The sequence below is a fragment of the Xiphophorus hellerii genome, chromosome 23, assembly GCF_003331165.1.
Source record: "Xiphophorus hellerii strain 12219 chromosome 23, Xiphophorus_hellerii-4.1, whole genome shotgun sequence".
NCBI classification, from domain to species: domain Eukaryota; kingdom Metazoa; phylum Chordata; class Actinopteri; order Cyprinodontiformes; family Poeciliidae; genus Xiphophorus; species Xiphophorus hellerii.
The window spans coordinates 22476780-22548006 of record NC_045694.1 but is presented as its reverse complement, the minus strand read 5'-3'; the positions used below and the strand labels follow the sequence as shown (position 1 = coordinate 22548006).

At 38.9% G+C, this 71227-nt stretch overlaps 5 protein-coding genes across 8 annotated transcripts in view; 2 read left to right on the top strand and 3 right to left on the bottom strand.

The window, feature by feature from the left end:
• faf2 (Fas associated factor family member 2) overlaps nt 1-1555 on the top strand; it is a 6770-nt gene extending 5215 nt beyond the window's left edge. The window contains exons 10-11 of the mRNA XM_032554581.1: nt 40-183; nt 329-1555. Coding sequence (XP_032410472.1) covers nt 40-183; nt 329-511 — 327 coding nt within the window. The 3' untranslated portion in view covers nt 512-1555. The remainder of the gene's footprint in view (nt 1-39; nt 184-328) is intronic.
• Nucleotides 1556-2987: 1432 nt separating this feature from the next.
• rnf44 (ring finger protein 44) lies at nt 2988-16195 on the bottom strand. 3 transcript variants are annotated; one of them, XM_032554583.1, is made up of 11 exons: nt 15877-16195; nt 12987-13179; nt 12226-12448; nt 11971-12138; nt 10799-10972; nt 10527-10688; nt 9331-9446; nt 8975-9062; nt 7451-7572; nt 7266-7365; nt 2988-7180 (listed from the first exon to the last, which is right to left on the bottom strand). In XM_032554583.1, exons 2-11 carry the CDS (start codon nt 13091-13093, stop codon nt 7118-7120), a joined length of 1323 nt encoding a protein of 440 aa, XP_032410474.1. In that variant the 5' UTR covers nt 13094-13179; nt 15877-16195; the 3' UTR covers nt 2988-7117. The 3 variants fall into 3 exon arrangements, with proteins under 3 accessions (XP_032410474.1, XP_032410473.1, XP_032410475.1); XM_032554582.1 differs by lacking the exon at nt 15877-16195 and adding an exon at nt 14125-15865; XM_032554584.1 differs by lacking the exon at nt 15877-16195 and adding an exon at nt 14125-15864 and having other exon boundaries at nt 12019-12138.
• Nucleotides 16196-22101: 5906 nt separating this feature from the next.
• Nucleotides 22102-35611, top strand: cdhr2 (cadherin related family member 2). Its single transcript, XM_032555088.1, has 31 exons — nt 22102-22188; nt 23970-24026; nt 24221-24280; nt 24371-24510; nt 24596-24646; nt 24726-24815; nt 24975-25064; nt 25152-25274; nt 26165-26308; nt 26477-26552; nt 26636-26745; nt 27120-27326; nt 27401-27550; nt 27626-27787; nt 27874-27935; nt 28057-28300; nt 28715-28954; nt 29629-29698; nt 29782-30366; nt 30484-30555; nt 31060-31109; nt 31208-31362; nt 31501-31597; nt 31711-31799; nt 31916-31984; nt 32222-32357; nt 32491-32612; nt 32690-32803; nt 34125-34214; nt 34472-34529; nt 34614-35611. Exons 2-31 carry the CDS (start codon nt 23972-23974, stop codon nt 34767-34769), a joined length of 3867 nt encoding a protein of 1288 aa, XP_032410979.1. The 5' UTR covers nt 22102-22188; nt 23970-23971; the 3' UTR covers nt 34770-35611.
• On the bottom strand, nt 35083-39204 carry gprin1 (G protein regulated inducer of neurite outgrowth 1). Its single transcript, XM_032555089.1, has 2 exons — nt 38979-39204; nt 35083-38558 (listed from the first exon to the last, which is right to left on the bottom strand). The coding sequence occupies exon 2, from the start codon at nt 38526-38528 to the stop codon at nt 36387-36389; it is 2142 nt and encodes a 713-aa protein (XP_032410980.1). The 5' UTR covers nt 38529-38558; nt 38979-39204; the 3' UTR covers nt 35083-36386.
• A 2594-nt stretch (nt 39205-41798) lies between these two features.
• Nucleotides 41799-58016, bottom strand: sncb (synuclein, beta). Of its 2 annotated transcripts, none has more exons than XM_032555142.1 (6): nt 57802-58016; nt 56657-56790; nt 51472-51501; nt 50381-50466; nt 45159-45245; nt 41799-42649 (listed from the first exon to the last, which is right to left on the bottom strand). In XM_032555142.1, the coding sequence occupies exons 2-6, from the start codon at nt 56775-56777 to the stop codon at nt 42620-42622; spliced, it is 354 nt and encodes a 117-aa protein (XP_032411033.1). In that variant the 5' UTR covers nt 56778-56790; nt 57802-58016; the 3' UTR covers nt 41799-42619. The 2 variants fall into 2 exon arrangements, with proteins under 2 accessions (XP_032411033.1, XP_032411034.1); XM_032555143.1 differs by having other exon boundaries at nt 57698-57981.
• Between the last annotated feature and the right edge of the window lie 13211 nt (nt 58017-71227).

Genomic DNA, 71227 nt, shown 5'->3' with positions numbered 1-71227 from the left:
CGTGCAGTCCCTCCGATTTCTAATCCACATTGTCTCCAGACACTCGAAGAGGAGAAGGAGAGGAAGTCGGAGTGTCTTCCTCCAGAGCCTCCGGCTGACGACCCAGAAAGTGTCAAAATAGTGTTTAAGCTGCCGAATGACACAAGAGTAGAGAGACGATTCCTGTTCGGTCAGTCTCTGACGGTGAGTAACTCCGTTTCCATACCCAGCAAAACCTTTCACTTGCAGATGTCAACTCGAAATGCTCAAAACTTTAGCAAATAAACTGGACGGCACACGCTGCATTCAGCTGCTCCGAGTTACCCACTCAGCTGTTGTCTTTTTACAGGTAATACACGACTTCCTTTTCTCTTTGAAAGAAACTCCGGAGAAGTTCCAGATAGTTACAAACTTCCCTCGCCGAGTCTTGCCCTGCCTTCCGACCGAGGAGCAGTCCAACCCACCGACCCTGAAAGAGGCGGGACTCAGCCGCTCCGAGGTCCTTTTTGTTCAGGACCTGACGGACGATTAATAAATGACATACCTCTTCCACGTGGAAACGCATTTCCTCACACCCACCCACATTTTTTTTTTTTTTGTTTGTTTGTTTTTTCATATTCTGTTGAACGGCCATTATGTGTAAGGGATCATTGAGATAAAATTTTCTCCTGGAAGATTAAACCATCCTGCATCCAGTCCACATTTAGTTGTTTACAGGGTTCCCGATAGCCTGGAAAGTCTTGAATTTTATCAAATAAATATTTCTTGAAGTTGTTCCTTGAACTCATCTTATGTTGAAAATACTTCCTTTTTTTTTCTCCTTCTGTTCTTTCAGTAGCTGTCAGCAATTCTCCCTCTTCAACAATAATTTGTCTGAGTAGCTCATCAATACCTGCTGACACAAAAGCAGTATAACTCTTCACATTCATATCTTCAAATGATCTGTTTGGGCAACAAAGAGGTTCTTTGTTTTTTGTTAAATATATACAGCAGATACAGCATGGAGAAGAATGGATTGTGCGAATGCCTTGGCTTTATCTGCTGCTAATATTCTTGTTTGATCCATTCGTCTGAATTCAACACCCATTTTGCCAAACGTTTGTACAGTTTCTCCACATTCGTTGACAAGCACAACTAATTTTGTTCAAGATGAGTTCGCCGTGGAGGGGCGGACGCATAACTAGCGTAGGAAGACCGTGGGAACCCTGGTTTGAACGAGCCATTACCTGTACATAAGTTCAATATTTAAGACCCCCAAACTGACCTTATTGTTTTTTTTTCTTTTGTTTTTTGACTTCAGTCTGTCATTAAACGACCAAATGCAGGTTTGTTACTATGTAAAGCAGACTGCCTCAATCGTATGAAGTTTAAACACAATATTTAACACGCCACAGCTTTTACATGTGGCTGTAACTAGTGTAGTAAAAGTCTGCCCATAGTGTGCCTGTGGTAACTCATAGATGCCTGTTTTTTTTTTTGCCTGTAACACCACAATGGGCTCATGTAAAAGATGTAATTTTCCAGCTATAAATTAAAAACCTTTTGAAAATGTGGGTTTATTGAGATTGTACAGCAACGTTGTGTGGCGCAAGTGTCTTATTTCACTGATTCTGGAGGGTTGAGAGAATTTTTCAAAAATGCGAGGGTTTTCAGCAATGATTCGCGTCTTGTTGAACTTTTCACTGTCATAATTTCATATTTTTTCAGACTCAGATTTCTAGTATTCAGACAGTATTAGAAATATTTTCAAGTAGAAATGCAAAACTGCTGGGACAAAAGAGCTAGGATGTTCTACTGGGATCAGGTTTAAAAACACAACAACAGATGAGTGATTAAGTTATTGCGTGTAGACGGTGTGACTGGGATTTTCCATACTCTTCTTCTCTGCTTCAGTTTCCAGACATTCCAGTCAGAATGTCATATTTATTTCAGCAGTTCTCCTTCCATGGTGAAAGATTTTTAACTTCCTTTTTCTTTAACAGGAACTTGATTCACAATTTTGTAATTGTTCTCAATCTTTTCTTATCCACAGTCATAATTATACATGCAGTTTTAAATGCTTTCATACAGCCTTACCTTATATTCACTTGAACACCCCTTGGAAAGTTGCACCTTTACATCAACATTCAAGATTAAAAAAAATTGGGATTTTTCTATGATAAATGAACTGAACTGACTGATTAACAAGTTTTTAACTGGAATGGTGTCATTGATGTGATTTTGTTTCCTTCCTGGCAGCTTTTAGACATAATCCATCCATTTGTAATGGGATTGGGACCATTTTAAAAGCTTAATGTATCCCCAACTGCTCTATCCATTTTAAAAGCTTACTAAAACTGCTTGGGATAGCTGTCCCCAGGTTTCAACAATGTAACTGTTGTGGAAAAATAATAATTTCAGAGCACTCCACCTCCTTTATTTGTTACTGTGTTGCAACCTGCAGCTAAACAGCCCCACAGGTCGATGCCGCCACAACCACGTCAGGCGGTTGGAATTTTTAGCTTCGACTTCCCAAAACGTACTTTTTCATTTGTTACATGTTTTATGCAACTAATGAAAGGTGTCGCTGTGTACTGTTTAGGTCAGATTGGACAATTGGATGTTTTAACATGACAATAGTCACAAAGTCAGGTGAAAACCGGTTTTGAAATGAAAGAAGTCTAATGTTAAGCCTTTTGAAATACTTGCCAGAACTCAAGACTAACATTTTGTAACATTTTTCGAGGGCTTTTTCCTCAGCGTCAACCAGTTTATAAACTTGATGAACAAACGTAATCATAGATCCAACTGAGGTGCAAGCTGCTAAGTAACAATTAATCAAATAGAAGTGGGCGTCCATCTATGGACTTGTGCCTATCTGTATAATTATAATCATGGATTTACAAAATATATATATTCTTTCAAGTTGTCTGGAAATCAAAATTCCATCTTTTTCCAGACTTCTTCTGCACTTAGTCGCTGTGGGTAACTTCAGACTGTTTCGAAGTCAGGTGAGACGAATGCCACGCTGGTATACATCATACATTTATTAGTGAACAACCCTCTCAAATCAGCCACAACAATTAAAAAAAATGATTGCACTACTTGGTAAAGCATAACTAGCAACTTTCATTTAAAAAAAGTACAAATCTTAAAAATTTCAAACAGTATACAGATGTATATATAATACACTAACTAGTTATGTTAAATGCTACAAACAATATGATTCCAATGGAATGAAAAAAAAAAATTATAACATTAATAAGAACCATTTCCTATATATAATATATATTAGTCGTTTTCTCCCGCCCACCCTCGCAAATACAAACATGGAAAACAAATGAGGTAACTGTAAATGTGCAAGTACCAAAGCAAAAAAATATCTGCCTAAACACAGAACACATGCCCCCTGGCTCTGTGGGTGGGTGGGTTAAATCTGATGTTCAGGCAAGGACCCCTGGAGGCCGAGGAGAGTAATAACAGTAAACCACTATCCCACCACAGCAAAAATATCATTGGTAAACAATAAATGGCATCTACGGAGCAATCAATCACAATTCCTAAATAAACTTTAGCTGCTTATTGGAAAATCTTTTTTATTCCTTAAATTTTTTATTATTTGTTTTTTTTTGCACCACACAAGCTGTGAGATTATTCATTATTCACTCTTAACAGAAAGACTACAAGACTCTATTTTGAGTTATCATTAAAATTAGCTCATTAACTAGGCCTTAAATGGAAGGTTCTTTTTTTTTATTTAACAAGGTTGCTGGATATTGTCAATTAAATATACTTTTCCCCCATAAAGGAATAGTGCTAACATTACCATGAATTAAGGTATCTTCTATAAGTGAACAATACATTTTTAAAGATATCCATACACTGAGAGCAAGAGCCTGATAGGCAGATACAGTACTACACTGAAATAAGTATGACAACACTTTTATTCTTTTTTTGTTTCTTTTTTTTTTTTTTTTTTTTGCATTTTACTTAAATCCCTTAAAACTATATTGATTTTCACTGACATTGTTTCGGGGTATTGGTATAACATGCTTTAAGAATACATGAGATCCATGACAAACTATTGCATTCACGCGTGTGAGTTTTCATACCTAAAAGCAGAACATCTAGCACCTTTTCACTATGGCTTTTTGATAAGACTACAGTAGTATCAGAGCATGTATTTCTCAGTCGTTAGGGCAATAACAGTAACACAATGTATGTAAGAATTAACCTTTTTTTTTTGGTCTCCTTTTTCCTTTTTTTTATTTTTAAATATGTCCCCCTATATAAAATGAAGTTAGCGCAATAAAATCTTGTAGTCATTCAGTTCTATTACAAATGTGTGCAGTACAATGCATGGCAGTTATCAGCTGAGCGTTGAGATCCAAACTTCCAGAACCCCGAGCCAACTAGAGCTAAAAATCAGTTGGGATCTGGTTGACGAGCATGCATATTGTGCACCATTAAATAGGTCCCCCACCAGATTTTTTTCTTTTTTAAGATATCCTCCACTGTAACATTTGTTTTACCCCTTTTTTTCTCTTTTTAAAGTCATGCAAAAACACATCTGAAGTCGATTTAGGAGTGACTTAGGTAGGATAGAGTGCGCTGTGGCATATTTAAATATGGGATCACAATTGCTATGTGTGAAAATATGGTCGGAGTACAAGAACGGAAGTCTAACAGGTTTGAATAATACACTTGTAACGAGTTATCGTCTTTTCAGTGAGTATTGTTAACATACGTATTGATTTTTTCTTGCATGCCTGTCTTTAAATGGTGTAATATTTACTATTTCAGACAAAACAATAGTACAATAAATCCTTTATGGTCTAAGAAAACCAACCAAACTGAATTCAGATATACCCTTTTCATGGCATCCGTTCCATCTGGAGAAAAAAAAAAAAAAAAATGGACTGTTCATCTTTATTTTTATATATATACCGAGAGGCCCTGAGAGATTTTTTTTTTTTTTTAAACTTACAATATATGCCAGCAAATAGATATGTACACATAGGTTAATTCTCAAAGCTGTGGGTTTTAACTCATTTAAATGGCTTTTTTTTCTCTTGAAGGTGGCACACGTCAAAGACTCACATTCACTTAAACAAAAGTAAAGAAAAGGCAAGAATCCTTTACACGTCAAAGCAAAGGTTACGACTGCCTGTTAGTGCTCACTGGGGCAGTTAAAGAGACAAGAGTGAATTCCAAGCAAAAGTTCATTCGTCGCTCTTTCCCTTCCTAACCCCAATTATATGTCCTGTTTTTCACGCGTTAACACGAGCGGCGGAGGGAGGAGGGACCAGAAGTCTTACAGTGTTTCTACACAACTGAACACTCCAGCTGAATCTTCTGACTGTGGAAAAGAAGACAGCTGGTGTTAACACACGGAGCGTCACCAGAGACTTCTAACATTCGTCTGTCTTCAAACATTTATCTAAAAGCATCCACACTGAAGCTATACATACAGTTGCTCTTTTACAACACCGTTTACCATAGCCTAAGACAATGACCTGACCAAGTTACCAGATTAGAACAGACACCTAATGCAAACATCATTAGTGCTTCAACGGTCTCCTTCAATGGATTTTTCTCTTGAGGATAATAAAACCAATAAATAAAACACCTTTTTTTTTTTCTTCTTCTTTTAAAAACTATTCAAAGAAGTGGAAACGACAAAGTACTTTTTAGGATTAGTAACAGGTTTGTGCTTGTCAACGTCATAAAAAGGCAGATCTGAAATATTTAACAGTAGGCTAAATACGTATATTGGATTTGGCTCACAAAGAAAGAAATAAAAAGCCAAAGTCTTCCTAAAAGGGGAAGAAAATGTCCGCTCACAGCACGTATTGCTTCCTGCACAGGCTTCCAGAACTCGTCGGTATCTGCGGCGCCTTTAGACGAGCTCTTCCTTTCTTTTAAAACAACCAGAGTGTAACCACATGCTATTTTCCCCCCACTAGTGGTGCTTTTCTTTTCTTCTTTTTTTTTCTTCTTTTTTTTTTGGGGTGAGCAAGCAGTTCTTTTTAGTATGCTTCTATATCTCATCTTTTCTTAAAAGTGAATCATTTTGGTGGCAATACTTGATAATATTGCTAGTCTGAATCAACAGTTCATGCAAATCCTAGCATGCTGCCCTGTATCCAGTGGTTACACAAAATGCATTGGCTCTGTGAACAGGACAAACATCCACACACACACACACACACACACACACACCCCTACGCAAACGCGCGCACACACACATACGCACGCACTTGCTAGAGAAACAATGCCGACGTGGAGAGAGGATTGTAGCACTTGTGCAGTTAACGGCAGACGACCCCACAACCCTCCCGCCCCCCCAAAAATAAAAAATAAAAAAATCCATCAATCCATCACTGCTTTTGTACAGATCTGTGTTCCAGAGAAGATTATGAGGGCTCGGAGACGCCCCTACAAGCCGCACGTCCCGTCCGCTTGCAGTCCACGACCTCGGGCTTAGCAGAATCTGTATGCCACCTCAGCAAAAAACACTTTCACAACAGCATTGGCAAAGTTTAAAACAATTAAGGAGGAAATCTATTAAAAACAATCGATACGTTATTGCAGAACATACATTATTAACAAGTCACTTTGCCATACACCAACACAAACATGCATCTCCGATGGTTAAGCGTCGCCTCTGAACACAGAAACCCACGTTGACGTACTCCTAATATTTTTTTTCTGCTAATTGCACAAGGCGTCCAAGCCTGCCATCCTCCAGGCTTCCCGACTCATCTCCTCCAATGCAGGACTCCTACTTCTTTTGTGAACACTACCAAAAATCCACAAATGAAAAAGAGGAAACCCTGTAAACAAAAGCAGCAAATAATGCATTGTAGGGGAAAATCTTTGGAATCTGCATCGTGGGGGGCAGAGACAGAAGTGGCTGGCAATCCCAGAACTCTGGCTGTAGGCAGTGGGTTTCGTGACACTCGCACAACGAAGCACAGCGGAGGAACAACGCGCTCCAGAGACAATCCTGGGTTTCTTTATCGTCAACTGAGGGGCAGGAGTAGAGGGTTTGTTAAGCTATATTTACTGGAGGACGCAGGTTTTGTGGCAGGTGTCCCCAGCTTTGAGACAGACTCTGGTGGGTGCAGCATTCCAGTTCAACACTCAGAGACCTGTCTCACTCCGCCTCCCGGTGGACGTCCGAGGCATCCGCTCGACAGATTGGGCAAGTGCGATTGGTCTGGGGGAGAAAAAGTAGAAACGCTTTAGCATCCAGAAAAAAATGTGTGCTAAAAACTAAGCTTTACTGAAAAATCCCAACTTACCTTTAACCATTTATCCACACATTTAGCATGGAACTCGTGGTTACAAGGTAACACTCGAAGTAGCTGCCTACACTCAAAGTCACTAAAGCACACAACACACCTGTGGGGAGAAAATCATACAGGTGAGGGATTGCTAAAGGACAAATCTGCTTGAAGTGCTGCAAACAGCTTGAGGAGAGGCTTACAGCGTTTGTTCAGATAGATGATTCTCTGAGTTGAATCTGTAGGACGGAAGTTGCTCTATATCTGCTTTTGTGAGTCCACGTGGTTTTGCTTCACCCAACCTCTCTGCCAAATTCAGTAGTGCCTTAAAAGACAAAAGGGAAAAAGGTGCCATTATGCCTGCTGCCATGTTTGGTCAAAGAGCGAACAATTCCACACTCAAAATTTCAAGATTTACGTGGATGATTTTTCTGGCCAGTTTAACAAAGAAATGTAAAACCTGAAATTAAATTTTTAACATGCTTTACAGTGATGAGGCTTTAAACATGCGATACATGTAAATATACATAAAAGACATGAATCACAACCTCTCTGCTGTTTATAACTTACAAAACAACAAAAACCTAACCTCATCTTTAGATGTTCCGTCACCTGAATAACATTTATTAATGACACATCACAGGTTTCCAAGACAGTTGATCCACAAGTTTTAACTTAACATTTTTTTAAAATCTGGGGGTAGGCCACAAGATGGCGCTTATGCAAAAACCAGGCAATATTGATTTAGGGTGATTAATATCTGTAAGTATATTTATTTGAAATAATGACAGCTTGCAAAGCTCCAGAATATTTGATAAAACATCTTTCCTTAGTTTCATCATTCGCCAATCACTGCTCCTGCTTAAACTCACAATTTTGTTAACAGATCATTAAAAACAAGAGGGTAAGTTCTCAAGCTAATATCCACTCTCGCAGTTCTACTTTTGACTGGTTACTAATGTACTTGTTTGACTGTATGTACCTGTGATGTCCTTTGGCCTTTTGGTAGCAATCAATGTGCCATTACACCCAACTAAATGAGTTTCTTCATAAGTTTGCCATGCTTATATTCTGGAAATGTAGAAATGACTCAAGCAGAAACTTCTCTTTTAAAAAAAAGGTTTGTTTACAGATGACATTAAGACACGCTTAAAGACAAAGCAGGCAGTTTTAACTACACAGAGGTCTAAAAATTATACAAGGGTGAAAGCAAACGGGTGCTAGCTAAGTGTGGTCATTTTGAAGAGTTACATGTTTAATTTGTGTTTAAAAATGCAGTAAGGTGCTGCTGTATCATTTAGAGAAAACTTCATGCACCTTATTACTACATTTCTGACAACAAAGTAAACAACACAGCAGTGAGAAGTTATTGATTTACTGCCTTAGCAGACATAATTAGCCAGGCCCAGAGTGTTGCTGGTCCTCCTAATAAACAGGTGACTATATCCAAATGCTTTAACATCTTATAGATAAAAAAAAATCTCTCAAAATGTAACTTGTGGTGTAAAGCCAATTGATTTATATAGAAAATGCAGTCGACATGAAAAAGAACTTAACATGGAAGATTAGAGAAGAGGCGCTGCATTGCCTCTGAAGGGTAATCTGATTTTTCTTTTTATGTTATTTTACTTGAACTACCCAAAATACACACGAATCAAAGATTTATATCAGGCAAAAATTTCCTTCATCAAATGTTGAATGAGAAACCTTAAACAAAAAACACTAACTTCATAGTTCTCCATTTCCACATCATCCACATCCAGGTCTAAGCTGATGGCTGGGCCCACTGCTGTTGGAGGCACAGGAAGCATTGACCTGAACAGAGAGAGAGGTATTAACCAATGTGCACACACTGAACCAGTCAATGTACCACTACGCGCTCTGCAAATTTAAGCCAGGTGAAGAACATCTACCCATGTGATAAATATAAGCAAAACTATCAGCCTCACACTTCTCTTGTTCTAGAAGAAAAGCTTATTTGCGATCTTGCGCATGTGAGATATGCGAGAACTGATTGGGTCCTAAATGTAAACAGCATTTCTCTAAATTTCATTAACAGAGTGCTTTTACTGCAGGTACTTACAGGAAGTAAGGGAGGAAGCCGGGGTAGTAAGACGGAGGTGGAGGAGGGGGAGGGAGAGGCTGCTGCAACCGAAATCTTTGTCCATTCACTCGCCGTGGCAGCATGTGGGGATATGGCTGCAAAATGGATGAAAAAAACCCCAGAACATTTAGATCATTAAGCTCAGGTAAACCCTGCCACTCCCATTTCTTGTGTTTTTTCGATCGAACTAAAACAAGATAACATAAGAAACTAACAAAATATCTTGGCGTACAAAAATAATTTTACAGTAATGTGAAAAAACTAATGCAAAAACAGTAGCCTAGTGTAACTCAGGTTTATGCTTTAAATAAGAATAATTTGCAGTTCTGCAAAAATACCTTCCAATCTGTTACAAGATTATTATAAGAAAACGCAAAAAATGCAAAAAGTAAGAAATAAAATAAAAGAAGACTATAAAAGCAAAGAAACAAGAATCTTAAACATCATCCAGATGGTGTATTTGAAGCTAAAAGAAGAGAGCTATTAGATCTGAGAAACCGGCTGATGCCCAGAACTGGCTAATTTACAACTCCATCAGCCCTGACCGATGACCAACCCGTCAGAATCTCAGAAATACAATCTGTCCCCCCAGGAGCAAATGGAAATACCATACATAAGCACAACTAGGCCAGGCTAATACATCCACTGCTGCTCACTCTTCTTATATCATAGGCTTTAGGATGTGTTAAGCTTGAGAGCATCAACAAGCTCTGACTTTTTCGTCTCAACATCAAACTTAAAATCATCAGATGCCATGAATAAGTTACAAGTCTTTTTTGATTTCCTTCAATAATTACTATAAATAAAAGCAGTAAGACAGAAGGCTCTTGTTACTGAACCATTTAAGCAAACTACTTCATAAAGCAGAGCACTATAATTAGTTAGAGCCATGATTACCTGTTAACCATACTAAACACATCACCTGCTTATTGCAAGCTGCATTATGGGTAAGAAGAACTACCAAGGTGCATTTAAGTAACTTGCTTCTGCCAACACTGCACCAGTTCAGCTGCCCAGAGGACCCCTTTATGAGACCGTGGATGTAATGAACATTTTCCAGCTGTGAATGTGGGTTTCTGAGCAAGTGTTAAATAGGTCAGGCTAAAAAAAAGCGATGAGGGCACCGTCAATTCCTCTTCAGAAAAAAAAAAAAAAAGACTGGCAAGCCATCTTACCACTCCGAAGGGAAGCTCCTGATGCAGAGGCTCTTGAGGAAGATACTGTAGGGGCAGTGAAGGAGGCAGCGCTGGTGGATGATGAGAGGGAGGGTAAGAGAAGGTGCCTAAAGGGTGCTGGTCCCCTCTTAGGTCAACTTCATTGTCTACCCTCTGTAGAGGCTAGAAGGACAGAAAGTCTTATTGTCAGACTCACAGGCTCAGAAGATGTTCACACACGCCAAGGCTTGTTGTTTGTTGTGTTAATATTAATAAGTGTTTATAAGACTTACCATGCGTGGGTGCTGAGGCTGTAAAGGGACAAACTGGCTCAAAGGAGTAAGGTGCGGCGGCTGGTGGGGGGGTACAGATGGGGTCGGGTGCAATACAAAATGTTCGCTGGACATCAGCGGTGGAAAAGCTTGATAAGACACAGGTATATGCTGCATGGTACATGCCTGTATGAGCTGGAGAGAAAAGACAGCAGAGGAAAAGAACCAAACATGACTTTCAGGGAATCAAACCCATAGCTAAAGAATCCTCCATAAAAACAAAGCTAGTTTTTTCCTGATATTAACAACAAGCCAGCTTGAATGACAGCATGTTGTAAGCATGTAGTGAACAGAGGCAAAACAGTGCATAGAAACCACACCACTGACAGTACGGTCACAACAACAAGCTAACAAAATGACTACTTCTACAGCAGCACATACAGTGTCTGGCAAAAGGACTCAGAGCTTTTAACATTTTGTCACACTACAACCAAAACCCTCCAATTAGGTTAATACAAATGAATTAATTGAAGTTTTCTCTCCAGGTAATACAAAGTAGCGCATGAATGTGAAGTGGAAGAAAACCACACACCGTTTTTAAATTCTATTACAACTCGAAATCTAAACAATGCGATGTGATTGGTATTTAGCTGAGCTAAATCAATATTTTGTAGAAACATCTTTCTCAAATTAAATTCCAGCTTGTCAGTTTAGGTGGATGGCAAAGTCTTGCAATGTTTACAGCTATCCTGTGCTCTATAATTACACAGAAGTGGACGTTATTTAGCAGACTTCTAAAAGGAATTTTGCTTATAAAAGTCAGAGTAAATAAAAATTGACATAATTTTGCTTACACATCACTACTGTAGGACATTTCTGATTAAACCATAATATAAAATCTCAATAAAGCAGACTCAAATTTCTGAATGTAATATGACAAAGTGCAAAAAAGTTCAAGGGTTATTGATTCTTTTGCAAGGCAATGTATTAAACTTCTCCACAGAAAAAAATACCCTGTATTTTACTGAGCTGCTGCCAATTACTGTCCAAATGTGGAGACAGAAATTTTTAAACCAAGCAACTTGCTTTTTTTTTCTTTTTCTTTTTTGCTGCGAACAGTGACAGATTGCATGGCTGGTATGGTGTGCTACATGGATGCCACTGACATTTAAGCTCTTCCTTTTCAAACTCACAGGAGGAGGAAGGCAGCAGAGCAGAGAGAGCTGTCCGCTGAACATTACCGAGCATGCTGGGAGCTGCTGAGTGTTGCACCCTGGAAGGGGCTGCCCGGTGTGAATGGGAAATCCATGGGTCGTCACCGTCGTAACAGTGTAAGATATTGGAACGGATCCCTGGTGCATCTTTTAAAATGAGAGACAACGAAGGGGGTCGGCGAGAGGGTTTCACAAAGCAAATAAAAATTCTGTCTTGTCCTGGCGTTGCATTACCTGGTCATGTAGATCCACCATGATGGGGCTCTGCTGGGGCAGGTGGGTCGCAGGGTGAAGCATGCGTGGTGCTGTGCTGGTGTGGCTGTACTGTCTGGACTCATCTAAAGGAACCTGCTGGGGGTGTTGGGAGAAAAACAGGTGGTGGAAGTTCTCATCCTGGACCTGGGAAGTGTGCAGTACAGGTCTGTCTTGTCTCCCCCACTGCCGTCTCACTGGTGGGCTTTAAAGAAAAAGAAGAGAAACTTATTTATTCCCTGCTGCTGCTGCTGGCTGCAAAAAAAAAAAAAAACATGCTCCGACACAAATAATGCTATACAAATTTGTTTGCAACATGCAAACATTTTGCCCTGTTCACACACTGGTTCAGTCACAAATACTTCAACATGGACAAAAAAAGAAGTGTCATGTACCTGGAGCACCTTTTCAACTTTTCTCTCTCATTTTCTCATAAATTCATTGACTACTATGTTTTGCGTGTATACTGGCAACCATATTTACAGATCATCATGTGGCCACACCAACTCAACCAAGTTCAACAGGAGGAAATGTGATTATACACCAAAAATCATCATGTTCTGACCAGACCACACACATTTTCCACTCGTTATAAACAAACCACGACTGCACACATAAAATCCATGTGTGAATGAACAGCACATATATTTTCAGGTTTTGATATATTTTCACTGTAAAACATTCTCAAAGATCATTTGGAGGAAAATAAATAAATAAAATAGAAAGACGAGAAGAAACGTCACCTTCTCCTGAGATGCACTGGGGCGTTGCAGGGCTCTCCGAGGAACCTCCTAGGGTTTAAGGGGGCTGTTGGTGGCAGCCTATTTACTGCTAATTCCCATGGTCGCATTGGTGACGTCGTGCAGACGAGTCACACTCTGGGGAAAGAAAGTGTACAGTGGAGGCACTTGTATGTGGCCTCTGATTGTCTTAACCCTGTGGGAGAGAAAAAATAAACATCAAATCAACAACAATGCTTTGTGCATATGATCTTTAAGCATCCATAGAAAATTACGAGCTGAAAGGATTTTTTTTCTCTCATTTAAAAAAGTGCACCAAAAGTTAGGGATGAAATTGCATTTAGTCACAATTTATAGTAAAATAGGCCCTTTTTGAACATAGCAGGGGGTCAAATCATTTGAACAACTAAATATAACATATGTATGACTTCAGCTGTTTAGAAGAAATCTGTTCAACTAAAGCAAACATACATTTCATAGACACATTTCAATGATTTTATTAAATGTTTTTGGCACATGCAGGCACCATGGTGTTACTTCCAGTAATGCGTGAAGCCCAAATAGTTTGCATATACAGAAGTGCAAAAAAAAAAGGAAGCCAAACATATCTCCACTTCATGTTGAACTAATTTGTATATTTTATGATAAACTGGCTAACACCTGGGCTGACTTTATTTCTGTTTATAAGTGAATGCCATGGAATAAATAGGGGTCGCTGTGGCATGCTTTAAAAAAACATGGGATGCCATGTGCTCACAGGACAAAGCAACAACAAAAGATGCGATAGGCATGAAGCACCGCTCGCTAGTGCACACTTTCTGAGACCACTGCTACGTTGCAAGAGTTTTCTTTCAAGACTAAGGCAAAGCATCGTGGAGTCTGTCGAAGTAGATAGTGGTACTACGCTTTAACCGGCTCTAACTCTTATATTTTGTGAAAACCCAATGTGTCCTTTCAGCGAAGCTATGCTAATGCTTTGTCCAACACTCCCCAGCTTCAGGTGACCAGCAAGCTAGTCATAGCTAAGTCTTACGCGCATTTTTAGTGTGTTTACAGCACAGTTACATGTCACACCAAGGAAAGAGCACGTCCACATCATCATGTTACTATAAGCTTAAGCAAAACACAGACAACAGCTTACTTTCTTAGCTAGTTTGCTTCCTTGGTGATTGGAGAGGGCTGCAGGTGTTTCTGCTTCCGAAATCTCGCATCCCATTCGCGTTGTTTATTTTCAAAGGATTTCGCCTAAGCGAATTTCATTGTCCAACACAGAATGCAGTGGTAACAGGCCACCAACAGACCGCCGTTCCTTCCGTCAGATATCCGACAATAAACGTCCCCCCCGCTCCCCGACTGAGCGGGCACTAGCTTGCTAACGTTAGCCACCTTACACACGCGCTCTCGGGTCGCAGCACAGGAGAGCCGTGCTCCCCGGAAACCATGGAAACGCCAACCGACACCGACACCGAGAGGGGAGACGCCGTTAACGGTCGTTCTGAGCGAAGGTTATTTCCCCGACGACAGAAAACATCCCGTTGGCGCGTGTGTGATTCTTGAAGTGCATTGTTGTGATGAAGCCCCGCCCCCCTCACGTCGGCGACCAATGAGGGCACGGGAATCGCAGACAGCAGACATCCCAGACAGAGTCTTGGCTACAATGTATCAAAACAAGCGGCGCCTGTTGTTTGTTACTGGCTTCTAAATAAAATGCTCCCTCATGCGTGGCAAGGGAAAATAAAAGCAAATAAATAGAATTACACTATACAACTTTAGGGTATATTTGTTTGCTGTTTACTTTCTTTTAGAATAGAACGAAATGGAAAAACAATTATTTGTTTATTCCTCACAGGAAAAAGATTCCAGAGAATCAGCAGCAAATAAAGTGATGGTGACATAGTAGCTCACAATGAAGACAATGCTATTACTAATAGGTGTAAAAATCCAGGTTTAGAACTAATTGTGGATTAAAAGTAAATGTGATCTTAAATAAAGAACATGCACTAGAACATCAGTTCAATTTGTGCTTTGTATATTTCTGCAAAACTACTCGTAGAAGAAAAAGAATCCGTGCAAGGAACTACAAAAGTGTACATAGCTATTTTTGCTTGTCCGGAGCAGAGTTGTACAGCTTAACAGCGACTATGGGACAGATTTACGATGACGGTGTTATAATTTAGCGAACATAACAGTCATAACACAAACAGATCTAGTGAACCTTCAAAGACTTTGGGCTCCTTTCCCTTTAGGAGAAGTTACTTCCCTAATAAAATCGCAGTAACTGCTAACTTCACATTTCAAAACTTATTTATGCAAGTTACAGCAAGCTTTCAGACAACGTAATGCTTTTTTTTTTTTTTTTTTTATTCTGGCCAAACTTTCACTGAGCTCTGTGCTGACTCTCACTGGAGGCCAGAGCGTCTCGGTTATGTAATATTGCACTTTCCTGATCCAGTCAGCTCTCTGCATGTCAGGAGAAAACTTGCCTCTGTGCCTTTTGCAGGCCGACGTCGGCTGCAGCTGCAAAATCTGATGTTGCACTTGATGATCATCGAAGTAAATTCGGTGTCATGTGGGAGGCCCGTTTCGTCTACAGAGAGACTTATGATATTATGTGGTGTAATTTAACCTAAACTCCGATGCGCTGGAGCGACGATGTCACTGTTCTGAACGCGTCCAACTTTCTGCACCTATTTGAAAAAGAGAGGAGCCGCCGTGCAATGCACTAAATGTAAACATTACAACATCGCTCTCGGTAGCAGCAAAACAAGGAGGGGCTGGAGGGGCTGAGCAGGATGACAGCTAACAGTCAAGCCGCCTTCCGCGACAAAATGTCGCGCAACTTTGCGAAATTTCGCCGAGCCAAAGCAGCAGCAAGAGGGAAGAGTGCATTTACCTGATTGTTAATATGAGACCATCTGATCTGTGATATTTCCCTTATAACGCTCTCATCTCGTTAGGCTAAGTGCGGCATTCTCTGGTCGAGCTGTTACCGTGTGGAACATTCCGTGGATTTCACCACTGCTGGGGAAAAAGGTCCTAATAACAAGCGTCCCACGTTACCAGCGCATGCCGAGAATGGATTGTGCCGTCTTATGGCTTCCCAACTTCCAAGGTTATACCCGTAAAAGCCACATTTTTGGTTAGGCAGCGCTAAACCAGCCCTGCGGATGTTTTGGGTTTCTGCAGTTGTCAGTTACACCCCCATTTCGGCGTATTGCAAGGGCAGGGAGCGCACGGCGAGCGGCCATTTTTACCGTAACGGACAGAAAAGCGTCTCGGTCTGATTTGAAAGTTCAAGGCTCGTTTCACGGATGAACCTTGAGGAAAAAACATTCGCTTTCTGTCGAGGGTCGCAAGATATCTGCCTTGCAATTAAAAATAAACAGGTTTACGCCAGTAAATCAGGCCACCGACGAAAAAACGCAGTTCAGTAAGCCACGCTGTTCACTTATTTCGAGCGTTTATTTTGAGCTTTATGTTTCAGAGGTCTGACAAATTATTTGGTTTATCATATTCATAAAGTTGGACAGAAGGGTTAAAAAAAAACCTTTGAAAAAGTACAATATTTGAGTTTGTTCAAAATTATATCAAGAAAACGGCTAATTCGGTTATTAAAATGGAACAGCAATTCGCGTCACTAATATTATTGCATTTTAGAATAAAGAAAAAGAAGCATTTGGAAGCACAGTTTCCAAATGCTAATAAAAATGAGGGGATTTGATTCAAAGATGACAAAACAGACCATGCATATGTTAAGAAATATTGGTTAGCTCGATACTAAATATATGTTGCTCTGCTCAATTTAATACAGTCCAGCCAATGCAGATAAAGCTTTGGAGATGCTGATTTAATATCCAGCAGAGCGCAGTCCACACAGTCAAAATTGTATGGCAGGATATGACTTGTATTGTAAGAAACATTTTTTGCGATATTCTAATTTACTATAGACGTATTTTTTTTGTCTTTAATAAAGGCGATGATGGTAATAAGTGAAAGATGAAAAAAAAAAATCATAGTTTTCAATAATATAATTTTCCAAAAATTACATTTTCACTTGAAAACTTTATAGTTTAGCAGAAATTGAAGCAACACTTCACCGCCCTTCAGTGATGTCAATGGAAAAATGGGTTAAGCTGCATGAATTAAATAAATAAATAAATAAATAAATGGCAACATGTATTTTTATTGTGTGCATTATGTAAGCAATAAATACTCTCTAAATTAAAATATTTGCAGAACTGCCAGATTATTTTTATGTATGCTCTACAGGAGTAGGACCGTGACATGCTTTGGTTAGCTTAATGATACTCAAATGTCAAACACCATTCAATTCATTGATTGGAAATTTGTAAAGAATAAAACAGTCTAAAATGCTATAAACTCTGCCATGCTTGATCAAAATTGACTAAGAGCTTTAACAGCCCTGGGAACAAAATATTTGTTCAACTGCACCTCAGATAGCAACCACTACCCTCATCTAAGGGAAGGATAACCACTTCCTCTTAAAGGGACGGTTTGGGCCTTTTTCACTCCATTCAAGAAGTCAGAGAGGGGGCACTGTTGAATGCCAATTATTCTCTGAATATACATATTGTTCTTATTTTTCAAGGACAATTTGCCATGTCTCAAATAAAACCAAATGTCAAAACAGACTCAATAAAAGATCCATAAAATAAAACAAGAATTATTGTTTTTTTAAAATCCAGGTTAAAAAGATTCAACCTATAGAAAACGTCTTTGCATGTGTGTTGGTCGAAATTAAGAAAATTGCAACTGCCCGTAGTATTCCTGATGTATATAATAATTTGTTTTACTGATATTCACCTTCAGGTAATGTTCATAACAACACTTCACAAAACAACAGGTCCATGTTGAATCTCCCCATCCTGCACAGACTGACTACAACATTGTCTTCTGCAAACTTGGGGTGACGTCTGTTTTTAAAGACACCATAATTATTTGCTGAATCATATTAAAAGCTGAAGTAAAACACACAAATAAACTGAATACAGGTCAAAACCACAAGCTCAAACTCACTAAGTTCTCTTGGGTATTTCTGTTTTTTGGCACTAGTACAAGCTAGATCCCTTCCAGAGCTTGAAAACATTTTGCTTAATGGGAGACAGGTGAAACGGTTTATAGAAAATATCACAATTGGTCTGCACCAACTTTGAGGAGTCTGACTGTTATCCTGTCAGCTCCAGAGTTTTCCTTGATTTTGCAGCTGTGGAAAATAGATCTAACTGAACATTGATTGTAGACTCGCAGAAGACGAGACAACATAAAAAGTTTCCTTTGTACTTTTGTAAACGTCTGTTCGTCATTATAATCTTTTTAAAAATCATTCATAGTGTTTGCAAGCCCCAATTGATCCTTAAAATCCCCGCTAGTCATCGACTCCTTTCATTGCTCTGTTCAGTCACAGCTTTCATGCTATTCCATAGATCTTTAATTTCATTAAAAATGTTTCAAGGTTTGCCCTTCTAATCCCATACCTGGCTGCTTTATTGGCCTCCACCTTCTCCTTATCTTTATTGTATAAAAAGGGATCATAGTATTTATGTAACACATCCCTTACTGATGGGTTTGCCGCAGTAAGGGATGACCTGCCTTGTCTGTTTGTCTTTTTAAGTAGATAATGTTCACGTCAACTTCAGAATCAATAAAAACATTGACATTTGTGCTCTCTAGGGCTCCTTTCAGCTCCTGCACAGAGCTACAGTCTTATAATGTGGCATTGCAATTGAACCACAGCAGATTCAAGGTTTTGAATCTTAAGATTCTGATATATGCTTAGAGTTCATATTTTTTACAGGTGGAAACAATAACCTACTTTTTAACTTACCTTTTTTTTTTTTTTTTTTACAAAAGCAGCACAAATATTACCTACAATAAGGACAATAAGGATATTCTCTCATCATATTTTCATCATCTTTACTTACAACTTGTAAGTTATGAGTCGCCATCATATATAAACTTCCATCACTTTAAAAAAAAAAGTAGCTCTAAATCCTTTTCCGGCTTAATAAGGTAAAGCCTCTGATAACACTAAAATAACTAAAAGCAACTACTTGCCAGTGTATATTATATGCTGTTACAGTTCCTCACTGGATTTTGCTATAGTAGACTGAAAAAATTATAAAAAAATTAATTGGTTGCCTTTGGTTGTTTGTTAACTGACTGTTTTAGGTACAAAATTAACAAATCGACAGCGATACAAAATGATAAGGCTGCAAAATGACAACATCCTATAAATATTAAAGCACCATAATCAGCAACAACAGTTTGTAAAATAAAGAAGCAAAAAAAAACAACAATAGCCTATTTATAATTATTTGTTTAAAATCTTGCCACATGGCAAATATTATAACAATTTCATGACTTTTCCTTATCTTCTGAAATAAAAAATACATTTTTGATGATGAAAAGCAAAGCTTTCTTTGCTGCTAAATGTATAGCACTTTTTTTTCGGACAAGTTGTTGTGTCGTGTAGCCGCCACAAGAGGGGGCAAAAAATAATATTAAAAGTCCTCTAATCCAACATTTTCTTTTGTCATCATCCTCAGTTGACAGAGAACGTGGCCAATGAATTACTTTATGGTGTGAAGTAAAATAACAGGAAAATCACCCACATGAATATGATTTCTCTGTAAGGAATGTAAGTTGTTCATAAGCATGTCTAAATATGACTTCTTTATCCTGTTTCATTTGACTTGACAAAGAGACAATCACCATGAACTTTTATTGAAGGAGGAGAGCAAAACACAGGCCAGGATTCTTTTCTTCTTTTCTTGTCTTTTATCTTCTTAGGGGAAGATATCAAGCAAAACAACCGCAATATATCAGAGTGCTAGTTAAAGAACAGAAGTCAGACAAGAAAAGAAACATGGCAAAATTAGATTAAAAGAAGAATATTACAGGGATGTGCTTTTAAAAAGCATATCTTTTCATAAAAAAACATGAACAGAGCAACTTCTTAGTAAAAGTGTGTTTAACTTGAGGCCTTTTATTCTTTAGGCATCTCGATGGACTCCTCAGCACAGCACACATCTCAAACTAGTGCCACTGTTTAATTATGGTGACGTAAAATATTTTCCATTTGGAACGTCATTATCAAGGCCTAACTGTAAAGTTACAAACGTTTTTTGTACGTTCCTGTTTACTGGTATGTCTTAGCAAAGGATTTATCAGGTTCCTGCCCACTTATATCAGTGTTGTGTTCAGAGCTGTAAGTCATAAACCAAAGTCTATTCGGATAAGGCAGAAATAAACATTTTTCCCGGCCTCTGTCATTGACATGTACTTTGAGCTCTTTTACGTGTCTTGAATCAGTTACTGTATTTTATATCCACCAACATATTACCTTGTGACGGCACATTGTGCTTACCAACCAGAATCATTTCTCTATCAAGTGTTGAGTATCTTCATCATGCAAGTCGCCATGTTACTCACTGGTTAAATGTGCCTCCAGGTTTATTGATAAATTGAGAGAAATGTCTTGTACAATCACCTCCTTGTTTGAAAACTTATTCCTTGACTTTTTTCTTGTCACAATAAGTAACCTTGATCGATTTGGTTACCACACTGGATAATAATGAGATGAGTTTGCTTAATTTGATGACGTTAGATGGTCCTACATTGAATTCATATTTTTTTTCTATTATAAGGTCGGACCTGAACAGCAGATTGGTGTAGGAGTCACACAGATGCAAAGTTACCAGCCCTGTATGCAGTACTGTAATTGTCTGAGGATTTTGTGTCCACATTGTACGACACGAAGACCCGCAGAGTTGCTAAGTGACACAGCATAATTTTAAACTCAGTATTGATGTCCTGTGTGAAGGGAATGTCATCTCTTAGTACCTATTTGTTTTACGCAACAAATGTCTATCACTGTCCTCTCAAAATAAGGGGAATTTAATGGAAAAACAAATATTTACTGGGAAAATTTTTAAAAAAATTCATATTAAGACTCTTATCAAATCTAAATTTCCTTGAAAAGTAGGAAAGCAGATGATTGAATGGACATTGTCTGTTGATATCAAATTCCCAGTGTTGTCACAGATTTGCAATTGGATTTGTGTCCAGACTTTGACTAGGCCATTCTAAAGCGGGCGTATGTTTTGTACTAAACCCTTCCATTGTAACTTTGATTGTGTGTTAGGAGTTCTTCACCTGCTTGGATGGTGAGCCTCCATCCTGCTTTGAAGTCTCCTGCATGGCAGGTTATTTTCCAGGATTGCTCTGTGTTTAACTTCACCTAATTTGTTCTCTGTAAGACTTGTAAAGCTGGGATACTGCTGCCTTAAATTTCCCAACAACTTTATCTTTGACTTGTCCTCTGCGTTCCTTGGTCTTCATGAAATTGTTTGTTCACTGATGTTTTCTAACACACCTCTCATCTGCTTTCACAGAACAGCTGGATAGAAGAACAGCTGAAAACCAAAATAAAATACTTTGAACTGTGTCATTTTAAAGTGGCAAAATGTGGAAGTGCAGGACTGTATGATCATGTGAACCACATTTCTACTGCTGAGTGTTTTCTGTTTCATTAAAAGCTGAGATCCTCTGCCATTGTGTATGGACAAATATTTGATTGTGAATGAAGTTGGTGAGTACAGTAGACCAGAATCCTTTGTGTGCTGTCCCTTAATTAGAGCAGGAGGGCCGAAAGGAGTCCTCATTATGACACGGATCCACAGTTTCTGAACAAACCAGAGACCCACTGATTGGTTCAGAAGAGACACATTTTAGAAAACCCTCTGGTCTCATTGGGTCTACTCAGCTGTCATTGCCATGACAACTGAGGGACCCGTTCAGAGCCTCATGTGGTTCTGGCGACCAACAAGAACACAGAGCTAGGAATGTTCTAGTGACGAGGTTAGCCAGATGGAGCTGCAACTTTGCTGTATGGACAATGAATATTTCAGGATATACAGCTAACATCAAACCATAAGTACTGTAGGTTTAATATGATAGTTATTTTAAACTTTTCTTATCAATTCATTGACTATACTTTTTGATACGCTTAACCTGACATCGCTAAAAAAAGGAAGTGCACCAGAAGCAGTGATGTTGGTTGTGTGGCTCTATGCGTGTTAATCATTTATGTTTACAGCTCTGACAGGATCATAACTGGGAGAAACAAGAACCAAAGGTCTTATCGACACATCATTGCAAGCAAGCCCTCTGCCAATCTCACCAGGTAAGTTTGGAGCTCTACAAATTAAACCTGTTTAAATTTTGTTAAAATACGAGCTTAATGATCTTATTGTCACCATAAAGAATTTTGTTTTCACTTGTCCCTATGCGGTTCCGGAGATATCGAGATAAAATCGGCTTATTTTTATAAGCAATTTTTGAACAATATTATTTTCAGCACCTCAGTGCTGACACATTAGACTCTTAATTCTGATCTTAGTGGACAGGAGGAAAGCTTAACCGTGGTTGGAGGTGTTAAAAGCTCAGAATTCAATTATTCACATCAAGTTTTGTAATTATCAAAATTCTTACATTGAGCGGTTCATACACAGTAGAATATCTTCTCTCTGTTTTCCACATAAAGTCAGAAACTGTTTCTTTATTGGTGAAGCTACCAATAATTCAGCTTCACTGCAATAAATCCCTTTTAGGCGTTTTAACCATTTTCTTGCTGCCATTTGTTTGGGTGTGGCCCGACAAACATTTTGCTGTTAATTTTCAAGCTATATTAATCAAGGTAAAATGACAGTTGAGTCCTTCACTGTAGAAATTGCGGTGACAGCGTACAGTCACTGACATCACTTATAAGATTTAAGGCCTGATGTTCTATGGCCCAATGGTTAGTTTTTTTTTTGCCTCCATCTTGGTTTTACCTTTCTTTAGTCTGAAGAAAGAACCGGTGAATCTGTTCGTTCAACTCAGAAATAAAATGTGACAAAAAGATATAGAAAAATATATAGAAATACCTATCTACCATTACCTCAGAAAACTACAATGATAAGAGTTTTTAAAAAACTTGTCAAAATAATAGCCATGTTTTTCAGCGCAAACAAAGTCAAGACATTTTAGTCCAGACTATAAGTCATTTTAGTGCCTTAGAAACACACCAAAAGAAAAATAAATTGCTTAGACATAATTTTATTGATGTCATAAATCAAGTGAAAGGTCATTTTCTTATCATGCAATAAGATTTCTTGTTGCAAGTAGATGGAACTGCCTCCAGTACGTCAAGTAAGATGCTTCCTCATTGCCTTTCGGAACTATAAGCAACTTATTTTACGGTCTTCTTTATGGCTCACATCAATTTAGTAAGATTTTCCATTTTTTAAATTCCATTATGACACATTAACATCATTTTTGTGCCCACCCTGACCGGTCATCTCTTTATTTAACTTAGACAAGTATGAAACTGGGGGTTTTCCCCTGGAAATTTAACCCAAACTGAGGCTCCTAACCTCAGTTACCTTCAACCACTTTCAGACATTAGTATATGTACAGTAGATATGTGGCATGTAGATGTGTTTTCATCTTTCAACCTCAGATTTGCATTCTTGAGACAGAAGAAAGCAGTCTTTTTTATGTCTATGAAGCAATTGGATTACATGTCATTGTTCTGTATAAATATGAACTTATGGAGTGCATTTAAATACAGCTATAACTTTACTTGTCTCTTACTTCTAATTATCATACAAAATGAACTGGTTGACAATGAACTCTATTTTTGCTAACAGCCAGAAAAGATAACTGCAGAATGTTAGAATGCATAACATGCTAAGCTTATTTCTGAAATGCTATACATTTTATAGTATACGATTAGCTCATTTGCATTCAACTAATGATATATGTGAACGTCAGATGTCGCTGTTGAATGTCGATGTAACATTTAGCTTGAATACAGTACCGGCTTTAATTAATCTGTCCTGCTTTTTAGATTGTCTTGAATGTTGACGAGCAATAAAGCAAAACATGTTTTCCTCTTTATTTAATGATTCATGTCATTTACAGTCATGGGTGGGCTAACAGGGTGGCTCCTATTACTGTGCCTTGTCTGCTCATGCAAAGGTAGGCTTTCGGTTTATTACTGAATGATTATTTTTCTGTTTTATCTTGACCTTTAACATTTGATTAATATTTTTACTTAGTGAATTATTTCATAACTACCATCGAATGTTGTGCCATATAAATACAGTTATTCTTAAAATTGGTTATTAGTAGATTTTACATTAACATTCCCACTTGATATTCTCTCTTTGCAGCCAATTTCAGTCCTTCAATTAACCAAATGGTTTTTGAAATCTGTGAGGACATTCCTGTCGGTATGTACTGTGTTTGTACTGTGAAACATTCCTTTTTTACATGTGAAAGTAATTATGTGTTCACGCATCCACTTTTTATTTCTTACGCAGGTTCCGTTGCTTTTACTATATTAGCATCCGATCCAGAAGGAGATACCCTGACTTACACACTGACTGGGCCCAATGCTGGACTCTTCCGAGTTAATTCAGCAAATGGGGAGGTGACTGTGAATTCTGCCCTTGATAGAGAGGTGAGATATGAGAAAAGAAGAGAGACTTTACTTCATTAAAAATGCTCCATTAGACTGAACATGTATGTTTATTCATCCTCTATAGACCAGCGTCACAATGGCACTCGGTGTTTATGTTTCAGATGGTTCCAATACTGTAAGTTAAACTTAAGCAACTACTTATTTTCCTAAACATCAGTTTTATTTTTGTACTAAGTGTGCATCCTCTCTTTCAGACACCAGGAACATTAACTTTAATATTACTGGATGCCAATGACAACAGTCCTGTATTTGAAAATCTTTCTTTTGACATGACAGTGCAAGAAGTAAGTAAATAACATTAAAATGTTATATTTGATTTAAGTTGCAGTTTTCAATCAAAGAATATAATAGATTTTAAGTCTAGTTTAGGTTTTTGGAGTTACTTCTAAAGAAAAGTGTGACACTTTCTTTTTTTGAATTTGGTGTTTTCCTTCTGCTTTTAGAATACGGCTGTAGGAGCATCATTGTTTAAATTCACAGCAAGTGATCGTGATGAAGCCGATGCCGGTGTGGTTAGATACTCAATCACTGAGGTATGGCTCTGCTGTAAAGCACCTGACTTCATCTTTAATTTTCGTCTTTAATATGCTTCAAAATAAAATTTTTTGCATTCTTTCCAGATAATACCGGCGCAAGGATTTGATGTGTTTGAGATCAATGATGTTTCTGGTGAACTGAAGTTAAAGGGTCAGCTTAATTACAACACACTGAGCACTTTTTATCGGCTCAGGGTTCAAGCAAGTGTGAGTATGATGCTTGAAGATATAAAATGTCATATTTCCAACAATTAAAATGAAACATACCACTTATCCAAACACAATGACTCAAATGCTGCAATCATCTGTCTGTATCTCCAAAAGATTTTCCTTCTAAAATGACAATAACATATTTTCGTAAGTATAACATGATTACAGGCTTCTGGGATCTGGGAACTTTAACTAAAAGAACTAATAATAATACACTACAATGACAAATAGAATTAGAAAGCATTGTCCTATTTGTGCATTTATGGTTGTATTTAAAGCTTAAAACATCCAGAATTGTAATGCAGTGTTCCACCATAAATAAAAATGCTTTTTCCTTTTTACATTTTCATTAAGTATCTTTAGAGAGGATTCGCTTGAGAGCTTTTAAATCATCATTTGTATCGTTATTGACAACATGGTTATTCTCATTTTATTTAATTTTCTGTAAACATTTCATCCACATGAAAGAAAAAAAATCACAAACAGTGCAAAAGTTTCTGTGTCTTTTAGATATATTTATAAATATAAATTTGAAATAATAATAAATCTGAAGCTGTGGAGTACATTAGTGTCTAAATGTAAGTTTAAGTACCTTGGCCTGCTTAAAATGTGAACCTCGACCCCAGTTTGAAGTGTTTTCCAGTTTAAAAAACACTTGAAAATCATCCCCATATGATGATGCTGCCACCACTATGCGTTATCATGACAGTTGTGTTTCCAAAGTGACCGAATGTGAAAATGTCCAAAGGGTGTGAATACTTATGAAATGAGCATGACGACTCATTATGCTTTAATTTATTTTGTTTTAATTTAAAAATAAATTGGTGGTTATTAATTCAACTGTTATATTTATTAATAGTCACTTTGGTGTTTTATGTCTCCTTCAGGATCTTGGAGGCTCTTGTACTGGGGATAAGGTTTTCCAGTCAACCAGTATTTTCTCCTTCGTGACGGTTGAGGACGTCCCAGACCTCGACCCCGTTTTCATCGGTGGTCCATATGTAGGAAGCGTTGAAGAGAATTCTCCTGCAGTGAGTGTTTATTATTCACTAATAAATGTATATCCATTACAGCAACAAATAGCAAACTCTTTTTTTTTTTTTTTACAGTGAATTTGATTTAAATAGCCATAAAACGAAGTTTGTCTGAAAGTCAGAAATGCTTTGACACTATAAATCCTATTTCCTCCCCTTCATCAGGACACGTCTGTGTTACGAGTGACCGCCCTTGATGGGGACAAGGGAATCAATGACAATATCATCTACACCATTGAAGGTAGCTGCAAAGAATGTCACATCTTGTTATTGATGGGAATAAATAAAGTAATGTGTTTTGTGTGTTTTGTTCCTGTTTCAAAGCTTCCTCGGCTGATGGCTTGTTCAAAATCTCAGAGAATGACGGCATCATATCTGTGTCATCGGGAATTGACAGAGAAGTTACTGGTGACAAAGTAACTCTGACCGTGAAGGTAACAAACCAATAAGAACCACTTGTTAGCCTCTTTCTAAGATACTGTATGTAAAGTTAACATCAGCAGGCAAATAGGGTAATGTAGGAATTCAAGTGACAGGCACGATGATTAATGAGAATAATTTAAGACACAATTTGGGACCAAACATGAAGGTATTTTGTATTTGAATTAACAGGGATACCATGACAGGATTTTGATTTCACAATAATAAACGTAATATCTTTAAATTGTTGTTGGAGAGCATTCAGTTTGAACAAAGTTATACTAATAAATCGGGCCCTAGTTTTTTGTGTTTATTTTCCCAACAGACGACAAGAAATATGATTAAAAAAAAATAAAAAAACCAACTAATGTCAGCTGCTTGATTTTAGGGCACCGAGTCTAAACCGAACGTCAACGGACAACCTGCCACTGCGACAGCAACCGTCGAGATCAACATCGGCGACGTCAATGACAACCCGCCTCAATTTTACAAATGCGAAGGCTCCTGTGTGCTAGAAACTCAATTCACAGGCGACGTCTTTGAACACTCATTGGGGGCAATTTCCATTGGCATGACAGTCAAAGATCTAGACAAGGTGAGAAACAAAACCAATGCCTTTTTAATAAATGGTAAGCTCAGAGCGACAACGACTGCTCTTATGTTTTACAGTTTGTGCAAACTGAGCTAACGTTGGAGGGAGAGGATAAAGACGTGTTTTCTGTGGAGCCCTCCATTGCTGGACCAGAGAGCGTCGTTCAGCTTCTTGTCAGGCAGCCTGGGAATCTGGATTTTGAAGAAAAGCAGCAAATGGTTCTTCAGGTAACAGAGAACAAATAAAAACAGAGTACAGTAGTCAACCTGAGTTTTGTTTGATATGCATGTGCCACATTGCAGGTGATTGCTGTAGATAAGGACGTACCCACTTTCCAGTCCACTGCCACGGTTACAATAATCATAAAGGACACCAACGACAACAGCCCCACGTTCCCGCAGGACACGTACAAGATAAATGTGGCTGAACACTCTCCTGTTGGGACAGAGGTGGCAACAGTCACGGTAAGACCATGACCATCTGGATATTTTAATCAATCAAATTTAAAAAAAAAAAATTTACTTTGGGAGCATTTCCTTTGTTTTCCCAGGCAGATGATCCTGACACAATGGATGCAGGCAAAATCACCTACAGTCTTCTTCCAGAGAGCATGTATGTTTACCCTAATCACATTTATTCTGTTTAGTTTAATCTATATGACAACTTTTTATTTTGTAATCTAACGTTGGCTATGCCAAACAGCCCCACTGAGCAGTTTGAACCTGTCTTTCAGACTGCAGTACTTTGACGTTGAGAGTGACACGGGAAAAGTCTACGTGAAAAATCAGACTATCCTGGATCGCGAGCTCAGAGCTCTGTATTCAGCCACCTTGCAGGCCAGAGACACGGATGGCAAGCCCGGCACCGCGGTGCTGGAGATTACTTTGACGGACATTAATGACCAGCCACCAATCATCAACAGAGACGTGTACCGAGAGTTTGTCGTTGAGGGTGAGAAGCTTCAATTCCCGATTGAGGTAAATAGAAAGCCGACAGTAATCTTATTGTGACACTTGGCATAAAGGTCGCAACATCACAAACCTCTTTCCTGATTTAAGCTATTTTATTTGGGATTTACCTATCATTTTTATCCTAAGATTAATAATATTTTATTGCATGTTTGAACATGACTTTCAGTATAAAATGTTACTACTATACAGTTATTTTATTTTGTTACCAATACCAGCTTCATCTCCATCTTTTCAGTGTGACTTAAGATTTAAAGAATGAATAAATAATTCAATTTTTCAAGTATCATTTAAACTACATTGTGAATGTAGTAGTGATTTTTTTTTTAAAATATGTCTATATCTGGTGCATTTGATGCTTGTCCACAGATTATTAAAAAAATGCAACTCCTTAACAGTTACTTTTGTTTTTTTCTTTTCCAGGCTACGGACAGAGACGAAGCTGGTACAGTAAACAGCCAGATTGAATTCAGCATTAAACCGAGCGCACACAGCAGCAGCTTCAGCATCGACCCAAACACCGGTGTGTTTACAAATAACGGTGAACTGGATCGGGAGGCACTGGAACCAGAATTGAATGGCAGGATTAACCTCACCGTAATAGCCACTGATAAGGGAACACCCGCGCTGTCAAGCTCCGTCTCGGTTATTATCAACGTGCAGGTAGGTGCTACAACCGTTTATGTTCACCCCGCTGCAAGTGGATAGTCGCACAAAAGCATTCATCCCCCGTAAATCACCACATTTTATCAAGATACACAAACTTAAATGTATATTACTGGGATTTAATTTGATTGAACTACCTAAAGTCGCACAGAAATGTAAAGCAAAATAAAAAGATACACTGTTTTCATCTTTTTATAAAGAAAAATTGTGAAAAGCGTGGTCTGCGTTTGTATTTACCTTGCTTTACTAAAACACCTCTAAATAATATCCAGGAAAACCAATCGCTTTACGAGGTCACCTAACTAGTAAACAGTAATAGTCTACGCTGCAATTAATTTATTATACATATATCTGTCGTCGTAAGGCCTCTGATTTTTTTCCCACCACTAAAGTAGATTCATTTTACATCCAGCTTTAACATAGAAATAGAGTCAATTTAAATCAATCGTACAAACACAAACATATGGAAACAGTGGACAAATGCATGCCACACATTTCATAAATGCTTCACATTTATGCACTGGTTTGTGTTGATCTATCCTAAAATTTCCATAAAATACAGCAAAGTTTGTGTATTTTAAATGATAAAAGAGGAATAAATTCAGTGGGTATGAATAATTATGCAAGACACAGAACTTGAAGGCTCACGTTTCCTTTCTGATGGACCTTAGGACATCAATGACAACGCCCCAACTTTCAAAGCATCAACCTACAGTTTTTCTGTTAAAGAAGGAGAAAAGGGCAAGTATTACAGCTTAAAACCATTTGCTTCATCCCTAACTACGTTGCAGGATTATAACATTTGTACTCATTCATTCAATCAGGCGCATCTGCGGGTTTCATTTACGCCGAGGATCTGGACCAAAGCGCCGAATTCAACCGCATTTCTTTCAGCATCATCGATGGGAGCTTTGGCAGCTTCATTGTTCGAACCTCGGCAGAGGAGAAGGGTTACAGCGGCAACATCATGGTAGACCCGGACATCGAGCTCGACTATGAGACGGCACTCAAGACGTTCACGTTGCGGGTGGAAGCTGCAGATCTGGAGCTGGAGAAAGCTTCGGCGGTGGTGGAGGTGATTGTGTTGGATGTGAACGACGAAAGACCAGAGTTCACGTCAGTCCGAGGCGTTTCTGTGGAGGAGAACGCCGCCACAGATGTGCTTGTCGGGACGTTCGTAGCTCAGGACAAAGACACCAACCATTCACTGGTGTATGAGCTGGAATCTGTCAATTGCAAGTGCAGCGGCGAACTGGAACCCTGCAGCTGGTTCACCCTCGACCCGAATGGGGATGTTAGAGTCGGTCCAGCAGACCCTCTGGATTATGAAGAATGTGACCAAGCTGTGGTAAAGGCTCAGGTGGTGGACTTGTTCACGGAAAAGGGAGAGAACAACAGCGTTACGCCAGGTCAGGACTGAGTTGTTCACAATTTTATCTCAGTGACAGAAAGTTGAAATTATAGTCCAATGTTGATTTCATGAAACCTAAAAAATTGTTAAAGTCTTTCCTGCTGGATCTTTCCAGGAGAAATGGTGATCAACATTGAAGACATTAATGACAACAGTCCTGAATTTATTTACTCCGACTCTGTATATGGTGAGTAACAAGCTTTGAGAATAAATGATTATAAGTAACTATTTTCAAATGTTAGAAAGTTAGTAAGCATATTTAAATAGTTCATATCTAACAAATCAAACACAATGAACCAAGAGAAGACAGAATATTAGACTTGATGATTTATGTGGTAAGAAAAATATCACAAGAAATGTCTTTTATATTGCTTTTTAGGGTTTGTTGGTTCCTAGGTGTTTTTTTCTTTTTTCCTTACACTCTGCTACTAACAACTCAGATGGATTTATATACTTTTGCAAATGTTGCTGTAAATGATTTTATTTTAAAAAATTAAACAGCATATTAAACTAGTAATACATCACATATTTGGACAAAGATGTAGAAAGATTTCCAGGCATCCAAATTTTGGTCTTTGACATTTTCTGACATACATAAGAATTGTACAAGTCATAGCTTCAAGCTATTTTTTAAAAATAGTTAATACTTTTTAAAAAAATGGATTGTCTCCATCTTATCTTGCTGCTTTAGTTGTGGTGTCAGAAAGTGCCAGCAAAGGAACATCAGTTGCAGGAGTCACCGTGAGTATAGCTGAACAACAAATCATAATCAACTTGTTTCTGACAAGTTATAGCAATTATCTCTAGATGCTTAATTAAGCTTCTGTTTCTGCTCCCAGGCTTCAGATCGGGACTCTGGAGAGAACAGGGTGATCAAATTTAAAGTAGAAACAGTTGAATTTGAGAACAAGCTCACAAACACTACCACCACTACCAGGGGCCTGTTTGAGGCCGTCACTACACAACAACAAAATATCTACGTTGGGATTATTCAGTAAGTGCAAAAAACCCTACCAGAGCATTTTGACTCCAAATCAACAGCTGCTTAGCATATTAAGTCAGACGGTACTTGTTGATGACTTGGAACTCGTTGTTGTGTGATTGCTGTACTTGTTTTGTCCTCTCCCATCAGAACTACAGAAGGTCTTGATCTGACACTGAAAGGGAAATATTTGGTAACGGTATCTGCAACGGATACTGGCGGCCTTTCCTCCACCGCCGTCCTGGAGGTGAGGGACTGGATGCGAATTCACGACTCTCAGAGAAACATCGTGCAAACACGACGCAGGGTTTAAAATGTCTGCGTTTCCACTTCTGTGTTATCTTTGTTTTTGTTTTTCAGATTTTCACCATTGATGAGGGCTTCCGAACTGAACTCCAGTTTAGAACTACAGTGAATGAGGTCGAACAGGCACTCAGTGAGATCAGAAGGTGAATTTCTTTTGTCAATACTTTTTGTTTTTTTTGAAGCTATGAAAACTGTAATATTATTTATATATATATATATGAAAAAAAAACCTTTGATTTAATTACTTAATCTCCTTCAGGGAGCTCTCAGCAGCCACCGGCGCTGCAGTTGACATCGTTTCAATCAAAGACCAGCCTTCAACATCCAGGTAAAAATAATTTTTTATAGCTAATATCATAGTAAAGTCACTGGCCAAAACCAGCAAAAACTAAACAAAAAATGCTTTTTTAAAAATATATATAGATATTGATCACTAGGTGGTGACAAAGATCCTATTAACAAAGCACATCACAACATGCAATAATGATTTAAGAAATTGAGCTTTCATATTAGATTCATATTGGATGAAATAATGTGATAATATGTTTCTTTTCTCTTTTCTCAGGAATGCCGCACAGTCTTTTATGGTGGCATATTTCATCTTTTTGAACGGAACAGCTCTTACTTCTTCAGAAGTAGAAAAGAAGCTTTCTGATCAAAATCATTTTCCTCAGCTGTATGCACTGGGCCTGATAAATATTGTAAGCATATTCAGCTTCAGAATCTGCTTTCCTAAAAGTGATGCTGCTTTTCTCTCAAGTGATGAGCAACAAGTAAAAATGTAAGCTTCAATCGCTACAGATAATGCTGATGAGTTTCCTAAATTTATTTCAGGGTAGCATTCCCGTCACTGAAACAAAACCGAATCCTGTGGTGTACGGTCTGCTGGGAATGGTTGGCGGTCTCGTCATTATACTGGTTATACTCACGACCTCGCTTTTGTGCACTCGCCGAAAGTAAGAGAAAGAAATTTAGCGGGACGAATAATTAGCCGGAAAACTTGATGTTAATGCAACTTTTTTCCGCGTCACAGCTTCAGAAGGAAGCTGAAAGCAGCGAATGCCATGAAATCTTCAACTATGTTGAACTCTGACAACCAGAAAGGTGGCGCTGTCGTGCCTGGGACCAACAAGTACACCATGGAAGGGTGAGCCCATTAACAAGATGAAGAAATTCATCCAGTTTACCACAAAATATACAGAGTCACTGTACATACAGTGTGGGGGCCCCATATGGGGTTTTCTGGCCTTGAAAGAGCCAATCAAAGAGGGCTTTTTCTGTTTATTTAATTGACTAAATAAAAGCCATGTTGGCTTAACTGTTGTAAGAACATACATTTATTTAAGGAGGGTAGAATTTTGAGTAGAAATTACGTATATATGTTCAAGATAATGAAATTTGATTAATTTATTCACTGTAATGAATTAGCTGCTAACATGTTCTCTGACGTTTATATGCACTTTGAAGACAACAGACAATATTTGCCCATTTACATTTTATTAAATAAATAACAGTTTCACAAACAGTTTATTAACAAATGGATATCGGCATGAATTTAAAGTTCTCAGTCCAGAAATGTCTTCCTTGACTTAAAAATGATCCATACCTCTGGTAGATTAAAGTAATCGTTTAAATTTAGCAATTTGTTTACTCTGACTGGAAGGAGCTTCAGCATTTTGTAGAGTCCAGAGATCTGAATGAATCTGATAGAGAGAGAGAGAGAACGATCTAAAGACAAAAGGCCCTTCAGCCATGCACTTAGAGCTCATCAGCAAAGACAAATCAGTAAAAACGTGCAAAAATCTGGAGTGCAATTTTAAGCGGGAAATGTTTGGTTGCTGTAATATCAAAACACAATTTTCCATGAACGTTTGAGAAGGTTATGAGTGCAATTTTCCTATCAAAATGTAAATGAAACTGACACTACTTTTCCGTTGTTGATTGTATTTGAGGGATGCCTGTCTCAAACAAACTTACTGGTTGAAATTGTCTAAAATTGCCGGTGGAATAAACAATTTTCATTTGCAGCGTATAAACTAAGATCGGTCAACACCAATGTCACCCTTACCGTTCTCTGAATACAATGCAAAAAATTAGGATAAAACTTGACTGAACAAATATCTTCATTTAAATTCTAATGAATTTAAATTCGTTTCTCTGAACTTAATGTTCAGAGAATTTTCAAAATATTACATTCTGAATAGCATAAACATTAACAAACTACAATTTTTTAAACTTAAGGGCTTAATGTTTAATACATAATGTTTCTTTAGATCAGATTTGCTACAAAAATAACATGGCTAATATTGTTGAGATTTCATGATTATTTACAAACTAATATGCTTCGCTGTGAATATGTTAATGGCTACAAATTACTACCAACCAGATTAACTGTAAATAGTGTGGTGTATATCTCTTAATTTTTGTCTTTGTTCTGTTCTCCGTTGCTAACCATCACTCTGCTGCAGTGCCAACCCAGTGTTAAACCTGAACATCTCCTCAGCTATAGCCTTGGACTTGGATTTAAATGAAGAAAGCTCAGATGCAGACAAATCCAGGTAAAAAAATTAAATAAAAAAATCAACTTTATCATCAGAATTTGTCCTCTAATCTACGGCAGTTCTGGTTTTTGGGCTGGGATGGCTTCCAGGTGAACATATTGTCACTGTGTGCTCCCAGCGGCATGTTTGGACAAAATGTTTGGCTTTTTGCTTCCAGCCATACCATGAGACATATGTTCAAATCAAAAAACTAAATTGAACGCTAAAAACATATCCTCCTAACTGTTTGACAATTATTTTTTTTTCCCTTAAAGCCTCAGTTCCCTGGATCACAACTATGACATTGTTGGAAATTATGAAGATGATGAGAAGGTGAGTTTGCGTCTTAAAGTCTATCTTGACTTGGACTCATTAATTGTAATATTGATTGATTCCAATTTGCTTATCATATTACAGACGGGTATCATGTGGGACAAAGACGTCGATGACTCGTATCAGTACAATGAACCTCTGGGTGCAGCGCTCGCCCAGTTGGATCACAATAAGGAAAGAAGCACAGCCCAAATTGACCTTGGGGTTAACAACCCGATGTTTGACACAACAGATCTGTAACATTAAACAGAGTAACAGCGATGGACAAAATCATCCACAAAAAATCCAAATCAAACGCAGCTACTGCCTTCAAAAAGGTCTTTCATATGAAAACTGGAATGTAAACTTAAGTAAGCCTGTAAGGAGTAATATAAATACACTTGTAAGCAACAGTTTTTACACATAACTCGTGACTATGTTTAAACATTTTCTCAGTAAAAACAAATAAATAAAACCATTAGGATTGGATTTTGAATCAATTCTGCTTTCCAGACATTTTAAACGTAAGCCCTGGCGTCGAACGTAAGATCTGCGCATAAATGACAAAAACATACAGTTTCTAGATTGTTTATTTGATAAGTTTTTCAGTTTTTCAGTTTTAAAGATGTAGGTTGTAGAGTCTTGTTCAGAAAACACCAGAGAAAAACAAGGAATGAATAAATAGGCATTGGCAGTATGTCAAACTCGTGGCATGTAACGATAAAAGCAAAATCTCTTCCAAAAAGGCTGATTCTGATAAGCAATTTGTACAGCAAAACATGCAAAACATTTTTTTTTTTTGCACACAGAATCACTTTAACACACCATGTTAATTTTCCTTGCAGCTGATGCTACAAAATGAATCCAATTGAAAAGCAAGAAAATACAAAAATGCAATGTCTGTGTATGTTTGAAATCCTTATTTATTAGTCAGTGGAAATCTTTCTCTGATTGTCAATGTTTACCTTTGAGTTCGATGGATTCGCTCGCGGAATGCTTTCTGCAAACTGCTAATGGAAAAAAAATATATATATATTTTAATTCTTGCTGACAACTTAATGAATGTATTACATGTGCGATCTGTGAATAAAGGTGGTCTGCTTGTATGTGGCTCTTGAGGAATTTTAATGTGAGAACACTAACACGACACTCGTTTCTGAAATAAAACACACTTAGAATCAAGTTTCAAAGCAAATTTTACAGCTGAAATACTTTTCATTGTATTTTAACACAATAATGAGTGATGGCTAAGCATACTCATTCTTAAATTAAAATATGAGTTGCACAAAAGCCTGGGAAATATTATGCACATACATCAAGATTAACTATGTAACTCTAAATTCTCATAAATGTCATAAAAATCACCTCTGCACTGAACTGACAGGACATAAAAACCGTCCTCACCTCTCTCAGCTTCAGTATCATGAGCCAGAGGAAAGAAAAGCTTGTTGCCATGGCGTCACTTGTCTGAGGTGCATTAAAAAATATCAATAGCTCAAATGACTCACTGGATGACTGAATGGGCTGAGTAGAAAAAAGAGAAACAAAAAATAAAAAAGCAAAGCTAACAATGACACTGATGCATCACACTCATAGTAACTCCACTAAACCCGACAATCTGTTAAAGTGACGTCACAGCAACTTTTACTAAAAGAACAACAACAAAATAAAGTAGTATGGCTGCTTCTTGATGCTCCGTGGCTCAGTCCGTATATGCTTTTTTGAGACTGTTTGTCTCGTGTGAGGGTGTGATTGGTTTCTCACCCCGTCCAACACTATAAACTCAAGCTGTGGTAAATCAGAGTATCACAGCCACGCAGATCAGATGGGATTTTTTTTCCTCCGGCCAGCTGTTGTGATCCAAGCCCGCCTCCTCCGTCATTCGGTAGTGTGAGCTTTGGAGCAGCAGTGTGGCTGCTGTACGTTCTCCATCAACAGCCGGAAGGGGTTCCTCCTGCGCCGGCTTGCTTTCCCATCGTGCTCCCCTTTCTTCCGCCCCCGGCGCTTGCCTGAACCCCCGCAACCCGGCTCTGGAGGCAGGGGGGACGCTGCTGGGTTGAGTGGAGGTGGCGGAGGCATGGCGGTCAGCTGTTTCTGTTTCTGTACCTGCTTCTCCAGGTGTTTCTGGATGGCGGAGCCCAGCACGGCAACTTCCACCACGGCACCGTACACCTCCCAGGTCATCCCTTTCTCGTCCCAGCTCACTTCCTGCACTGGTTCCTCACACTTCTCCTCGTCTTTTTCCTTACAGTTTTCCACATCCTTACTGTCCCCCCCTACACTTTCTTTCTGGGTTAATTTCTCCACCTCTTTGGGTACTTCCTTCGTATTCTCTATGAGCTGTTCTCTATTTTCCTCCTCCTTCTCCTCCACTATCTTCTCTTCGATGCTCACCTCCTTCTTTATCTCTGGAAAAGTTGTGGCGACTGGAGTTCTGGGAGTCATGGGCGCTGTAGCAACGGAGCGAAACTCTACCTGCTGACCCACCCTCATCTCAGCATCTTTTGTTTCTGTGCCCACACCTACACATTTCCCAAGGGAGCTGGGGAAGTAAAAGGCTTGGTCCCCCTCAGGAGGGGTCATGGGACTGGTGGCCACAGACTGACACTGCACCACCTCCAGGCTCACTTGTGTTCGGATGTTGTGGCAGCCGAAAGGAGCTGGGGATTCAGGGATTGGAGATTTTGGCACGGATACATCTTTCAGATCCACTCGTGCACCTTTGTGAGCCATGACCTCTGAATTATCGGGTTCAGTGCAAACGTCTGTTTTCCCAGGTAGTTTTTGTGGCTGCTTTGGGCTTGATTTCTCCTGAGCACGACCAGGAGCTACTGTGGAGGCCATTTCTTTTCTGTCCTCACTCTTTATACTGCTGATGTTTTCTTCACCTTTCTCAGTTTCTTCTATTTTCACCATGTCAGGCTCCACGGTCTGAAAATGTGACTCAGCTTCCTCGTCATTGTTGCCATAGTGAGTGACCAAGATTGTAATGTCTTGATCCATGCTCCCCATCTTCTGCTGCTTGCATTGCTGGGTACTGTCCTCAAAGGTCCCCTGGGAATGTGTTACAGCAGTAGCCAGACCACTGGTGGAACTCGCTACAGGTTCATATGAACTCAAGCCTTTAGCACATTTCAAAGATTCGTCGTTTTTTGACAATTCTTCGGTACATTTTGTCGTTGCGCAACTCTTCTTTTGACCAGTCTCCCTTTGCTCCTCCTCCTTTTTCGTTTTCTCCTCCTTTTGCCCCGTCCCTCTTCCAACGAGCACTGGGAAAGCCGTGCTTGATGGGGTCTTTGGCGTCATGGGGGATGTGGCGACAGAGCAGAACTCCACTTGTTGACCAACCTGCAGTACTTCATCATGGGTTCCAGCAGCGGACGCAACAGGACGAGCTCCGTGTTTCCCAAAATTGCTTGGGAAAAAGAAGGAATGGTCTCCTTCAGGAGGAGTCATGGGGCTGGTGGCAGCCGAGCAGCACTGGGCCACTTCAAGGCTCACTTGTGTGCGCATGTGTTGCTGCCCAAAAGGGGCTGGAGAGCGAGGGTCGGAGGGGTCAGGAGTTGATGGCACAGGAACAAAGATGTTCACAACATCTGTTCCGTTCCCTTTGTCAAGGGCCACGTTTTCACCTTCAGCATCTCCGTTACCCTGGTTGTTAGTAGAGACTGTGGCTTCATTTTGCGTAGCTACAGTTTGCAGGGTCACAGGCATGTCATCAGGCTGTGCACAGTCCTTAACTGGCTCAAAGACCGATGGGTCAGTGCTTTTACTATCGACTCCGCAAAGCTCTGTATCTCTGGATTTTAGAGTTTTCTCACTATTCCCAACAGAGCTGGCATCCATGTGGCGTTTCGACTGACAGTCCTCTGAAGCTGTTGACTCTTGACATGTGCGTAAGGGACATCCCTCTGCGGCAGCGCTGCTGTCTGAGTCTTCCGAAAGTCCTTCATTATTTGTCTTCTCGCAAGGCTGGCGGTCCTCCCTGAGAGCTCGCTTCTCATCCTTAAGGCTTCCCATTCTGTCTCTTTGGTAAGGTGGTGAGATAACCTGAGGGGCATAACACGGCACAGACACACTGTTTGTGCAAACTGTAACCAGAGACCAACCCACGCATGAGCGGAGGAGAAAACAATAGCTTCATCTTTATACAAAAACACATTTTCTGCGATACAGAAATTGTCATAAAATCATTGTTGCTACTTTCTGGAAATGTGGGGGTTATTTTAGCATAAAAGATACTTTTGGTAAACTCTTTATTTAAACTACTAATATACCATGAATTCCTCTCCCACTGTTTGATTCGATACTAAACCTTTCAGCTTAAGAAGGCATCGACATACCTCACATTTGAATTCTGTTTTAGTTTTATCTCATCACGAAACGCTACATACCATGCAGAGGAATCCAAATTTAACCAACTAGAAGAAAGAATGAGCAAACGGCTGAAAATGTAGCGCGGAGACCTACCTCAGCAGCAAAGTCCGACCTTTTTGCAACACTTCTTCAGAACTGGGTCAAACATGGCAAAAATCTCAAACCCCTGAGTGAGAGCAACATCTGTCCGTGCATCTCTCCTCCCCCCCCAGTCTGATTGATTCTGATTGCACAGGCTACCCGGTTTGTCTCTAGAAGAATCTATCTAAGGCAATCCTCGCTCTTTCAGGCTGTGGCTGTCTATGAGAGAGGGGAAAAAAAAAGCTTCACATTTCCAGTTTCCCTGGAAACCAGCTTTGAGCCCTGGTAACCGAGTGGTAATGTAATGACAAAATCTGTGCTCTGCTCTCTAGTCATATGTAAATCACTGTAATTAACCGCAGGTTCTCACCGCCACACAATGGCGGACGGCAAGGGGACAGATAAACTTTTGACCTGGGAGAAGTGGCTTTTCACATTAGAGAAGGCACTTGTGATGAGAAGCTCATGCCAAAGAAAGCCGGTGGGACGCAAAAGTGTGTAAAACGTGTGTCCAAGTAAAACATTTATCTGTGAATGTTTGCGAGGCCACGTGTTTGCAAGCTCTCAGTGTGATATGAGAAGATTAATTGCAAAAATTCCTGGAAACATCATTCCCATTGACATTTTGTATAGATATAATACGTAAGATATAAGAGGAATTTTCTCCTGCTTCCAAAATACAATAAGACAGAAGATAATTTCAGCTAGAAGGAGCCTGGAGGAAGCAGTGAAGAGCCTCCCACACAAACCAAGGCTTTCATCCTGTTCACCCTTATCCCTTTATTCCAACATTGCAAGCGGAATCGCTTTGTAATTCTCATAAAGGTTTCATGTATTATTTTGGATGTATATGTATGTTGGGTTTTTTAAAAAACAACAAAGAAAACCCTCCTCCGTCTTGGTTTGTACCATAGCTGTGAGCATGGCAGGAACAGCACGTACTGGCAGAAAGGAGGCTCGCTCTCAATTCGAAGGCCACAACCAATCACACACCGGCCCCGAGTCCTGTTGCCTAGCGACGATGTAGCGCGACGGAGGGAGGTGTGTGGCTGAGCACTAAGGTAGACGAGCTCTGGTCGGACTCCCATCGGGAGCTATCGGCCCGCCAAAGGCCATCTCCTCAGCGATGTGCCGGTAATGATGACCGTGGTGATTCAGTGATGAGTGCTTCTACAGGTAGCAGCGGTGTTAGCTGCACAGTGGGGGTAGCACGTTTCGTGAAGTTGTTCTCTGTTTATTTGCCAAAAATAAATGCACTTATGAAGAATGACAATCAATACAAGCAGAAAACCGGAAGAAAACACATTTCTTTAAGGATTCCTTGCTGGAAATGTTCGCTTGTGTGGAAAAAAACAACAAAACAAAACAAAACAAAACACTGCACGTTAAGATTTTCTATCCCACACGTGATTGGTTGTCTTAAGAGTCGTCGTGGATGATCAAACGTTCAGCTTGAACTGTTCATTTGGGCTCCATTTTCTGTCCGAACTCCTTGATGGTGTCCGTGGCCTTGTCGGCAGCTTTTCCAATGACAGCCTGAGTCTGCCTGCTGGCTTCTTGTGCAGCTTTTACAAGTCAAAACATAAAAGGAAAAAAAAAGAAAACAGAAGAAACATTCTCAGGAGGTTAAACAAGTCATTATAAAAAAAAATTATAAAGTTAGGAAAAATTTCACTCAACATTTGTTCATGACATAAAACCATAAAGTAACTTGTAAAAGTAGTTGTTTTGTCTGCCAGTTTTCCCTCCTGAGCTATGGATTTTCACAACTCCTCCAGAGTTAATTTTCATAATTGGAAAGTGAAGTATATATTCTCTTCTCTTAACAATTATGAGCGACTTTGTTTGAGTCTATAGACTATAATATCAGTACAGTACATTGAATTTTGTTGTTGCATTCTCTCAAACTGCACAAAATATAAGGGGTAGGAATAAATAATTTTGCAAGGCACAGAATCTAATCCTTTGTATAAAGAAATCATTTCACTTATGCTCCAGTTTAAAAAAAAACATTTAACAAACTTTTATTTTACTATCAAGTGACATACAGTAAGCAAATACTAGTTTTATAATAATTCAAGTGACTTTCAATCTGAAGACTCAAATCGCTCGGTGTGGGAAGGATTTCTTTTTTTTTATTAACCTATGACAGAAACCTGACCTCTTTAAAGTAACTTGCATCTTAAAACAATTCTTCATGGCGAAAGCAATGTGCATGTTACCTGTGTTAACGGTGTCTTTGGAGGAGTCTGCCACCTGCTGTACAGCCTCTTGAGCTGCCTGCACTGGAAACACATCACAAGCTCTATTGGAAGTTCACCTCAAAAACTGAACACGTGTCACGCATTTCACATCTAATAAGACACGTTGCTAGATTAGTCCTGCGTGATCGTACCTGCGGTGTCTGTGACCCCCTTTGCAGCCGAGTGGCTCGTTCCTTTCAGGCTCTCGAAGGACTTCTTAAACGAGGCCATGGTTCCTATCTTTGACTCTGTAGCTTCCACAGATCTGTGTGATCCAAGAGCGACGGGAGGGACTGTTTAAAACAGCCCCCCTTCACACACACCCACCTATTTGAGCCCTAAGCCTGCACGCTCCAGACGGATTAACTGAGATAATCTCCCCCAGCGCCCCCCAAAAAAGGGCTGGTTCAGACTGGCATCCTAAGAATGACAGCATTCCTGCCAGGGGGCTCGAGCCTACTCAGCAGATTTTCCACATCCAGACCAAACCCCCAGACAGGAGTGAGCAAAAAAAAACAAAAAAAAAACTACAATGCTGAACAATGAGGCAGACAGTCATTTCAAGCAGAGAAAGAATGCAAAGAATACATTTGTTTTTCAAACTTTTTATTTACAGAGGATTTATCTGGCTTAACACAGAAACCTTTACAGTGACAAGACCTGCAATTTAAAGCACATATTGATATGACAACCATTATGATTCCAAGACAGAATATACTGACTTTAACTTGTTAAAATCTTTATTACACACAAACACACACGCGCACGCACATACACGCCCATACACAAACATGTACACTCTGTTGGTTTCTAACAGATAGTGTAGTGGAATGATTTCACGAGTAACTATAAAGATACGATGTAAAAAACTCTTACTTCAAAAACAAGCTCATCTCCAAAGAAATCCGAAAAAGAAAACAAAAACAAAAACAAAACACAAACAGGCATTATCGACATTTAAGAGGATATTATTGTTCTCATATCTGCTTGTAACAGGTCATATTTACTCATTTATTGTTATTTTTTCACTCCCAATGTCTCATTGGAAGTTGATGAACATCTATTGCACATTTCTAGATACAGATACGCACGAGTACAAAGTCACAAGTCCTGGCTCTGGTCTCATTTCATTGGGAGGGAATCAAGGAAATGAGACCGAGAGGACGAATCCTACATTTCAATAAATACCTACACCCAACACATTACATTAATAACATGACATTTACAATATATAATAATATTAAAAGATTTGTCTTGAAGGAAGAACATTTTTCACTGGGAATGCTTGTCTTTTTTGTTGGATTTTTTTTTTTGCAACAGGGATATAATTGTAATAGTTTCAGCATTTGTCCTTTTATTATTAGAAATGTTATTGTGCTGCTGGTTGGATGATGGTTTGGACTCTTGCATTTATGCCTCCGGCTCGTAGTCCTGGCTCTCCTGGTGGAAAAGAACAGGAGATGAGTGTGAGAGATAGACAGGTCATATTTGTTGCACATAAAGACTAACTAGTGGTGTTGCCAAGCCGCTTGTACTGGTTAGTGTGTCTGGGCGTGTACGCACTGAGTGTAAAAAAAAAGAAAAAAAGAAAAGCTGGTCAATTTTCAACAAACTTATCTGATGATTCAGTGGTAAAACGCATAAAGATCCATTTTATATGATGATAGGAAAGTTACACTGCTTGGAAGTAAAATTTAAAAGAAAAACTTAAGGATTATGTAAATATCAAACTATGTTTGCAAATTAGATGGGATTGTGGAGCCAGTCTAGGTCAAATATATACATACAAATAGGTAATGTTGCACACTGAATACATGTTTAAACCTTTATGTTGGTTTGTTGCTGAAATGTGTATCGTAACTTTGAATGGGAATGTAGTTTTGCAAGATATTTCACTGATAAATATCTTTATCATATATATATATATTTGAATCCATGGTTCAAATATGGATTTGATATTTCAAATAATTTGAATCCATGGTTCTCGAACTGAAAAAAGACGCACTGCCCCCTCTGGATTGGAGGTCAGACGCTTCTGAAGCAGTGATTTCCAGCCAAATAGTGTCATTTCATAGGACAGTCAAGAAGCTGTTGCCTTAAGTTGCTATGAAAATGTGATTTATATCAAGCATAACTTAAACAACATTTTGACTTTGCCTCTGACACCAGGAAGTTAGCCTCAGTCTCTTTAAGAAGTTCCTACTCTTTCCAAAACTCCACCTTCAGTCATCACAACAGTGTTTCTCCACTATGCCATTTAGGATGAGTTTTAGGAGCGTTTGTATGATAAGCTCAGCAGACTCTCAGCTCCATCAAGTGTTTGGAAATTTCTACCGCCGCTGGTCTAGTGGAGCTGAGTTGGGAAAATGCTGACTGAAGTGCCAAGGAGGAGCAAGCTTTTCGTCATCCCCCAATGGCTGCCATGGGGAGATTCAAGGGTTTCGCAAACATGAATGAAAGAATCAAAAACAGCACTCAGGTATGTTTTTGCTAAGGGAATAATATTATAATAAGCATATATAGCACAAGTGACATAAAACACAAAAAAGTCGAGTTTGCATACAACCCTCTAAGTATCTTGGTGTTTTGTTCACAACTGATGGTGGATGGACGGACGGATTAGGGCTTCATTTGCAGTACAACAATTGAAACCCCGTCATGAGAAAGGAGCTCCACTTTGAAGGGGATCTTAAAATGTTACTGGGACTGTACAGTATATTATAGGCTCGTTGCCAAGGGTGATGTCACTTTATTGTAACTGAGCTTCTGTGATCCAGCCAACAGATGGCAGCACAAACCTGCATGAGCACGAGGGGTGAGTTGTGTGCACATTCCCTGTTTGCTTGTAATACACACTGCTCTATTTAGCACCCAAAAAAAGAAAAAAAACAGTAAATGTACATAAGTTAAAATTAATGCAACAAGAAAACGATGATGCCCTGAAAAAGGGTTTTAAGGCGACTTTCGCTGTGCAGCAGTAAGAATTCGTATTTACAACAACACAGGGAGACCCTGACATTACCCACAATGCACGAAGGCATAGAGCGTCATCGCCACACCCATTGAGACAGAGCTCGCACATCGCTTGTGTAGCAGAAAATGGGGGAGGGGAAAGAGATGCAGAGGAGTGGGAGAAAGAAGAGACGGAGGAGAGCAAGGATGATACATGCTAATGCCTGCAGGAGCCTGTTCTAGGATTCAATTAGAATTTATTATTATTCATATATTAGTCCATGCAGAAAAAAACAACAGCTGTAAGTAACTGCACTGTAAGATCTTCAAGTCTTATCTAATTTTCCTTATTAAGGTTTTTTTTTATCTTCACTAAAAATCCCAGAAAATAATGACATATTTACTTGAAACACTATCCATATAATCTGTGTTGCGGGGCATTTACTACTGAGGCTATTTAAAATCTACTTTCAGAGCCATTGACTCTGCGCAGTCTGTCTTGCCCCTGACAGTCAAATTCCAAAAATAACCATCTGTGTCGGACTCACATCCTGCCTGTATCTATGAACAGAACGACTACGCACACACACTTCGTTGCTGGTAGGTGGTGGTATAGTCACTGTACTACATGTACCCTGTGTGACAAATGGCTGGGACAGTCTTCCGATATTATTCCCAGAAAAAAATAAAAATAAAAAAATGAACAGCGACCTCAGCGAGGTAGTATTTGAGAGGAAGATAAGTGGAGGGCAAGTGTGGAGGGCTGTTGAAATACAATCCAGCTTGAATGTGAAGCCATGCAAAGCGTGTGAATACCGACGTGCCTCCATCTACTGTAAGTGAATGGACTCATCCCTGCCTGCGACCCAGTGTTTTACATAACATACAAAAATGCTTTCTGCGGTACAGTCACTGGTTCATGTGACTGCACGGTGACATGTGACTTTCGAAAGAATAGACATGAGGGAGACATTCAGGCTTATGTTGTGCCGGTTACCTGCTGGGACTCATCATATGCCTCCCCTTCTGGCTCCAGCATTGCCTCTCCTTGGCCTTCCATGGCCTCCTGCCCGTACTCCTCAGGCTGCAGAAAAGGTGAGAGAGAAAAATGAGATGGGAAAAGATTCACAGAAGCAGAAGAAACTAAACATATTGCTTATGAAGCTTCGACATGTGTTTAAATAGTAAAATGTTCTCTTCATAAAGCCCCGTATCGCTCGTTGTGAGATCGAATTCGGTTTCTCTTTAAGATAAGAAAAGTAAAGTAAAGACATGCAACCATTTGGCTCTAACATACAATGGAAAGCTCTAAACCCATGAAAATCTTTACATTTGGCTTGTGGTACGTTGTCTTTCACTTTAGTTATATAAGTCAGCTCCAATTTCAGATCAAACCCAATGAAAAGTCAGATTGCTTTGGGAAGACTGATATTTCAAATCAAACCTGTTCTCAAAATCCAACATGGCTGCCTTAAGCCTAAAAAATTAAAACAGCTGCAGAAATGTATTTCAGCACTTGTGTCAGTTTGCATTAGGAAAGTCTCACATGTGACCCTGTATTCCAGTTTCAATGCTTTATTTGAAAGGGAAATCAAATGTTGCATCCAAAAATCTTTTCAACCCATTGTGGATGTAAATGCTGTGGGCAGGAATGAGCTCCAGAAGCAGTCAGGCTTGCAACAAATCTAAAAAAAAGCCTCTGACTGAAGAAACTGTTGCTATATGACAGTATCATGACTGTCATGACATGCATGTCCAGGACGACACCATCAGGTGTTGGCAAGCAGATCTAAGTTCCCACTTTACAAGAAAAAGTGAATGCACAATGATAATATCAGACTGAAGACGAAGAACAATGCTTATTTTTTCAGAAAGTGCTCGTGCTGTGCATAAATATCACTGGAAGTGTTTTTATTACATTTTTATTGGTTACTATTGGGGTGTTTCTCATTGAAAATTCAGATGGTTTAATCATAGCTTGTTTTAATTAGCTAGAAATTTGTGTCACCAACAAACACTTGGTCAATTAGTTAATAAGCTATAAAAGAGGTTAATAGAGGCATAGCCCCATGTTGTACTTAATGGCAACAGTTAAATTTTACAATAGTTGTATTTGCCTAAAGTCAAGATGGGTGGCCAAGCATGCAAAACATATGAACACCAGCAAGTGAGTTTTGTCATGTTGATTATGAAAGCAGGTGCTTAGCCTACCACTTTAGTCTGAAAGAATCCATTGGAAAGTCTCTTAATTTCCCTTTAAACCACATTTGTAAGGACAATTCATTCATGGGTTGAGCAACAGTCTTGATTATGTGGATTGCATGCAAATCATCTTTTCTTTTGGCGAAGGCCTCTGTGGAAATGCAAAACTTGTGATCACTGGAGTTTACCGTAATGCAGAAAGAGCTCAAGATTAGACTCTGCTACCAGTTGCAATCACATATTTCCTCTCTTAGAAACCAAACATTATCTTCTAAGGTGATAACATCCAGTTTGATGCAGTTTTTTTCCAGAGAAGTCCTCCATGGTGTGAGTTGGAGATGATGAAATGGACTGCTTGCTCACCTCAACCACAGCTTGTCAACCACACTGGCTGACTTGTGAGTTGCACTGCGAAAACACTTCAACCACCAACTTTTTCAACTTTGCTGCTTTATCCACAAATGCATTTTAATCATGAACATAGCATTTTAAAGGGAAATAAACAAGTTGTCTGACTGGTAAAAAAAAAAAAAAAAAAAAAAAAAAATGCAGTCAGGAACTGCAATGGTAGCAAACAATTATTTGTTTGCTACTACAACTACAAATTTACCCAGTTTTTGTGTAAAAATGAGCAAAAAGAACAAAGTTAATCATATCCACATGCATTACTTGTTGATATAGTCAACCTATAAAGTCTATGTTTCAACTATCAAAATAAAATAAATGGAATCATCATATCCAATGTTTGTTTTAGACATTTGTGTTAATGCAGTGACACTGTAGCTTTAAAACAAAGTAGATTTTAAATCTCTGACTTTGGGTGTTCTTTGAATTGAGAGGGAAAATAATTTCCAAGGGTTTTTGTGTTACTTTATTATAGCAATGCTGCCAGACATGACCTGAGCAGCTCATGCATATTGTGAAAAACGACGCTATTCACAATATGCATCAGCTTTTGACCCACCTGCTTTGGCTAGTCCTGAAAACAACGCTAGTGGGTCACACGTCATTTATTTTTAAACCCAGCACTAATCAAGTCAATTAGGCCACAGAGGAAGAACAGGCTGTAATCCTGTGTGCTCTGGCAAGATGGTGTCTTTGCTGTAAATCCACCAATGAGATTAACATGGCCTCAGAGGATGCACCATGGGATACCACCACAAAGACACACCTAATCAGATGGATCACTGATTGTGAAAAAGTGAACGTGATATAAAATGATTTCGATAACATTTTATGATTGGTCGTATGTATTTAGGTAGATGCAGTAGAATCATTTCATTCAGACGCTCACAAAAATGTTCATATCATATTTAAAAAGTTCTTTTTCATTTTCTAAAGGTATAAATAGAAGATTCTGCTTTTCATTTTTCTAAATATATAGCCAACCTCGTCCCTTACTGTACTAAAACACGCAGAGCATGAACTCCTCAAAACCTTTTAAGGTGTCCATAAGCCAGCAAGACATTAGCAGGATATCCTCTAAGATGAGTTAGTTAGCAAATCTCAGAGATGGATTAGATTAGATTGAGATTAGAGGTACTTTGAACTCATTCATCTCTTCTTACTCTTTGCTATGTACCTCAAAACATTCCTGAAGCTTTTGAAACTTGTAAAAACATTTTTAAGTCTGTTTATGTGAAAAGGGTTTTGTAAAATTTGTACCGTGAAGTCTCAATATCCATCCTGCAGCTAGTATGACTTACTAATATTTCCTGAACCACTTTTATGAAGAAAAAAAAAAAACTAGCTTTGACAGAAATGTTCAGACCCCGTTCTGACAATAAGGCATTCTTCTATAATTTGTTAATTTTCAAATGTCTGCCGTGGTTGTTTTAATGTTTTGAGTGACTGGTGTGTCAGTGCAGGTAAATTGTTCAATACAGTGTGAACAGTGCAGCAGTCTGCTGTTTTATCACTTGTATGTATCGAGCCACTGAGTGGGCAATTAGAACAAGCTGTCAGATTTATCATATCAGTGAAACAGTGGAGAAAAGACCAGCATTGTGGGACGAGACCGCTTACAGTTTCACAGACAATCTGAATAGTTAGACCAAGTGTGACTTTGATAACAGTGGAAGACCAGTTTTTATATCAGGTGAAGAAACCACATAGGATTACAAAATATATTTGACTCAAATTTCAAAGCTCACAGGGAGTTAGGACATTGTTTCTGTTTGTTTTTTTTGTTTTTCTATGGTAAAACAATTGATATTCTTTGATTTTGAACCCCCCGCCCCCCCAAAAAAACAAAAAAATTTACTGCAAATGTCTGCTTCTGACAGTTGTAAGACTAATATTTTGACTGGTGACTGGGTATTCTGCTGAAAATAAAGGATGGGGTTACACTTGATCACGATGACTGTAATTGAGGCCAGGCAGCATGATAATCACCACGCTGTCGTTACGATTTTGATCTAATCAGCACATCTACTGAGATATTTGACAACGTATTTTGTTAAAATACCCAAATCCTCACTGGTTAAAGAATAACATATAGTTCAAAAGCAGCATTAAGTAAACATAGCAACAGAGCTTCAAAAAAAAATAAAAAAACAAAGACAGAAATGCAATAATGTTTTGTGAGGTTTATAATATTCATGGTTTTCTGTATCTGGTTTATTCTGCCTTTTTGCAATGAAATGTTGCCTCTTATTTTAATAGCTGTACATTTTTGTCACCAAACAAATTTGTATATCAGCTTAGTTAATAACTCTCATTTCTACATTGTGCTTAATGTTAAGGTCTACGGAAAAAAAAAGATATCTTGTCTTGCTAATATCATTTAGTGACTAAAACATCTCATATCTGACCTATTACAAACGTAAATCTACTTTCTTCATCTACCCTAAAAATGTACTTTTATTTTAGATTAGCCACAATGTTTTATTTTAAGCTGATGACATCCTGAATCATCTTCAGTGCGTGAACGTTTTAATGAGCTTCCATTTTGATAGTCAAAGTCTTGTCGGAATGAAAAAAATCCCCTTTGCCTTGTGTAAAAATTTAATACAAGCCTCTACATTAACCCACTAACTTTAAATTGGAAATAACGTCACAAATGCTGACATACAAATATATCTGTTGAGGTCTTTGAACGTCAACCACATCCGCTTGCAGGTACCTCATCTACACGGATGGTGTGCGTTACGTTACGTTCTCTATGAATATAAAGAAGGTGGTAGAAAAAGACGATACGTTTAATTTTCTCTGTTGGTTTTATGATGTGGCGACATGCTTCCAAAACTTCACGTGTGATTGGCCGACCAGGCTCCCTGAAGCTGCTGCCTGTGGCGAGATGTGCGACGTGCAAACTCAGACAGAAACCGAGAGAAACAGGACCCAGTACCAACAAGGACGCTGCCCATTTAGAGCCAAGCCTGATCAACATTTCATACAATAAATGCTTTTGTGGGCATTGTACACTTTACTGCTTTCGTCTAATTTTAAGGAGAAACTCTTGAAAAGTGTTTTTTGTTTTGTTTTGTTTTCCCTCTATGTGTTCAGAGTCACATCATTTTAATGTTTTTAAAAAAAATCCCTTGTAGGAGTATTGTTGAATTGGCATACTTCCAAAATCTCGCTTGTTTTGATTTTTTAAAATTAAATCATTAAGAAACTGACATTGGGATTGAGATCCTAAAATCTCAGTATTAGATTAAGTAAATAATTCATCCTTCATAATACACTTTTGATAGCTAATGATATAGCATATGTGACTCATTGAGACTTATTAAATAGGTAGAGTAGAATAATTTAAAAACCCATCTTCACCTACTACTGTGTCATTTTATTGGGATGTTGGTTTCATCACAGTGACAAAAGGTTAGGTTACCATTTTACTTGCTGGTTACAGATTTTTCCTGCTTATCTATAAACTAACCATGACAAGAATTCAGACTCTGGATGCAGGTTACCATTAGCATCTATGATTACAGTAATTCAGCAACTCTTGAAAAAAAAAAAATCCATGTCTCATATGACGGGGGGATTTTTAGACAGACCCGCTGCACTCACGTTCATGTCAGTTGGGAATTCGTCCTTCTTCACCAGACCAGTGGCAGCAGCGATATTCCCCATCGCTCCGGTGGTCTTCTCAGCCACTGCAGACACACACGCAGAAATGCACACACATACATAAATGTAACTCTATCCTGCTGAACCCTACAGACACACTAAAAGCAAAATGCTGTCCTCTTGTGTTTCATAATTGACCTTCACTTAGCCTCGTAATGAGTGAGCTTTTAAATGATTTAGGTTTTGCTACAATAAGGAAATGATTATTTCTTAGAGTAAGAAAAAACCCTTTTAAAATGAAAGATAAGCAGGGACTCATCTAATTGAAAACAAAAAATCCAATCTTTTGTCCAGTCAGTGAACACACCACACCTAAGCCTTCTTATGCGGTGCTAAAAACGACGCTCTTTGGTAATGGAAGAATGATGATTTAGCCACTTTCTTAAAAATTAAGTCAATGAATCAAGAAAAACTGTAAATTATAATTTATTTTTAATGAGCATGTTGAATCCTCCTGCAGTAACAACAAGAGGTGAGACCTTTCCAGACAACATATGGTAAGTTGAACATGTTACTGTAACGGTGCTCTGTTTTATCCATTTAGTTTTATGTCTGAACTGTCGAATTAGAAAATGTTGGGAATTTTCTCAAACATTTGGTTGGACTTGGCTGACATTGATTTTGAGTTGGGTCCTGTAAAAAAAAAAAAAAGTAGTACAAAGAACCATTTCACTGAGTATTCTGTGAAATGGTTCACATCAACATTTCAAGATGTGCAAAACAGAAAGAGAAAAGTTACAAAGATATAATCTTTCGTGTAAAGAAACGTAGTGTAATTCTTTCTGAGTTGCTCTGAAACCTCCGTTTCATAACCTGATGAATTTTCCTGTGCTTGTACATTTTCATTGATTCAGAAAGAAGCAGCTCTATAGCTTCCAAATGTTTCTGTGAAAGCCATTGTTTTATTATAATAAAACATTTTGCTATTAAGCCCACACAAAGGGGTGAGCTGCACACAATCAGACACTGTCCACAAAACCTCTCGTCTGTGCATCTCCAATGATCATGTTACTGACAGATGGAAACCTCACCTGTGCCCACGCTGTCTTTGGCCTTGGTACCTGAAATATGGAAAGAGGGAAGAAAATTGGTCAGAAAATGAACTCTATTCCTCCAGAAACTCTTTGCTTGCATCTGCTTGGGTAAAAACATATTTGCTAAACTTTGTCTCAGTAAACTGAACTGAATCTCGTCCAGGTCAGTCTGCATTTCAATTTGTGTCCAGTTGTCGTCAAGATGCATAGCCTGACTAATTGAACACTCTTCAGTATTTACTTCCGAGGTTCTTCCACGAGAGTCACGTCCTTATTCTGATTACATCTGAAGTGTCACTACCAGACAGACTTAGCTTAAAATTAAGTAAAACAGTGCAATTTTTCATCTATTATTCACTGACCGAATGAGATAAACGAGAAGCATTAACCTTTTAGGTTTCTCAGTAGTTATATTGGGAGAGGTTATAAAACTTTATAGCCAGTTTAAACTACAACGCAGCCATTGTTCAAGTCTCTGACCTTTGGCAGACCTCATTCATCTACGCTGAACTCCATCAAGCTATTAAGGCAATCTACTGTGTGCCTACTGACCACTCAGTGCCTGTCATCCTATGTGGTGCTCAGCACATCCTTCTTTTGGCTACTGAGGGCAGAGGAAAGACAAATGTGGATGAAGTACCGAGCTGTCTCTATAAAGGTTGACCCTTGAAAGAAAACATATCAGAGTGGTGCAAGCATACCATAGCTGTGATTGGAATATCAAGATGATACCGACATGCATTGAGACACATGTAAAATGCAGAGTTATATAAAAACACGCTAAAACAAAATATTGAATTTAGTATTCCCATGCAATAAACCTTATTCAGATATTTTTAAAGAAATGGGAGTGACTCTTTCTATTTGGCTTTTCAGCCTTTAGAGTGTTATCTGTCCAGGCCAAATAAATAAAGTTCTCCATAATCTGCAATATGTTACTATTGTATTTAAATATACAGTATGTGTTGTAATCTCCCCCAAAATTCTTATTATTCCTGATAGATATACTTTAAAAGTCTCTAAAAGTCACAGTTGCATATGCTAGCAATAAAAATAAGATTTCATTAGTGACTCGCCATTCGTTAATGCAAAAATTCAATCTTTTTCTGATATAACATGTGTACTGACAACTCATTCAGCACAATTAGACTTAGTAAGAGTGAAGACAATTTTCCAGTCAGTCAGGGGATTTAAATAAAGTGTGAAGAAGCAGAGATATGTAAAAAAAAAAAAAATCTTAAGAGGAAACAGATATGTCTTGTTTAGGCTGGAAGAAAATGAGGAGGAGGAGAGAGAGATATAGGCCATTTCAGGAAGTTGCTCTGGTTGAATTCTTTTAAACTTTGGATTTGAAAATATTGGCAACCTTTTGGAAATCAGAGTTGATGAAAAATCGGCTGCACAATCTTGAATGGTGGATTTCAAGAAACATTTGCTTTCCACAACAACAACAACAAGAAAAGATCTCAAGAGCCATATGCAGAAAATATGCATGTGAGTTGCTAAGTGCTTCTGTTGATCAGAAAGTCTAGGGACTTTTTAGGAGGAATCTGAGACTCTCTGTCTTCCTGAATTAAACATAAAATATTGCACAGTTGGTCATTTCTCATAGCTATTTTTCAAAATAACTACAAAAATACAGTTCCCTAAACTTATTTATGTCTACAGTAAGACAAGTGTTCAAAACAACTGGAACTCTGACAAATATGGCAAGACAGGAACTTAAGTTTATCTTACCGTCACACAAATAAAGTACTGTGGCAAGAAAATCTTAAAAGCCCATCAACGGAGGATGGCAGACCATTCTTATACTGCTACAATAAAAGTTTAATTATATCTAAAGGATTTTGAACATCGTCAGCAAGCACTTTTTAACTTTATGACTTCTGTGACTAAAAATCTAAATAGTATAAGTAATATTTAAGCACAGAAAAGAATTGCCAAACGTTGATGTAACAGCAATGATTCAGAGAAGCAAGACGTAAGTTATTCTATTCTTGCGGTAGACGTGGTATATGAATCAGTGAATTTGCCTGTTTACTGCAACATGAATTGCATACTGCTTCCTCCTTGCCTTTCTTATTTTGCTCAGCTGGGTGGGTGGTCTTCAGTAGCAGCAGCTGTCAAAAGGAAGGTCTCAGATGAATCAAATCGCTGCTACCCCTCCTCCAAGAGGAGCCTCCAAGCAAACACATGAGCAGTTTTCCAGGACACCACCAGGCCCAACATGCAGCGACAGAGAAGAAGCAGAAATTGCCCCTTTTTCCCCCCTTGCTGCTCAGTGTGGGAACAACGGAAATGAGTCTGCACATGTTGTGACTGCAGTCTGACATATTTGGAGTCCTGTTGAAAGTCAGGGGCACTGTGCTAAATGTGCTGGTGTGGTAAGATGACATCTATAGACTGACAAATCTGACAACGTTGGCTAAAAATAGGCAAGGTTCTCTGAATGCAACAAAAAGAGCTAACCATTGCAGAATAAACAAAACAAGCCGATGAATTTAGAGGGGCGAGGGGTTCATGTGTGAGTGGAAATTTGGGTTTCTTAACAAGTGTTTAGCATCTTACCGAGAAACACTTTGCAGCGTTGCTCAGTTTCTCTGAGAGACACAGACAAACTGAACGATACTCGTCAGAGTTGGTGCTATTTTTAGCAGCAAAAAAATCTATAGCGCACTGCTATTCTTACTCCCTGAACTTCACCACATTGTGTCACATTACAGCCATAAATATCAATGTCTTTTAGTGGGATTTCATGTCACAGCCCAACACAAAGTAGAGCATAGTTGTAAAATGGAAGCAGGCTCAGATTTAGAGATCGGGAGACAAGCTCCGTCGTCCGGAGACGGCTTGGAGGTTTTTCAGGGCTGCATAGCCCTCCTAGCCAAAGAATGCCTTGGGAATCCCCAGCGTGAGTTGGAGAATAACTCTCTGATTCAGGACTATAATCCAGTCAATGATAAGCAGAAAATTGTGGATGGATAGTTGTCCTGTCAAAAGATTATTCCTCTTGAGCTGTGGGTCTGCAGCTCCCCCAGAGACACCATGGGTCCCTTTTGCTCCTTCGTTTATAAATAATCTCCTTGTCTTTAAACACATATGGACTCTGGTTACTAGCTCGGTGACTTCTGAAGTGAAATGGGTGAACTATTTAAAGGTTTCAGATGAAAGTGGGTCGAATACAAATGCCTGGCATATTTTTTCTTATCTTTCTTCTTCCAATCAGCAATTATGCACTTCCTGGTGTTGGTCTATCTCATAAAATTCTGATGTATTATGTTGAAGTCTCTGGCTATGACGTGACAAAATGTGAAAAAGTTCCAGATCGATTAAAACCTTCGCAGAAACAGCCAAAGCAGTTCCCTAAAATTACGACTTTTTAAATTTATTTAATAATCCCCAGAGTATTTAAAATTAATATAATTAGTCATTACATAGAGATATGCATCAGTTTTTGTTTCCTCTATGACGTTGTGCTTTACATGTAATTTTTTACATGTAACAGCACCTCTTTGGATTCAAAAGAGGCAGAGTCAAACACTGAAACAAAACAAAATAACTCAAAGAAACAGACCTTAAAAATAAAGGGAGGATCAAGTCTTTCTTACCATAGTCCTATATGAAAGTACCGTATTTTTCGGACTATGAGCCGCTACTTTTTCCCACGCTTTGAACCATGCGGCTTATAGTTCGGTTCGGCTTTTCTGTGGATTTTTCTTCAACCGCCAGGGGGCTCTTTAGCACGAAGTGAATCAATAGAAGTCAAAATTGGAAATCAAAGTAGAAAGTGCTAATTTTCATTTAGAACAAGAACATGCTAGCAGCAGGCACGACGGAGAAATGTCTTCAAACTCATACACCCTCATCATGGAAACCACACAAAGAAGTTTATATGACGCAGCTTTTAAGGTGAAGGCTATCGATCTGGTACAACAGGAAGGAAATAGAGCCGCTGCACGTAAGGTCGGCGTGAACGGATCCATGGTTTGGCGTTGGAGACGGAGGGCTGTGTCCTTAATAAATCCAGCAGATTAAAAAAACCCAAAGCAGCTCATAGCCTGGTGCGGCTTATATATGGACGTTTCCAGTTTTTTTTTCTTCAAAAAATTTGTAGTTGCGGCTTATAATAAGGTGGGCTCTATAGTCCGGAAAATACGGTATTTACCACATAGCATATGACACTAAGAACATTACTGAAGTTGTGTGCTACATAACAGGTCATATTATGCAGAAATAATTGTTCTTGCAGCAAATTCTTAATAAAAACTTTTTTTTTTACTGATGTCAATTTCTAATTTACTTTCCCTTCAATATATTTTGCATGCTTGTTTAATATTTTGGATTGCATTAGACTTTGGCGACAAATTTGTAAGCTATACTGCAAAAAAAAAAGGGATGCACATACTTGGGTAAATAAAGGTTGAAGAAAATCAGCCTCTACTAAAAGGATAAAAATAAAAATTATATTTTGTCTGTTTAGCCGGTTTGACCACAGGCTCAGCCTTTTATAATCTGCGCTGTGCGGGGTGAAGAGCTCCCCCCTGACACACACCACCCTGTTTCCACCTCCTGCTCATAACATACACACGCAAATGATGAAAGAAAAAAAACACATGACACCTCTCCTAAACCTGATGCATCATTTACGACTATGGCACAGCTGAAACTTACAGCGAGTGCTGGGCTGCTGTGTTTGATCTCATGTGAAACTGGAATATATTCCAACTCATTTTTGCTCTGCAGACATTGGTTAAACGTAGGCACTGATTTGGTGATTCATCATATTTCTGTTATAAGGAATATGTCGAATCTCCCCGTCTGATGATGAATTAGTCGCAAAGAGCTGTGGAAATGTCCTCCTGTTGGAATACAAATATGACCAAATGTTAAACCCATGCGCTCTTCTTTCTCCTGATTACTCTGTGCAAGAAATACAGTAGGACATCCACCCAGTGAGTGGGAGGGGTTACTGTATAAGTGACACTTATTTTTTATTTTTTTTTTAGAAAATATTGAAGAAGGGATGAAATGCAAAAACATGTCTGCCTTGTATTGGTTGCAGAACCAATACAAGACAGATATGTCTTGTATAAATCAACCAAGACAATCAAATAAATCAAGTCTCACAGCACATTTAGATGATTTGCATGAAAATAACCAGCAAACTCTGAGAGCGCCTCACCTACAAACATGACTCCTTCCTTGGTCTTTTCCGCCGCCACTGCAACTCCTTCCTTGGTCTTTTCTGCGGCCACAGCCATCCCCTCCTTTGCTTTAGACAAACCCTTCATAAACACATCCATCTTGGCCGAACTACTGTGGATAGATGGACCATATGAGCAGTCAGTGACAATCACAGACACAAATAAGCTTCAGCTTCACATATATTTAAATCCTTATCGCTCATGTGTATTTTTTTTTTCCTTTTATTTGCATCCTAGTGCTTGGCTAATTATATTGTAGCTGTGCTTTTTATGAAGCCTTGATGTAATTTAGTGGAGCACTAGTTGGAGGTGGTGAAACAGGCAGCACCGCCTCCTGTGGTAGATCGTGACGGCTGCAGTTCAGTCAGCTGCCAGTGGTAAAAAAAAAAAAACAACAAAAAACAAAAAAACTCTCTGCTCACTCATGCATTCAACTCCCTTTTTTCCAAATCATGTCAGTGCATGAAATATTTATAGGGAAAAATAGATTTGAATGAAAGGGCTAATCACGGAAGAGCTCATTAATTATTGCTCGAATTAAATGTTACTCCAAGTGGAGAAGACAGGACTCCACCTGGCCTGTTTTACACACCAGGGACACAGTATACTATATTACATTATATCAGGAGGTTGGACTTAATGTATATTTTAAGAGCCACAATACGTCGCTGGGGAAAGGGAGGCACGATTAAATCACCAATACAAGAAACAGTCTACCATTAAGCGAAAACCAGCGTAAAGCCTCAGATTAACAGTTTGGACTAATATTAGGCGCCAATCCCTTCAGAGACTCTCTGGATGGTGCAGGTCAAGCATTCTTCATCCAGCATCTGCAGCCTAATTATATGCATCAAGTTACACCATCTCCATCGCGCATCACGTCCACATCCGTCTTTACACACATACGAGCCTCCCCCCCCCCCGTGCTCCAAATTCATCGCGGTCTATAAATGTACATACGTCTACTTTCTTCACCAGCTCCGTGTTGCTTCATGCACGGCGCAAACCGGTTTCCTTACTATGTACGACGAAGCTCCCAGGCACGGCCATCAAATGGTGGTGACCTCTATACGCCTAGCCGTCAACATGAACGATGAGACGGCACATGGAGAGTCGTCCTTACCTCTTTTGCAGATTGCCTTCGACTTGTCCCCTTATGGTCCGGTCACACCCACACGTGAAACTATCGTCTGAATCGGAGATATCTTCAGATGATCTCTAGGTGGGCCTTCCTCGGGCAGATCTCCACTAAACAGGGACGGCCCCCTTTACAGTGCGGCTCAGAATATCACGTATGCCGCCCTCCTCCTCCTCCTCCTCTTCCTCACGCTCTACCCCCTTCCCCCCTTCTCCCATCCTCTTCAGTTTCATCTCTCTTCCCCCACCGGTTCCCTTCTCTATCGATCAGTCCAGATGTTACTGCAAAGGAAATCAATTTAACAAAGCCCGTCTCATCGTTTGCTTTTTTTCCCTTCTCTCCACACGCCAAACACCGTAGATAAATGTGGCGTGAAGGCGCACCTTTGTGGTTTTCTAGATTCAGTTATAACTTTACATTTTTGAACTTGTAGTCAACAAAACAGAAAATTATTCGGATTTTCAGCGTCCCGAGTTGCTCATTTTGACAGCATGACCACAGGACAAATGCACTACTTTTGTGTCAACAACTGAATATTTTTCTGCTCTTGCAATTTGAACTGAAAACATGATTTCATGCACATTGTAACTGGCTGCAAGTAATTCAGAGCAACAGGGTTGTCAGTCTGCTCCAGGATAACAACTCGACCATATAGTTGTTGCATTTTAAAAGATGTTTAAAGAGGGATTATAATGCGACATTAAGCATTTATTTTAAGGTTACTACGCCCTTATGCCGTTACATTCAAAAAAGCAAATGGGTGATTATTCTGTCTGATCTTTATTTAGAAGTTTATATATATATATATATATATATATATATATATATATTTTAATATTAGAAATACATTTTTCACGTTTAGTAAATAATTAGGTTCCACTTTGACACCAAAGAGGATTAATGCTGGTGGCTATTGGGCTACACTTGCAGTAACCCTTAAATAAAGATATGGTTTGGGACACCAATTTTGCACCCACACTTGATGGCACATTCAGACATGTGATATACATGCATCCTTTAATTTGGTAAACACAGCACAGCAACTAAAATGAAATACAAGCGGAAAGGTACATCTGGAAAAACAGGCAGCCTTCAACAAGGTTTTATTCAGATTAGTCAGACCAGTTCCCATTACAGGTGTCAGTGCTGCTGATTGCTGGCCCATGTTACTACGCTGATGAAAAAGGGTTAAATTCCCCCCACCCCATCTTCCCCCCCTTTTTAAAACCCTAAATCTCTGACGTACACCCAGTGACGATATCCTCCACGTGAAACGAAATCCTGCCTTTTTTTTTTATACCCCCAGCGCCCCCAGGCCCCCTCCCAGTTTGAGGAAATCCCAGACATGAGTGGGCAGCCTGTAGTTTTCATCCAGTTGCGTGGATCTGACCAGAATGTGCCACATTCTGCAACAAGGTGACCTAGAAAGGAAAGAGGACGGGGGAAGAAAAGGTAGAGATTTTATTTCTGAAGCCACGCAACCTCAGAATCTCGATATCGCCCCCAAAAGATTGAATTATAGTTAAAAAAAATAATAATAATCACAGTCACAGAAGATTTCGGCGAGCTTTTCTTGGTACTGAAATGAGTCGCTGTCCCTGGTGCTGATCCGCCATGTCCGGTGGAGTACGTGTTGGGCAACATGAAAACAAAACGCAATAAACCGCAGTCAATTTTTCAACAATAAACATCTTTAAATAAAACTATATTATTTTTTAGTTAGTATTTAATCAACTAAAATACATTTATTTTGTCGCATAAAAGGGCAGTAAACGTGTTCAATGGCGCTCCTTTGGTTTGTCCTGTAACGGCTTGTTTTCTTGTGAGCGTACTCTGCCCTCTTGTGGTTTTACGTGAAAACGACACTTTGATCATTTTTCAATGAAGAATTTCTTCGTTCTTAAGAAGAATTCCCTAATTCTTCTTTTTTTTTTTTGCTCTAGCAAAAAAAAAAAAAAAAAAAAAAAATCGAAAAAAGACTAATAGCTATACTACTTTTTAATGGGCAGCTTTAAACAGCTGGTAATTCTTCCAAGCAACTTTGAGCAGATCTAGTTCACATTAAACATTCATTGTTGATGGCCACTTAACTACAAAAAGATAAATAAAACTTAATTTTCATTTAATTTTCTTAAGTGTCTTAAGAAAATTAAGATTTTAAATAAAATGTTGTTTCTGTATCCTCCTTGAATGAGCTCCGTCTTACAGAATTGCATAGAAACAATCTAAACATGGATTCATTATGCCTTCCACACAACAATTAACAACTGAAATGGAAAATCCACGTGAAACCCCCCCCCAAAAAAAACCACTAGATAAAACACTGAAATTCACTCTCCTCACTCCATCCTTACTCTGCATATAGAGAGTGCTTTGCAAAAATACTCACTACTTTAAAGTATTTTATGGGGATTTTATGCAAATTCTTTTAGCAGTGTAACTCTGAAACTTGGTGTGCATTTGTATTGAATCCCTTTTCTTTCAGCATCTTTGCATCTAGTGCCACACTTTTCTAGCTGACTCCACTTCCTGGCTGTCTACCTTAACTAATAGAAAAAGAAGAAAACATTAATATGCAAAATATGTTGCGATCTACAAATCTGGCCATTATGAAAAAGGTTAGTAAAGAAAGTCATCTCGAGTGTGGGGTCTTTTCACACCCTTGTTTTCTGTCTGTCATTTGGGGTCCGGGTCCGGCGTGGTTTCGTGGCTCGGTGTCGGCATGCTGTGAGGTGAGGGGCTGGATGTGGTGGGGGGTGATTATGTGTTTAGCTTGTGCTCTCATCAGCTTTTGTGGTGAATGAAAAGGTTAATTAATCATGGAACCGGGGTGCCCACTGTGGACGTGAGATTCATGGCATCTCTGTTTGGGGGCATATGTTCGATGTTTGTGTGCTGGTTGGAGGTGGTTCTGTGGGTGAACTCATGTCGGAGCTTATGGGCGGTGGGAGGTCCGTGGAGTTGGGGAAAGAACTCACTGGGAGGTTGGGGCTGTTAATTTTGGGGGCTGCTCTACTTGCCTGGCTCATGTGGAGTGTGTGGACTCTTTCTGACCCCGTGTCTGGATGTGGTCAGCGTCTGGGCCCAGTCACTCAGGTGATGTCTGCCCCTCATCCGGGATGATGGGCTTCTCTGCTACTGGAGGTTTGGGTGGGCTGCTCTTCTCCACCCTGCAACGACAGGAACCTCTCCTGGGTCAGCGGACGGGTTGCCTCTTTAGGAAGGAGTCGCTTGTACCTGGGAGTACAGAGTTCAGTAGGGAGTGCAAGTGATTGTATGGAGTCCAAATTTGAGTGCCTTTACATTGGGTAAAAAAAAACTTTATTTAAAATATTGGTTTAGACATATATACACACAAATAGTTCTTAGTTACAACATATTCTGATTATTTTATATATTTTATTCTTTTTTACGACGGTTTATTATATCCAAAAACTTGCCTTATAAACATAAGTGTACACTGTTGAGTCTTTGACCCAAACAGCAGAAAGTAGCTACAAGTTTTCTCTCCCTGTCCAATGATTTTAATTCCTAGTATAGATTACAGTAATGCTCTGCTTTCTGGTTTTCCCAAAAGATCAATAGCTCTATTATAGGTACTTCAGAACTAGACAAATGCTAATAATATTCAGAAGCGAACTCACATCACACCAATTTTATAGTTTCTGCATTGGCTATTCATTTATTTCTCCTGTTTGAAACTCTTAATGGTCTTAGCTCACCCTGTTTTTCAGATTTATTTCAGTCACACATCCCCTCCAGATCCAGCAGATCTTCTGGACAGGGTCTTCTGTTCATCACCGCTCCACCATCCATTCCTGACAGCTGGTATCAGGTTTTAATACTAATGTAGAAATATGTTTTCACCACACTGGACAAATGGACAAACATTTTAACGTTGGTCTCGTCTGTTCAAATAACACTCTTCCAAAATTCTTGTGGGTTATTCAGATATAACTTTTCCAAACCCAAAGAACAGTGCACCATAATTTATCCACGGTTTAATTTATTAATTTATATCGTAATCTTTTTAGAATTATCAGAGCAGTTCTCTGACTTTTATGACTGTTTGTGCCATGGTAAGCAGCAGCAAAGCGCTGCTGCTCATGAAAAAGGTATTTTGTTATTTATGGTGTTTAAAGTACATCACTGCATCATTTTATTGGTTCTAATCTTATTTGTATGTTTTTACAGGAAGGTTTACATTGAAAAGAAGCCACGTTTATTCCATATGCACAGTGCCTTGCTGTTCAAAAACGTCAGTGCTGGACTTTTCCCTTCATCTGTTGTTATTTTAATACCTGAGCATTAGCAGGCAAGTATATATGAGCAACAACTGAAATTTGGCTAATATTTTCTAATAATAATACTCAGGCAATGCCTTGATTTTTAATTTTGATCTAAGTTTCCAATCTATTGTTGCACAAAGCTCTTACATATATTAGATAGTAAAAACAATAATGCCCAATTCTGAGGAGGAGTGAGAATTTCATAAAGATTCCTTACAATTTTGCAGTCAAACAAATTAATCACACAAAAGGGACTTTGAGAAAAAAGAATCCTAAAGGAGCAATATTATATATCTTCTGGGCATAGCGACACTTTATAGCCCAATCAAGTAACTATGTCACCTTGAGTTGTTGCTGTATAGATCAAACATGACTTGAAAACAATTTGATTTTGCAATTCGACGCCTAGAAATTGGGCCTTTGTCTCTTTAAGAAGCTCCTGCACATCAGTGACACTCTCCCTTCACCACATCATCGCAACAACGTCCCTCTACTAAGCCTTCAACAACAAGTTACCAGCGTAGTAGTTCATATACTAAGCTGAGCAGATGCACAGCTCCACCAGGTGTTTGCTAATTGCTGCTGCCGCTCGTCTGAAGGTGTTGAGTGCGGGAGTCGTGAGGGTCGCCTGCTCTGTGAAGCGGAAGCTTGGCTGGAGACTGCAGCTCTGAGGAGAGAAGGCAGCGCCCGGTGAGACTGCACGTTTCTGCACCCACAATAACTACCAGGGGAGATTAAAGGATTTCTCAAACATACATGATAGAATCAAAGCATCACTCCAGGTATGTTTTTGATGAAGGAATGGCATTATAACATGGTATGAAGCTCAAGAAAGTTGATTTTACATGACACATTCCCTTAATGTTGGAGCTTTAGGGGTTCTTGTTGTGATGGGCAGATACATTCTCTACCTGGTTGGTGATCCATTCTATTTAAGAATCATTCCAGTGGATACATCACAGTTGGATTTGGTTCTGATTGGTCCCCCTCAGTAAAAACCTTTTTCTTTTTGACAGCATTTTAATGATCAGCATGGCCTAAAATCAGCTCTCAGTAGGATTACTTTTATTTAAATTAAAGGAGCTTGCTGTTTGCTGCTAATAAGGGTCCAGTGTGCATCCTTCGAGGATTTAGTTTTCCAGTCCATTTAATAAATATCCCTTTACTACACTAAATTGCACAACTCCGATGTAAACAACTTTCATCCTTGTAGTCCCTTTGAATTGAGGCTCTGTGGATTGGAATAACATCTGCACCCTAACCCCCAAACCGCTAAGACATGTTCACTGGTGCACAGCTGAACATTGTATTTGCAGAGGTTTGTGCCCACTGGTTCATGTAAATGAGTGACATGAACATCTGAAGGAGGCTGAGCAGAACTCCACAGAGCCAGCAGGCCAAAAATAAAGGTGACTCACTGTGCGTTATGATCTCGGAAATAAATTGTGCAATAAAATGTTCTCTGCGCGCAGTTCCTAAATCGCAAGCACAGCCGGAATCTCAGCCTCGGTTGGCAGAGGTCCCCGCAGCCCCCAGTGAACCCGTCTTTATTTATCATGCCCTCTTTTTACAACCAGCGCTCGTGCGAGGCCTTTCTCCTTAACAGATCCATTGAGTGGATTCAGTCAGTCAAAGCAAGCATTATATAATTCCAATCAATCCGTGTTATAAAATCTTGACATAAGCTGAGGCCGCCACACAGCAGAAATTTACAGCTGTTTAGACTGCAAGTCATTTCCCTGTGGCATGTGCATACATACTGCATCTGCCTTTGGAGCTAAGTGCAAATAAAAACCTTGCCTAGGGAGGACTTCAAACGAGAGTTTTACTCCTTCTCCGAAGCGGGCATGAATGATTGGTTACACACACGCGCCGCATCAGACTGCATTTAGTCTACCGTAAATGGGGAAAGGGAAAATGGGAGTGCTTGCTGCAGGTCTTTCAATAATAAAAAAAAATAAACATCTTTGATATTTTTAGCACTGATGAATAGCCCAGTAGGACGGGGTGGGGAGCTTTTGTTACCTCTAGGTGGCAGCAGAGACTGTTTATCTTCATAAAGGCTGTGATCGCTATTCACAGCACTAACCAGGGAGCCTATTAAGTGAAGACATACATGGATCAATGTACTTTAATGTATAACCAGGTTTGTACAGAATGCAATGTTAACCTGTGTGTGCTCCTCCTCCTGCGGAGCTCAAGTGCGTCGACGTTATCACACGCTGAAGATGCCGCCGTCGTCTCCTGGAAAGCTCTGAGCTCTCTGCGTTTGGCGGCAGAGCGGCAAGTTTACCTCCGACATCCAAAATGGCTTGATATGAACTCCTGCCACACAGTCAAGATGGAAGGAAAATAGAACAGATCCATCACCTAACCTGGAGAAATCCCCTGACCATAAATGCACCTGTAGATGACCGATGCTCTCTGAGGGTTTCTGTTTTGTCACGCATGCGTGATTATCGCTTTGTTCAACCGCGTCTTTTGAGAAAGTCAGTCCCTACTGATAATTACCGTTAATTCATGTAACATTTGTTGTTAATCTGTTTGTTTTAATGATTCTGTACATTGAGCTTTCTGTATACAGTAAGCTGATTGAACTATCCTTGGGGTCTGCTGTAGTAATGTAGTAAAATTAAAGGCATTATGTAAATTGAACAAGTGCTCCCAGCTATTCTCCATCTTCTTTATGCACACAGGCTTAATTCAATGAATCTTTGTGAAAGCACTTTCAGCAGCGATGGAGCTCGATAAGCAGCACCTGAATAAAAGCCAAGCTGCACAGATTAACAATGTGACATACTGGAAGTAATATTACAGTATATTATGTCATGGCAATTTGTTAAACTGCTTTGAGACGGAAGCAGGACTTGTAGGCTTGTTTCTGCAAATTTGCTGTACTGATGAAAAGGCTGTCCATGTAGTGGCCGAGCGGTGCAGCTCGTCACTTTGGGAAGTTAGAAAAGTAATAGTTTAAAACTTTGTCGGAAAAAAGACAAATATGTTTCAGTTAAACCAACTTTTCTTCGTTTTTGCAAATATTGGATAGAAAATATTTGTGCGATGTGCTTATAGTCAAGAGTTTAAATGTCCCAGTCGGAAAGCCAACATTTGGAGCTATTGCTGCTGCACATACTGTATACGACATAGTGAAAGTTTCATATTCACATAGTGCTGCAATGTAATAAAATAACATAAATATATTGGAGAAAATATTACAGTGGCTCTATGTGCTTCAGCAATGTGCTAAACTGTTTTGTAGCATTGATGCATTTCTAGCCACTGCAGGGAGTTATAGAAGTAGCAATTTAAAACAACAGGGATAGTGTTTATTTTTCTAATTACTTTTTTTCCTCTTTTGTGATTTTTACACTTAATCCAATGAAGAGGAGTTCTCTTAGTAGTTGGAAATCCAAGAAATTCCCCAAAATACTCACCTGCCCCAAATTCAGCATCCAACATCACTGTCATGTTTATGAAACATTTAAAAAGTTGCAGATATGATCTATTAATCAGCACAATCAGTAATTGTTGTATCACCTTAAATTAGTGAAACACAGTAGATTATTTATTGTGAACATGTTCCTTTATTGCCAAAACCTATAAAATGTAAAATGTAGAGAAATAACTGTAATATTCATGTATTGCTAAGTTACCCAACAGCAATGTGACGTACTAGATGCAATATTACAGTGTATTTGTATGTAAATATGATGTAACTTGGTTGTTATTTCCTGCAAAATTAGAAAATATTGTCCATTAGAAAGTCAAGGTTTTGTTTACTTCTAACTAAAAGTTTGGGGTAACAGCTAACAAGAGCATATTAGAGAAGCCCTACTTTTAAAAAAGTATCTTTTTTCCAAAGATAATAAAAATATGTTTTTAAACATTTTTTAAAAATATTTACCCTTTCACAACTATCAGATACATATTTATGATGCATTTTATTTGTACTCAGAAGTCACGTTCTCTGGAGTTTTCTGTTGAAAGGACAAAAGTCTTCACTATCCACTGCAGCTACTGCAGACGCAATTTGTAGCAAAAATCGCAGAGCTGATATAAACTTTTTATAGGCAATCTTTATTGTCTATATCACATGAAACTAGTGACACATGCTCTAGTATATTCGTCTCTGCATGTTTTTCTTGAGTCTTTTAACACATAAAATGGAGACAAATACATTGTCATCTTTTTATAGAGCAACTTATAGTTAAATTCCTATTAGCTGAAAGCTATACTAAGAGTATTTTATGCCAAATAATGTGTTAAACGGTTTCAAGACAGAAGTATGACGTGTAATATTTTTGTCTCAAAATTTATTGCTTGGAAAAAAAACAAAAAAAGCCCGTCCTTGTTGCCTTTTTATTTTTGTGGTTTTTGACAATTACATAAAGCCATCACAGCTGGCTGGTTGCCTGCACAATTGCCCTGCTATTAATTTTGGTGCGTAATTGTATTACATAATGTGTTATGCTACTTTATAGGAGAGTCAAACAGCTGTGGCTATTGGTTGTTCTGCTGCAAGCATTGTTCGGCTTTTCGTCTCGGCTGCTCTGCTAGACAAACAGTTTCATCATAAAAGGGAGTCGTAACAGGGCACTGTCAATATTAAGCCACATCAGCGCCAGACTTATCCACGGCGACTCAAGATATTCTCCCAATGAATTGTGAGATTCTAAGGCCGGGCAGATTTGGAGTAATTTATATTCTCTTATCGGGCCGCGGCTAATTTAAACACAGCAGTCGTACAATGTCATCAGTGACAGACGGAGAAGTCAATCTCTGTTACACAGCGGCATAGATGAAGAAAGACAGCTGGGCATTTGCTGCAATTCCACATGTAGGTTTCCCAGCAGATGGTAGTGCAGCATCACCGAACAGCTTCTTGTACAGCAGGACGAAAATGGTGCAGAAGAGAAGCTATCTAAAAATGACTGCTGCAGATTCTGAAGTATGAGATCTTAATGGGATAATAGGGCAATATCTTACCTACATCCTCTTTGTGCAAGACAGCACATTTTAAAGAAAAAAAAAAGGAAGGGAAATTATGAATGACAGCAGTATATCTTTTTACACAACCTATATGGTGCACCCAGGGGGACCATTAGAAGTGGAGCACGTCGATTGTCGAGCTGCAGTGAATGTGCATGCTTCTGCAGCTCCGACTTGAGTCACTTTCAAAATTGAATCCAGCAATAAGTGCTATCATAATATTCTAACTGCAGATTAAATACTTAGTACAGCACAAGCCGAGAGCAAACAAGGATCAGAGCAAATATCAAGTTTGCTCAGATGTGAGAAGTTAAAAGTGTCTACAGGGGCTTTATTTGCTTTGCAACTTCTCTTTTTGTGCTGCAATAGGTTTTATAGCTTTGGTGTCATCAAACATCGCCTTTTGTTAGGTTTAGTGCAGGCATTGTATCATAGAAATTCTGAGGTCGAATATGAAGAAAAGAAACTTCTTTTTTTGTCAGATTTGGCCTTCTTTTAGGCTCGTCTCAAAGAAAGAGCACACTGAAGCGAGATCAAACTGGAGAGATGATAATTGACTTTGTACCCGAACACAGAAGCCAAGCTTTACCTACCTGCTGTGGTGCGTTCCATCAGATAACTTTGCTCTCTCAAAGGTCCTTGAAGACATTTTGTGTTGGGCCGACTAGAACACTATCCAAAAACACAAAACAATATGCAGTGAAACAAGTGGCAATGCACTGCACCACATCTCACTAAGAAACTTTAAAATGAGTGCTTTTACACCAAATTCTTTAACAATTATAAAAGAGTTTCTGCAGTTAAAGACATCACAGCCTATGTTCTGACCAAATATTCAGACCAAAAAACATCAGCCACAAGTTCTGAAGCAAATCAGTATCCTTTGAAGTCATGCAAAACAGCCCTCATCAGATGAGAGCTCTGCAGACTGAGACATCCAGCATATAAAAAATGCTATGATTTGAAACCTGGTAAGCTAATGAGTTTGCACTTCTATCTTCTCAATTTGTACAGGCTTTTGTGCCAAGGCCTTTGAGGCCTTTCTGTGCTAAGGCCTGTAATAGTGTTCCCATTGTTCGCCTGAGAATATGGCATTTTTTTCATAAAAATTAAGCAGAGCCCATCTATATTTTCTTCTTTTTTTTCCCCACACGGGGAAAGACAAGGAGATCGGGAGAATTTGTTCTGAATTATAGATATTACTGCAGTGAAATTAAATTCATAAAGAACAAAAGGAATAGAATCTTAAAAAGGCTCAGAAGGCAGGATGTTTCACAACTGCATCCGAGCTGCAATCTGTTGTAAGCAGCTCATTTTAAAGACTTCTAAAAGCATATTGCTCATTACTTTTTCACTCACTCCTCACGTCAACCTCACATATTGAACTCGTGCATTCTTACAAGCAATAACCATCTGTATTAACTATGATATGAAGTTCCTTGTATAATGTGTATATTAGAGTCTCATTCAATACAATAAACGTAGAAGTGGGGCTGTAATTATGTGATTATTTCCCTCATGTCCCGCTCTATGTCTTTGTGAACCACATGCTAATACCGACCTCCCATTGTAGTGGATGACATATATCCAATATCCTGTGATATTGGACTTGATGTCATGTTGTATTTACAAAAAAATATATAAAGTTTTGGAAACAGTTCAAGATATTTTGTCACTCTTTGACAAACTGAAACTCATATATTAAATTCATTACACATCCAGTGAAATATTTCAGGTCTTTATTTCTCGCAATTTTGATGATCATGCCTCAAATTTGAATGTTGTGAAAAAGTTCAACATCGGAAGCTCCTGGTGTCACACTCTAAACGGCTTATTAACTCAGAACACCTGCATAGGTTTACTGAGCCTCTAAATGACCTCTCAGTCTGGGTCAGTAGGCTACACAATATGGGGAAGAATGGTGACTGTCACTGATACCCTTCACAATGAGGGTAAGCCACAAGTGTGTTAGGAAACGATGCACCAGCAAAATTGATTCCAAAAATTGAGGGTGTATTATAAGGAGCAAACTGAGGTTGGAGTCAGTACATCAAGAGCAACTATGCATAGATGAATCCTATACATGGGCCACAAATATTGTGTTATGATCATGTCACGCTACTCTTGAACCAGAAGCTTCTTACTTGGACTAAGGGGAAAAAAAAAGAAAGAAATACACTGTAGCTTAGTGGTTCAAAGTTCTCATTTCAAATAAAAGTAAAGTGTGCATTTTATTTGGAAATCAAGCTGCTAGGATCTGATGGAAGAGTGGAAGAGCACCTGTAATCTATGGGATGTTGTCAAGAGGAAAATCTGGGACACCAGACCCAACGATAGACATGAACTAAAAGATGCCAATACAACAATCTGAGCTTTCATTACACCTCAGTAGAACCAGAGGCGGATTGTCTCCATGCCATGCTTCACTGATGCCCTAAAACAAATAATATTTTTTATTGATCATATGTCACCAATGTTTTTTTAATTTTTTTTAGCTTGAGGTAATCTTTATTAAGCCACTATATGTCTTACTGGTATATGTTGGTATATGACTTTGCACATACCAACTTGAGTAATATCCCATTTTTAATCCAAAGACTTTATTTGATGTCAGGCAGTTCAAATTTATCTGGGAAAGCTTTCCACAAGTTTTAGATGTGCGTTTGTGGGAATCTTTGATTACTCTTCAAGAAGCTCATTTGACATCAAGCACTTATGTCGGATGAGAAGGCCTAGAACAAAGTCTCCACTAAATGATCTCAAAGGTATTCTACCTGGGTGAGGTCAGGTTCTGAAACTTCAGGGATTTCTTTCATTAGATGAAACAATAACAAGGATGTAAAATTATTTTCATTATTTACATTCCTCAACACAGATATGGTGGGAGTGTTGATATTTCACTGTTTAAATGATCATATATACATTCACCAAGCTAGCAAGTACAATTTATATCAATGGCTTGAGGATGTATTTCTTCTTGGAAAAACATGTCTTCCTTTGTACCTGTTAATGTCTGACAAACGAGTTGCCTATATCAAAAGAGACAATAATATTTATAGATCATCACCTGAGCAATGACTGCAGTGCTTTCTTAAGGCGTTAAATTTAAGCTGTAGCATTGTACCAAGAGTGAAAATTGGAGCTGGTTAAGTCTTCAGGTACGTCTAATCCATTCAACCATTAATCCCTAAACGGAGACCAGAGGAAACCTTACAGCACTCAGATAAACCTATAGTCTCTGAGACCATGGTGGGTTGCTCTTCCTGTGCAGTCAAGTTGCTTTTTGTGTCCCACTTTGGTCAAGAAAAGGGAAAAAAAGTACAAAAACAAAAAGAATTCACACATGATAGAACAGCAAAGCTTTTTCCATGCATCCATGAGGGGATATTATTCAGAGAAGGTCCCCTCAGCTGTTTTTAACTATGGTTACTTTTGATGATAAATGTCTGGGACATTTGAGATAAACATTCAGCACTCAGTACTGTATGTTAATGTTTACCCCAGATGCACTGCATGGGTCAGTCTGCAGAGAAGACGCAACCTCAAAGCATTTTTAATGAGACACTGAGGAGAAAACTGAAACAAATGCATTCGGTATGAAAGTTAGGGAGTACTTTACAGTCTCACCCTCTAATTCAATCACACACGCATAGAAACATGTGGAGTAACTCTAACAGGCTCAAGGTTGTTGCTCTTATTGAATATATCAACTTAACCACTGATGTCATTGATCAAAAAGCCAATTCCAGTTCTGTTATTACGTTAGAGGGTAAAACAATTGCCAAATGACTTTGTAAGGTGCACTCACTTGGTAAACAGATCTGAGATCCATTAAAGCCTTGGAGATTATCAAGCCTCAGTCCAACAATTTGCAGAGATTGCTCTAAACACCTTGTTGCTGACCTTCCTCATCTGGTTGAAAGTCAATGGCAAATGTGGCAGGGAGCCCACCGACACCCCCATGCACTTTAATTACGCCGCATCTTTGCTGCTGGCTATTTCCTTGTCCTCTTGCCCCATTTATGTAACAATGTGTCCTTATCGATGCCTTGGACTCACACACACTGCCCAGATGTACCGCTGGTATCTTCTTTCCTTCCTGAAAGAAACAACACACAGCATGGGCTTCATCT

Bases quoted from the DNA above. Each gene is read 5' to 3' on its own strand.
- cdhr2 (XM_032555088.1), top strand. From the start codon at position 23,972: ATGGGTGGGCTAACAGGGTGGCTCCTATTACTGTGCCTTGTCTGCTCA. The intron at 29,699-29,781 runs GCAAGTATTACA...TCATTCAATCAG, and splicing joins TGTTAAAGAAGGAGAAAAGG to GCGCATCTGCGGGTTTCATT. The intron at 32,358-32,490 runs GTAAGCATATTC...AATTTATTTCAG, and splicing joins CACTGGGCCTGATAAATATT to GGTAGCATTCCCGTCACTGA.
- sncb (XM_032555142.1), bottom strand. From the start codon at position 56,777: ATGGATGTGTTTATGAAGGGTTTGTCTAAAGCAAAGGAGGGGATGGCT. The intron at 51,502-56,656 runs GTGAGGCGCTCT...TCCATATTTCAG, and splicing joins GGAAGGAGTCATGTTTGTAG to GTACCAAGGCCAAAGACAGC. The intron at 45,246-50,380 runs GTGAGTGCAGCG...CCTTTTCTGCAG, and splicing joins AATTCCCAACTGACATGAAC to CCTGAGGAGTACGGGCAGGA.
- rnf44 (XM_032554583.1), bottom strand. From the start codon at position 13,093: ATGCGACCATGGGAATTAGCAGTAAATAGGCTGCCACCAACAGCCCCC. The intron at 12,139-12,225 runs GTAATGCAACGC...TCATTTTAAAAG, and splicing joins TGGTGGATCTACATGACCAG to ATGCACCAGGGATCCGTTCC. The intron at 7,573-8,974 runs GTTAGTGTTTTT...TTGTCTTTTAAG, and splicing joins TGGAAATGGAGAACTATGAA to GCACTACTGAATTTGGCAGA.
- gprin1 (XM_032555089.1), bottom strand. From the start codon at position 38,528: ATGGGAAGCCTTAAGGATGAGAAGCGAGCTCTCAGGGAGGACCGCCAG.